Raw genomic sequence first — 72,089 nt, forward strand, 5'->3', positions numbered from 1 at the left:
GGCATGAACACTCCATAGAAACTGAATTCTTTTTTTGTACCTGACACATGATTGGGAACAGTTGCTTTTAATTACAGATTTAATTTTCTTGCTTTGTTAAAGTTTTTATGTAATTTAACCCTTCGAAGACAGAAGTAGTTGAATGAAATGCACACTTGATTATTATAGAAACTGATAACAGGGAGTTGCCCATTAACTTTTGCCTTCTTTAAGTACATTGTTTAAAACTAGGGAACAAGGGTATGTGTATATTGTAAACTATGGATGTTCAGATGCTCAGAGAGGTTAAGTCAGTGAAGTAACCTGTTCATCACCAGTACGGCTGTACCACTACACTAATAGAAGGTTTGCCAAATCCTTGTAATAACATCTTAATTTTAGACAATCATGTCACTGTTTTTTAATGTTTAATTTTTTTGTGTATGTTGCGTGTATCATGTATTTATTTGTTGGCAAACTATTGTTTGTTGATTAAAATAGCACTGTTCCATTCAGCCACTACTTTCTGACGTCCGAGGCACACCCCGTTTTGAATTGCAAGGACCAAGGTGACTTGACCTGTGTATGGGAGTGCCAAATGGTGTTTGGCTTTTCTTAACATTCCTTTTTTTGTTGTTTTGTTTTCCTTCTTAATGAGCTAAATACGAATAGATGCAACTTAGTTTTTGTAATACTGAAATTGATTCAATTGTATAAACGATTATAATTTCTTTCATGAAAGCATGATTCTTCTGATTAAAAACTGTACCCCATATTTTATGCTGGTTGTGTGCAAGCTTGTGCGATGTTATGTTCATGTTAATCCTATTTGTAAAATGAAGTGTTCCAGACCTTATGTTAAAAGAGAGACGTAAATAACAGACTGTATTCAGTTATTTTGCCCTTTATTGAGGAACCAGATTTGTTTTCTTTTTGTTTGTAATCTCATTTTGAAATAATCGGCGAGTTGAGGTACTTTCTTCCAATGCTTTGTACAATATAAACTGTTATGCCTTTCAGTGCATTACTATGGGAGGAGCAACTAAAAAATAAAGACTTACAAAAATGGTTATTTTTCCCACAGTGTTGTATTTTCCCTTCTCATGCAATTTTCGTTTCCCTTTGGGATCCAGTGATTTAAAGATATGCTGTCTGGGACTCTGATGTCCTAACAGATACATGGAATGTAGAGCATGTGTGTATAGACATTTGAGATGACATGAAAGATAGCCCTGGGCCCATGGGGAATTGGACTCTCTTCCACTCATTGCTCTGGAATTTCTCCATGTGGTGCAAAGTCAGGGCTCAGGTGCAATAGTACAGGGTCCTTAGGATTACCCCACATCTGCAGTACCCATTTTAGTTAGGACAGAGCAACCTAGTTTTTTTTCTTCTTCTTTATTTTACGTAGTACATGCCAAAAGGTGTTCTGTGCTTATTTTTGTTTTTAATAACCCAAATTCTGTTAACTGATTCACAGGAGGATGGGGACCCTTTAAATTTTCGATGATCATTTTAAGTCTTTGTTCACATCAAAATATAATTTTTTTCATGATTAGAATCAGAGGGTAGATATGATTTTGAGTTTTCTTTCTTTACCCCCACCAAAAAATTCACTGTATATTGCTACAAATTCTTCAAAATAATCACTTAGCAGTTTCTCCATTTTCCATGGGATTGACCTCTTATGATTTCTTTAACCATTTCACTTCTGTTGAAAATTTATGTTTTCTGCTTTTCAGTAGTGTAAGCAATGCTATTTTAATTTTCATGGGAGTAATTTTCCTATGTGTTCATATATGTATGCACAGGTTTGAACCGTGATGAGTGGTATTTCCATATTATAAATTCTCTAGTGGAGGAGCCATTATGAATATTTTTTGAACCTTAAATATTATGCCAGTTGTTTGAGAATGTGGCTTTTCAACCAGGCCAGCTGTAGAGGTTTCAACAAGGTCTGCAGATTAAACAAGTATGACACATAGAAGTAGATCCAGACTAATTTCCCTGTTTGTTTATTTATTCTTTCTTAGCCAAATTGCCAGATATGGAGAAACTTCCTACATCCTTTCTAAATGTCAGTAGTATAAGAATTAAATACGGGGGAGAGGGGATAAATATTGCTTTTTAAATAGAAAGTGGGCACGGGAAGTATTCAGAAAATATACTAAAACTCTAAATCTGGTCTACACAGAAAGAGAAGAAGAATCTAGTGTTTGAGACATAAGAACAACACATTCAAGAAAGTGGAGACTGGGAACGTGTTATGCATTTCCCTTTGTTTTAAAGAAAAAACTTATAAATTCTGAAGCTGTTTGAATATTCTCAACGCTACTGAATTCTTGTTAGATTCTGAGCATGACAGCTGTTTGCTAATGCTTAGCCCCTCCAAATTCCAAAGAGGTTTTCAAGCCTCACATTTCTGCTTTCTTTTACATTCATCTCACCGTGTGGTGTCCTGCACCACACGGCCCTGTGGGGACACCATGAGATGTGGTGGAGACAATGTTGGATTTGGAAGGTGAAGACCTGAGTTTAAGTTCTGGTTCTATTTCTTTGGTGGCTTTGAGGTCTTAGGCAAGTCATATACCTTTCAAAATCTCATCTGTAAAACCAGGGTAATAATACCTGTTTCTCCTGCTACTGTACTAGGTTTCTGTGGATGTTGAAAATCAAAATATATTTTTAGAAATATTTGGGAAAAGTTGAACACATGCAGGCACTTCATAATTTTTATGGTGGTAGTTAAGAGAATAGAATGTGCCTCTGTGTGTGTGTTTATACACATGTGTTTATACTATGTTAAAAAGTTTTTAGAATATAACAGAAATCTAGAGTATACAAAAGTGGATATGGACCTTTTTCGGAAAAACTATTGAAATATAGTTGATTTGCAATGTTGTGTTAGTTTCAAGTGCATAGCAAATTGATTCAGTTATACACATGTGTGTGTGTGTGTGTGTGTGTGTGTGTGTGTGTGTATTGTTGTTTACACTCTAAGTCACATCCAACTCTTGTGACTCCATGGAGTATAATCTGCCAGACTCCTCTGTCCATGGGATTTCCCAGCAAAAATACTGGAGTGGGTTGCCATTTCCTTTTCCAGGGCATCTTCCTGACTCAGGGATGGAACCTACATCTGCATTGGCAGGCATATTCTTTAACCACTGAACCACTAAGGAAGCCCATATATATTTCTCTCTCTATATATGTATATATATGTTCCTTTCCAGATTCTTTCCCCTTTCAGGTTATTACAAAATATTGAGTATACTTTTCTGTGCTATACAATAGGTCCTTGTTGGTTAGCTATTTTATATATAGTAGTGTATATCTGTTAATCCCAAACTCCTTATCATGTTTCTTGAATAAATATGTAGCTTGGAAAAATAAAGAAAACTCAGCCCTTTGAGAACATGAGCCATCCAGTCTAATTGCTGTGTGCTCTCCAGAAATTCAAGGACAGTTAAGAAAACACATTCAAAGAATAAGCACGCACATACTTTTATTTTCAGATAATGACCATCAACCAATCATTATTTTTTATACAGAATAAATAAAATGAGCTATTCATTTTTAAAACTGACTGTTATGCCAGTGTCATGCTAGGAATGTGTACATCCATTAGCTCCATTAATCATCGCAGCAAGCCTGCATGCAGGAAGTATTATTCCTGTTTCACAGATGAGGAAACTGGAGCTTAGAGAGTCTTAGAGCCTATTCTACTGCCACCCTGCTGGGAACGGGCTGGCTGAGAATCCACAGGTGCCAGGCTCCTTAGCCCATGCTTAGTCAAGCATCTCAGACCTCTGGGTTCAGGAGCAACTGAAGAAGTCCAAAAAGATCTGTTCCAAACCAAGGCTATGTGCCAAGAGAGGCACAGGTCTAACAAGGCTATGTCTCCAAACCAAGAGAGTAAGTTGTTGGAGATTCAAATATGCCCCAGAGACATTTAAACATCTGAGTCTTGACTGTGAAGAGTTTGAAAGGTAAGCGCCAAACAGTGGTTCCTGGGCTTTTTCTATTCAGATTATTTCAAGTCAGAACCATAACACTTGTCCTCTTAAAAGATCCTAAATACTTCCTTAATAGGAGGGAGGTCTGAGTCATTTTGTTTGCATATTTTTAACAGGTAGCTTGAATGTCTTCCTTATCCCTTTTCAAACAAAAATTTACTCCAAACTTACACTTGAAATTATTAACATGACATGAGTTAAGCCCTTTCTAAAATAGTTAGCAGACTCATTGTGAGAAAAAGCAAAAGTGAAGGCAAGTAGAGTTGATAGTGTGCTTATTTCATATTCTACAGGTTCAAAGAATTATTAATCGAAGGATTATGGGGAGAAGTGGGATGATTGAAAAAAAAACAACAACTAATAATCTGGGTCCAGAAGACCCAAAGAGAGTTTAGAGAGCCAACCAGCTCTTCCCTCAGGAGACTTTGGTTAGTATCTAATTGTTCATTATAGTCTGCATAATTCATTTATGAATACAAGAGATTCTCCTTGGTGCAACATTTAGAAAATGATCAAAATATTTATAAAAAAGGAATGTAGAATGGAAACCATCAAAAAATCCAGAAAATAAAAAGTGCTGGCAAGAGTGGAGAAATGGGAAACTTTGTGCACTGTTGCTGGGAATGTGAAATGGTGCAGCTACTATGGAAAATGGTATGGCAATTATTTTTAAATATTAAAAGGAGAACTACCATATGATCTAGCAATCCCATTTCTGGGTATACATCCAAAAGGAAAGCAGAATATCAAAGAGATTTTGTCCATTCATATTCATAGCAGCATTATTCACAATAGCCGAGAAGTAGAAGAAACTCAGGTGTCCATTGATGAATGAGTTAGACAAACAAAACATGTAGTATACAGACCATGGATGTGGAGGAAATGGAAACCCCCTCCAGTGTTCTTGCATGGAAAATCCCATGGACAGAGGAGCTTAGCAAACTACAGTCCATGGGGATGCAAAGAGTTGGACAGGACTGAGCAACTGACCATGCAAGCACAAACAATAGAATATTAGCCTTAAAAAGAAAGAAAATTTTGATACATGCTACAACAATGGTTCAACTTTGAGGACATTATATTAAGTGAAATAAGCTAGTCACAAGAAGACTAATACTGTGATTTCACTCATACGAGGTACCTGGAATTAGTCAAATTCATAGAGCTAACTAGAATAGTGGTTGCAGTGGCTGGGAACTTGGAGGAATGGGGATCTGTATAATGAGTATAGAATTTCAATTTTGCAAGATGCAAAGAGTTCTGGAGGGGACTTTCCTGCAGTCCAGTGGTTAAGACTGCATTTCCAATTCAGGGGATGCAGGCTTGATCCCTGATCAGGAAACTAAGATACTAGCCACATGCAACATGGCCTAAAAAGAGAGAGAGAAAAAAAGGGGGGTTCTGGACATTTGTTGCACAACAGTGTGAATGCATTCACCACTATTGAACTGTACACTTAATATGATTAAGATGATAAATTTTGTGTTATATATGTTTTTACCTAAAGAAACCTGAGCACTGAAGAATTGATGCTTTTGAACTGTGGTGTTGGAGAAGACTCTTGAGAGTCCCTTGAACTGCAAGAAGATCAACTAGTCCATCCTAAAGGAGATCAGTCCTGGGTGTTCATTGGAAGGACTGACATTGAAGCTAAAACTCCAATACTTCGGCCACCTGATGCAAAGAGTGGATTCATTTGAAAAGACCCTGATGCTGGGAAAGATTGAGGGCAGGAGGAGAAGGGGGACAACAGAGGATGAGATGGTTGGAGGGCATCACCGACTCAATGGACATGGGTTTGGGTGGACTCCGGGAGTTGGTGATGGACAGGGAGGCCTGGCGTGCTGTGGTTCATGGGGTCACAAAGAATCGGATGCAACTGAACTGAAAGTAAAAGAAAAAAGAAATAATGCAATACCTCTCTATATGGTTCCTTAAGGTGAAAGAACCTAATTCTATTCAGCTCAAACAGAAATGAATTACCAGGTGCATATTAGAGGGCTCATAACAATTGAAGGGAAAGCTGGGGACCCAGGCCTAGATCATAACCCAGAACTACTGGGTACCCAAGCTGCAAGCCACAGGCAGGCTCTTAGCCTGCTGTCATCAAGATGAATTATCAACTACCATTATGTTCAACATTTTTTTTTTTTGGTCAATTTGGGTCTAGATTAAAATTCTAGAGATAGAGCATGAAAATGGCTCTACTTAAAATCCTACTTGATTAAGAGTACCATTAAACTCATCTAAAAGTATGGGGCAGAAAAGGCTAGTCCCCATATAGCCAGATTGAGAGAATCGTCCCAAACAAGTGAGAATCAATTATGGATGTCAAAAACAACAGTCCGCACCATCTGAATGACAGGAGAACTAACAAACATGTAAAGGCTAATATTTTCAGTGTAGGACAGAGTTTGGAAATGTCAAGGGCAATCAGAGGTGTAACATGATAGCACATGCAAAACTAGAACTGTTCCAAAAAACAGAGGACTTACAGTTCTCAAAGGAATAACTGCTTCAGTGAATTCTTGAAGTAAGGATTGTGGTAATATTTTTTTAAGTGCTTCAACTGTAACTCCTACTGATGACTGTATTGCCAAAGCTGGCAATAAAACTGTAGCCCAAGTAGTCACGTGTTACCCAGAATAAAATTGAATTGATTCAACTAAAGCATTTGTCTGAATCAAAAGCATGCAGAAAGCCAGTGCCCAGAAAGGAAAGCTGCTACGCTATGCTAAGTCACTTCAGTCGTGTCCGACTCTGTGCGACCCCATAGACGGCAGCCCACCAGGCTCCCCCATCCCTGGGATTCTCCAGGCAAGAACACTGGAGTGGGCTGCCATTTCCTTCTCCAATGCATGAAAGGGAAAAGTGAAAGTGAAGTCGCTCAGTCGTGTCCGACTCTTAGCGACCCAATGGATTGTAGCCTAACAGGCTCCTCGGTCCATGGGATTTTCCAAGCAAGAGTACTGGAGTGGGGTGCCATTTATTTTAAGCAGAAAGGGACTGAATGCAAAGGGTTGCATACAAAAGCACTGGAGGGGCTGAAGAGAAAGATGTAAACCAGAGACCAGGAAGTGGCTGGTGACCCTCACTATGGAGTTGTGAAACCAGGGCTCTGCAGGTAGGATCACACTTTCTTCTGCCTTCTCATCTCCCACCAGTGCCTTCCATTCACATCACTGGAAACCAACTGGGAAGAGAGTCTGGGGAGTGAGGTTTTCAAGCACTCATTCCCTTGTGATACAGATAAATAATAGGAAAGGTGCTGAGTATCAACAGACTGTGTCAGACATAAGACCACTCAAACTACACATACTAGTTTAAGTGGGAAAATCTTCCAATATTTCCCACTATTTTTAGAATGTGTATCAAGACATCATCATGGCCTCCAGGGCCCTCCATGACCAAGTTTTTGCCTACCATTTTTCCAGTGGTCATGTATGGATGTGAGAGTTGGACTGTGAAGAAAGCTGAGCACCAAAGAATTGATGCTTTTGAACTGTGGTGTTGGAGAAGACTCTTGAGAGTCCCTTGGACTGCAAGGAGATCCAACCAGTCCATTCTGAAGGAGATCAGCCCTGAGTGTTCTTTGGAAGGAACGATGCTAAAGCTGAAACTCCAGTACTTTGGCCACCTCATGTGAAGAGTTGACTGATTGGAAAAGACTCTGATGCTGGGAGGGATTGGGGGCAGGAGGAGAAGGGGACGATAGAGGATGAGATGGCTGGATGGCATCACTGACTCAATGGACGTGAGTCTGAGTGAACTCTGGGAGTTGGTGATGGACAGGGAGGCCTGGCATGCTGCGATTCATGGGGTCGAAAAGAGTCGGACACGACTGAGCAACGGAACTGAACTGAACTAGTCTGTTCCATTTGCCTATCTGTCTCACATGTATTTTCTCCTTTCAGTCACCAAATTCATCTCCACTTCCAAGGACTTCACACATTGTGCTCTGTGAACTGCAGACTTCCTTTTGCCTTCTTCTCAATGCAGAACCCCTCTCCCTCAACTTCCCCCTGCTGCCATGTTCTTGATTGGCTAAATTAATTTACTCTTCAGTTTCTAAGGCTGTCACCAAGTATACCAGCTCCAAGTAAATATAATATGTCTAGCCGCTGTTAATGGAGAAGGCAATGGCACCCCACTCCAGTACTCTTGCCTGGAAAATCCCATGGACGGAGTAGCCTGGTGGGCTGCAGTCCATGGGGTCGATAAGAGTTGGACACGACTGAGCGACTTCACTTTCACTTGTTTCTTCAGAGAAACTTTCCTGATAACTCCTCACTCTTCTTTACAAGTAAATGTTGTAGTATGTTGAATGTAGTATGTTGTAGTTTCTCATCAAATCATTTACCTCATGTTCAGTGTGTCCATTACAATTTGTAATTGTATATACGTTGGGATACCTGGTGGTCCAGTGGTTAAGAATCTGCCTTCCAATTCAGGGAATATGCAGGTCCAACCCCTGGTCAGGAAACTAAGATCCCACATGCTATGGGGCATCTAAACCCATGATCTCTAGAGCCCACAAGACGAAACTAGAGAAGCCTGAGAGGAAATCAACTCTGAGTATACATTGGAAGGACTGATGCTGAAGCTGAAGTTCCAATACGCTGGCCACCTGATGTGAAGAACTGACTCATTAGAAAAGACCCTGATGCTGGGAAAGATTGAAGGCAAGAGGAAAGGGGACAACAGAGGATGAGATGGTTGGCATCACTGACTCAGTGGACATGAGTCTGAGCAAACTCAGGGAGACAGCGAAGGACAGGGAGGCCTGTCATGCTGCCATTCATGGGGTCCCAAAGTGCCAGACATAACTTAGTAATTGAACAACAATGAGCTAATTTGCTTCAGTTGTGTCTGACTCTTTGTGACCCTGTGAACTGTAGCCCACCAGGCTCCCCTGTCCTTGGGATTTTCCAGGCAAGAATACTGGAATGAGTTGCCATTTCCTTCTCCAGAGGTTCTTCCCAACCCAGGGATCGAACCTGTGTCTCTTAGGTCTCCCTCATTGGCAAGCAGGTTCTTTACCCCTAGTGCCACCTGGGAAGTCCAACTGTATGTATATTTGTAGATAATTTAAGATCCCTATTCCTAAATTCTTAGGCTCCGTGAGTGCCCTAACTAGGTCTGTCTTGATCAGTGTTTTGTCCCCAGTGACTAGTACAGCGTATGGCTCATTGTGGTTTTTCTGTAAATGTTATTAAACCAGTGGATAGACTCCAAACCATTCTCAGTGATTACCTCCAAGAAAGGAGTGGAGAAAGTAACTTTTTACAATGTACACTTTTATTTTATTGCTTTCAGTTAGAATGAATTACTCTTGTGTTAAAAAAAGAAAAAACACATATATTTCTTTTTATGAGTATACCTCCTGAGCAAGAGACTCTCAATTCTAAGAATTCATCATAAGACATTAATTAGCATTACACACTAATATTTGCAAACATGGACATTCACTAAACATTAATAATAGAAAATTTTATCAAAATTGAAGTCAAACAAAAGAGATCCAGTGAAGTAAATTGTGCTATGTCTGCATGACCATGGTTAAATACATGGACAGATAATGCCAACATATTATTAAGTGAAAAGTCTTGTTACAAATGACTGGAGGTTATACAGTGTAACATTTTACTGGTTAGTAGGGTTATGGGTGAATTTGCTTTCTTCTTTGTGCTTATCTACATTTTTACATTATCTAAAAATAAACATGCATTACTTTTTAAATGAGAAAAATATTATAAAAACAAACAAAAAACTTCTCTCAAATTATTAAACAGAACAAAGGTGACTCAGACCATAAAGAATCTGCTTGCAATGCAGGAGACCTGGGTTTGATCCCTGGGTCAGTAAGTTTCCTTGGAGAAGGGAATGGCAACCCACTCCAGTGTTCTCGCCTGGAGAATTCCAAGGACACAGGAGCCTGGCGGGATACAGTCCATAGGGTTGCAAAGAGTCAGACACGACTGAGTGACTAACACAACAAAGAGAAAAAAGAAGACGTTTTGTCTGAGGGAGTGATGTGCGTGCTTTCATATCATCAGCTGTGAGAGTCGGAGGAGACTGAACTGTTCACTACGTAAGTGACAAGATTAACAAAGACCTATGATGGTTTTGTCCAAGGTCCGGGGTCACAGAGCTGATGTGGTGTTGAAACCCAAGTTTCCACTTTCTGGGCCACTTTCCTGTGAACCATTCTCAGGATGAGGAGTGGGTAGAGTTTTTAGGTGTGTGTTCAGTCATGCCCAACTCTTTGCGACCCTATAGACTGTAGCCCACCTTCTCCTCTGTCCATGTGATTTTCCCCACAAGAATACCAAAGTGGGTTGCCATTTCCTCCTCCAGGGGATCTTCCCAACCCAAAGATCAAACCCATGTCTCTCAAGTCTCTTGCGTTGGCAGGCAGATTCTTTATCACTGAGCCGCGTGGAAAGTCCTGGAATGTGAGACGAGGGTGGAGTCCAATTCTAGTGTCCCCTAAGGGAGCTGGGGTCAAGGGTTTCTATACTGAATTCATGAGTTAGAGTACCTCTGAATGTCCCTAAATCAACACCAATGCCGTAAGTGTTAGACCATATTTGAGCTTGTTTTTATGTTCAACACAAAGAAAAGGAAACATGTCTTTAAGGCAACACATATATTGGACATATTATGAAAATAGTTATGGTAGCCATTTCCCTCATGTAGATTTATGTTGAGTTTATTTCAGTTTGGAGTTCTAACTACTCATCAGGAATGGGGCTCCTTTAATAACCAGCTGAATGGTATTGAGCTCATATAAGCAAGATGTGATGAAAGGCATTTTGTGTAAACCATCTCAGAAGGAAAAACTGTCTTTTAATACTTTCTCTACTTTATTTCTGCAGGATAAAATTGTGGCTTCTTCCAATCATCTCTGTAGGCAGCAGCATCTCTAAAACTGGAAAAATAAATCAGGATAACAAAGAATCAGAGATTACCCCAAAGAAGCAGTGTTAACAAGTCTAACAGGAGGCCAGTTAGTGTTGTGACTTTGTCAAAAAGTAACAACTCACCACCAGCATTGAAGTCATCCCTGTCTGTTACAGTCATATTCTCCTCACTTAAAATAATAATGCATTATTCTTAGAGGAGTAACATATTAGTGAAATATTATGTGGTTTCAGTCAGCATTATTTTGAAATTGTGAATCTGATCTTTTCCTCTGTGGTCACACGGGGAGGCCATATTTTTTGAAGAGGTCAGAGTAGGATGACATGGTCAGTAAGGGGACAGATTTGAAGCACTCTCTGAATGAGTGATATGAGAGTTGAACCATAAAGAAGGCTGAGTGCCAAAGAATCAATGCTTTCAAATTGTGGTGCTGGAGAAATCTTTTAAGAGTCCCTTGAACAGCAAGGAGATCAAAGCAGTCAATTCGAAAGGAAATGAACCTTGAATATTCATTGGAAGGACTGTTGCTGAAGCTCCAATACTTTGGCCAACTGATGTGAAGGGCCAGCTCATTGGAAAAGAGCTGGGAAAAGAACATCTTTCCCTGATGCTGGGAAAGATTGAGGGCAGGAGGAAAAGGGGGGTGACAGAAGATGAGATGGTTGGATGGCATCATTGACTTAATGGACATGAGTTTGAACAAACTCCAGGGGATTGTGAAGGACAGGGAAGTCTGACATGCTGCAGCCCATGGTGTCACAAAGAGCTGGACGTGACTGAGTGACTGAACAACTGAAATGGGTAAAACTAGGGCTTATAATGGAGAAGGAAATGGCACCCCACTCCAGTGCTCTTGCCTGGAGAATCCCATGGACAGAGGAGCCTGGTGGGCTGCAGTCCATGGGGTCGTTAAGAGTTGGAAACGACTAAGTGACTTCACTTTTACTTTTCACTTTTCATGCACTGGAGAAGGAAATGGCAACCCACTCCAGTGTTCTTGCCTGGAGAATTCCAGGGACGGGGGAGCCTGGTGGGCTGCCGTCTATGGGGTCGCACAGAGTTGGACACGACTGAAGCGACTTAGCAGCAGCAGCAGCAGGGCTTATAAAGCAGGAGATGGTAGCCACAATCTGGATCTGGCTCTGTTGACCTGGGACAAGAAAAAGTGTTGTAAGATGGAGAAATAAGTGCAAATTTTGTCTGCTGGTTTGTTTTGATTTGCTTTGCTTTGTTTTTGTCGAGGACCACTTCTTTCATCAAAATTCATTTGCCGACAAAAGTAAAGATAAAGATCTACAGGTGTAAAAAATAATAGAAGGATAAGTTGGAAATCTCAGTGAAGAATTTTTGATAAGCACATCTCTGTGACAGTGTAAATTGGAAAATTCAATTAGCTCTGTGGCTTTGTAAACCTCTTTTGAACAAAATACATGGTCTAAAAGAGAAAGATTTAAATTGTTAAGCTCTGAATTTCCTCAATATGGTCTTTACAAAGAATCATCCCCATTTTAGTTCTACTAATTTAGTGTCTAATGTTATTTAAACTAATAAATGAGTGATATTTTCTTTACTGTTCTCTCATGTACTTAAAACTCATTGATTTCCTCTCCACATTTTTCCATTAAGTCCAAAAAATTTTTAAATTGTCAAGAAAGTAGTTGCCAGGCCATTTCACTTTTTTTTTTTTAAAAAAAAAAGGCCAAAATAATTTAAGAAAGTGGAGAATCTCTCTTTAATATGTTGACATTCGAAAGAGATTTGAAAGATCTCCTGGAGAAAGGAATGGCTATCCACTCAGTATTCTTGCCTGGAGAATTACATGGATAGAGGGTCTGGCAGGCTATAGTCCGTGGGGTTGAAAAGAATTGGACTGAGAGGCTAATATACTTTTAAGATTATCACGTAAGCTTGGTTGGCTACCACAGTTCTTGGAAAAGCAACAACAATATGGGAAGGGCATGAAGATGGAGTCAGAGACCTGGAATTTAATCATTTTTGTCATGAATTAGTTGTGTGACCTCATGCAAAAATAGCTACTCTCAATTTTAACAATTTAGATGTCACCAGAATTTTCACTGTATCTATATACCACCTGAATCATTGGTTGTTTAACATTTCTTTTTCTTGATTTATTTTTTACACATTGATAATTTTATCTGAAAAGAATTCTTACATATAACTCACTTTCAATAAGTATCACTTAGTCATAAAAATAAATATAATGAAAAATTACAGAGATATTAGATTTTAGGGAGATGCTTATGGACAATGCTGCTACTCTCTGGGTATATCAAAAAGCAGATGTTCCGGTTATGGAGGTCCACATGATTAGTTTTGTCTAAGAGACTGGAAGGGGAAGTGACATAGCACTCTGATAATTTACTTGACACTACACAGTTCTCTTCATTTCCTTCCTTTGATGTGACAAGGAAGAAAGCTGCAGGTCCCAGACGATGCCCTTATAAGATGATCTAGCCACAGCCCTGGTCTCCAAGTGGTGATGGCATAGATTTGCTTCTGTCCCAAACACTAACCCACTGGGATATGAACTATGAATAAGAAATACACTTTTGTTCAGTTCAGGCACTGAGACTTTGAGTGTGTTTTCACTTGCAGCAAAACCTGGTTAATACAACACAAATTGCCCACTTAAGACTGTGGTCTCTTTGCCCATTTGTGCTTTATGGGAAAAGGGGAATATTTGGAAGTGTTAGAATGGTGTTAGAGAAATTTATCACTAATTTGAGACTTTCTTCTTGATTATGATGAAAAAGTTAAGAATCAAAAGAAAATAATGTTTTAAAATATACTGGGAAAAGTATGAAAACCCTTTGATCCTTTGTTCTCCTATCAAGAAAATGTTAGAAAATAACTAGGTCTATGATGATGAAAGAAAAACATGTGAAGATGGCAGTTGCTTGGCATACAATCAAAACATCTTAGTAGGTCTTATTTTAAAGCTGTACAATATTATGCAATTAGCACAAGGGTATTTTGAAAGGCAATATTCCTTTAAAACTATTCTTGACTTTGGAGGATATATGAAACAAAAAGGTACTTGGTTAGGGTAAGCCTATCTGAACTTAAGACACCTCTATGGAGAGCTGACTTTTGGAAAAAAGTGGAATCAAGGGAGATCAGCTAACTCAGTGAACCAGCAGCAGCAGCAGAAGAGGTGAATGAATGCCTCATTTGGGTCAGGTTGTAGAGGGAGAGCCAATAAGGACTTACTGATGGTTTGGCCTGTAGGGTATTCAAATAGTATCTAAACAATAATTATTATTTATTGAATCCTTAATATGCATCCAGCACTGAGGATAATGCTTTTATTTCTTTTGATTAACAACTCTATGCATGAATTAATACTATTCCTATTTTATCATCTGGAAAACTGAAGCTAAAGAAATCAAGAAACTTATCCAAGATTGCAAAGCAGGTTAATCCAAGAACTGGGAACAAACCCAGCTGTATCTGTCTCCAAAGGCTATGAACTCAATCACTGTTTTGTCCTGGTGGCAAAAGACACTATTTACCTTCCCATTGATTAATAAGCAATTACACTTTTCTACAACCACTGTATCCTGCTTCTTGTCTTTTGAATATTTGGAATCTGATCATGAAGACAACCTGAGATATATTCATGTGCTTAGAATTTTGCCTGTGTAAACAGAACAGTTTGCAGGGGAATGCTAGTGTTAAGGGTTGCATGAACAGTCCAGCTATGCAGAGTAGGGTGGATGCCACTTAACTTTGACCAATTATTCACATATGTCTTGAGCATGAAAACTATTCGTTGGTTTCCTACAATTATCCACGGAACAGTGCAAGGTTCTGGGTCACTTCACGGTAGGTGGTTGCTTTCCAAACAGTCATTTCTGTATGTACATGGGTTCCTGTGAGTGTGAAGGGGTAGAAAGGGAATGCAGAGGGGCAAATGAAAAGATGGATGGATTAAAAATTGAAGATGGATGGATTAAAAGTTGACCAGTGGGATGTGGCACCATCAAGTTGGCTCTAAAGAAAATCTCAATAAAATACGTTGTAGCAAGAGAAAGCACAGTGCAAAAAGTTCATGGGTTGAACCAGATACACCCAGACAAATATTGCAACTTTGCCATTAACTAATGCAGAACCGTGGAGGAACAGATAAAGCTACCATATAGTGGGAAAGAAAGTTGCAAATACTGTTGCACATGAAGCTTTTGCTGTATAATTCATGTGTTATTATAATCCTTTCTGTTCTTTAAATTTTTATTAAGTTATTTCATTCATCTTTTTGCACAAGTAATATCTGCTCTTGGTAAAATTTTAAAAATTGTAAAAGGAGGCACGGTAAAAATAAATTTTCTTCCTTCCTTGCATCCCAGCAACCTGGTTCCCCTTCACAAATGCAAATCCTGTTGTATGATGCTTATATATCTTTCCAGAAGACATACATATTATTCCTTTATTTCTCCCACAGATGGTAGAATGATAGATGGATGTTTTTACTTTATTTTTCTTAGAAATAATTGCATCTAAATTCAAGTAAAATTGTCTTCTTATTTTTCTTCTTCTCCCCTCTTGCTTCTTCTCCTTTTTAAAGTACATAATATTCCACTGTACAGTAATTTGACTGCCCGATCCCATACCAATAAACATTTAGGAATATTTCCAGTATTTCATTACTGGAAACAATACTTTAATGAATATCCTGGTAAATAATTATAGAATTGCAAGTTCAAAAAATATGGGCATTAGATTAATCCCTAAAAAGTTTGTAACCAATTAATATTCTCATCATCACTGTTTTGAGTGTATATTTCTGCATATCAAAGTAACAAATAATCCAATATCTTGATTTTTGCCAGTCTAAAATAATAAAACATAGTGTATTTCTTTCATTATGAGTGAGGTTGTGTGAATTTTTCCATATGTTTAAAGACCATTAGTTTTTTATTTCTTATGTAAGATATTTGTTTAGTTATCTGTTCTTATCCTCTGCCTGCATTTCTCTAGATTTATCAGTTTTTGTATTACAAGGAGCTGTTAAGTAAACAGCCTTTTATTTGTAATATTTAATTATAATTTTTGACTTTTGCAGAGATTGGTTTTGCAGTGCAATTCATTAATCTTTTCTTTCTTTTTTGGTCTACTGTTACGTAGAGAGAAGTTCCTCACTCTGATTATCTTCAAACTTTATTTTGTTTCAGCTAAAGTTTGTTTTGTTGTATCATATGAGGTAGAGATTATATTTAGTTTCCTAAACATCATTTAAAAAGCTGGCTTAAAACTCAACATTCAGAAAACTAAGATCATGGCTTCTGGTCCCATCACTTCATGGCAAACAGATGGGGAAACAATGGAAACAGGGACACACTTTATTTTCTTGGGCTCCAAAATCACTACAGATGGTGACTGCAGCCATGAAATTAAAAGACGCTTGATCCTTTGGAAGAAAATCTATGACCAACCTAGACAGCCAGGCTTCAACAGCACATGAACTGTGAACTTCCAGATGTTCAAGCTGGATTTAGAAAAAGCAGAGGAAACAGATCAAATTGCCAACATCAGTTGAATCATCAAAAAGCAAGAAAGTTCCAGAAAAACATCTACTTCTGCTTTATTGACTATGCCAAAGCTTTTGACTGTGTGGATCATGACAAACTGTGGAAAATTCTTAAAGAGATGGGAATACCAGACCACTTGACCTGCCTCTTGAGAAACCTGTATGCAGGTTAAGAAGCAACAGTTAGAACTGGACATGTAACAACAGACTGGTTTCAAATTGGGAAAGGAGTATGTCAAGGCTGTATATTGTCACCCTGCTTATTTAACTTCTATGCAGAGTACATCATGAGAAATGCTGGGCTGGATGAAGCACAAGCTGGAATCAAGATTGCTGGGAGAAATATCAATAACCTCAGACATGCAGATGATACCACCCTTATGGCAGAAAGTGAAGAGGAACTAAAAAGGCTTTTGATGAAAGTGAAAGAGGAGAGTGAAAAAGTAGGCTTAAAACTCACCATTCAGAAAACTAAGATCATGGCATCTGGTCCCATCACTTTATGGGAAATAGATGGGGAAACAATGGAAACAGTGTCAGACTTTATTTTGGGGGGCTCCAAAATCACTGCAGATGGTGATTACAGCTATGAAATTAAAAGATGCTTGCTCCTTGGAAGAAAAGTTATGATCAACCTAGATAGCATATTAAAAAGCAGAGACATTACTTTGCCAATAAAGGTCCATCTAGTCATAGCTATGATTTTTCCAGTAGTTATGTATGGATGTGAGAATTGGACTATAAAAAAAGCTGAGCGCCGAAGAATTGATGCTTTTGAACTGTGGTGTTGGAGAAGACTCTTGAGAGTCCCTTGGACTGCAAGGAGATCCAACTAATCCATCCTAAATGAAATCAGTCCTGAATATTCCTTGGAAGGACTGATGTTGAAGCTGAAACTCCAATACTTTGGCCACCTAATGCGAAGAACTGACTGACTGGAAAAGATTCTGATGCCAGAAATGATTGAAGGCGGGCGGAGAAGGGGACGACAGAAGATGAGATGCTTGGATGGCATCACCGACTCAATTGGCATGAGTTTGAATAAACTCTGGGAGTTGGTGATGGACAGGGAAGCCTGGTGTGCTGCAGTCCATTGGGTCACAAAGAGTCAGACACACGTGAGCGACAGAACTGAACTGAACTGAAACATCATTTAATGATAATTGATTTTTTCATAACAGATTTGAAATGTCACCTTTTCATATACTAGATTTCTATATGAATTTGGTTTTATTTGAGCAGATTTCACTTTTTCCTCTAATCACCCTACCTATCAAGAAGCTAATAACACACTGTTTAATCAATATAACTTTTTAGAAGGTTTTATGGTAGGGTCAAGCTGTTCTGTATAATCATGTAGGTTGTAACTTCTTTTCAGGACCATTTTTTGCATAAACTATGAATATAATGATGCCTACACTCCTCCCCCAACCATGTCAGAATTTTTCCGTATACAGCCTACACAGCTAATGGGTGTCATTCAATGGTTTAACTTTTTCAGAATTTGCTGTCCATTACTGGCTATTTATCTTTTAAAGGAATTTTAGAATTAATTTATATAGCCTTAAAAAGTCCTATTGACTTTTTTTTTTCAACTGGGACCCATTGAGTTCACAAATTAATTTAGGGAGAATTAACATTTACTCATGGCTCAGCCATTAAAGAATCTGCCTGCAGTGTGGGAGACCTGGGTTCAATCCCTGGGTTGGGAAGATCTGGAGGAGGGAATGGCTACCCACTCCAGTATTCTGGCCTGGAGAATTCCATGGACTGTATAGTCCATGGGGTCACAAAGAGTCAGACACGGCTGAGTGACTTTCACTTTCACTTTCACACCATACCAAACAATAAAATTAATTCCAGCTAAATTGTGTGTGCTCAGTTGTGTGCAACTCTTTGTGACACCATGGACTATAGCCCTTCAGACTCCTATGTCTATGCGTTTTCCCAGGCAAGAATACTGGAATGGGTAGTCATTCTCTTCTCCAGGGGATCTTTCTAACCCAGGGATCAAACCTGGGTCTCCTAGGTTCCAGGCAGATTCTTTACCAACTGAGCCACCAGGGATGTCTGCTGAATTGTATATCTAAAAGTAAAGCTAAACAAGAAAAAATTGACATAACATATAGTAAGAATATCTTTGTGAATCTGATGTAAAATTTCTTTCTTAAATGGGATGCAAAAATTCTAACCAAAAGGATAATTGGTTAAAACATTTTGTCTTCTGAATATGTAATGAATTCATACTAATCAACACATAATGAACTCCTCCTAATCAATAAGAAAAAGGTCATTAATCTCAGTAGAAAAATAGGCAAGAAATTTGACACTTCAAAAAAGATGTTATCTAAATATTCAAGTTCATCAAAAAGCAAGGAGTACCGATTAAAGAAAGCCTTCATGAGACACTCCTTCCAACACTGTAGACTTATTAAATTTAAAAGACTGATTATACCAAGTGTTGGTAAGACATAGAGAACAACAGTAATTCTCACACATTGCTGGTGGGAGCATAAATTGGTAAAACCACTTTGGAAAATTGTTTAAACATTACGTATGAAAACTGAATATATGCTATGCAAAGAACCAGCTACTCAACAGAAATATGTACACATCTGCACCATAATTCATGTACAAATGTGTTCACAGCAGCACCATTCATAACAGCCCCCAAACTGTAAATTATTCAACTATTCATCAGCAGTAGCATAGATAGATATACCAATGACTCTGGTATTTGTATATAGGAAAATACTTGTTCAGTCACTAAGTCATGTCCGACTCCTTGTGACCCCAGGACTGCAGTGCCCCAGGCTTCCCTCTCCTTCACTGTCTCCTAGAGTTTGCTCAAACTCATGTCCATTGAGTTGATAATAGCATTAAAAAGGAAATACTGCAGCTACATGACGGAGAAGGCAATGGCAACCCACTCCAGTACTCTTGGCTGGAAAATCCCATGGACAGAGGGGCCCTGGTGGGCTGCTGTCTATGGGGTCGCACAGAGTCGAACACGACTGAAGTGACTTAGCAGCAGCAGCAGCAGCTACATGAAGCAACATGGATGAATTTTGCTAAACACAATTTCAAGTAAAAGAAGTTAAAGGCAAAAGAATACATACTGTGTTACTTTATTTATATTAAATTTAAAAAAACCTAGGTAGTACTATTATGTGAATTAAGTAGTCAGGATGAGTTAATGATGTGGTAAGTATAAAAAGGAACTTCTGGATGCTAATATATCCTGGCTCTTAACTTGGATGATGGTTTCATGGGAGTGTTCATTTTATGATATTGATTCTGGTAACACTTACAATCTTTGCCCCTTTCTAATTGTACATTAAAATACACACACATACACACATATTTATATATATATATACATACTTATATCTACATGCAGATGTAGGCTTTTACCTTAGTCAGTTTATTATTTAATTATCATCAAATTTAAAAAATCAAATTGTTAAATACCTCATAATAAATATTTTTAAAAGTCCTCTGGCCTACTGTCTGATTCCTTTTTCATGCTTTCACAGGCATGTAATTTCAAGCATTTTAGATATTTAAATATTCATCTATAAATAACATTTTTATACTGCTGTAAGAATTGATTGGATTATGTGCTTACATATAAAATGCTTATATTTATAATTTACTATATTTGTATGCAATAAATTTTATTTATCCATTGATTTCAGTTTTAGATACTATCCTCAGATTCCTGCTATGGTTAATAAGAATTTAACTATCTTACATAATCTCTTCATACTCCTTCCTCTTATCTTCCCAGCATAGTTATATAAATAGCCCAAAATTGTGTTTACAAATTATGCTAATGAATATATTTTGTATTGATTATATAAATATCATTCATAGCTGACCCATGCATTACATTTTATTTTGTATTAACTCTTATTTTCCTGGAGGTAAGACTTGCCCTAAAAATCTCTAAATTATCTCTAAACTTTTGAAATCTGTTCTGAGCGTTCTTCCCATTAACATTTCTAATTAATATATTAATTTTAAACATTTTCTCTAACTTGTTTTCCATAATTTATTAAACTCTGACTCATTCAACTATTTTCTGTATGCTGAAGACTCCTCAAATGGTTCTATTTGTGGCAACTCATTACTATCCTCTGCAGAACTTCCCTCCAAGACGTTTCCTCTGTGTTCTGGTTCACAGCATCACCTAACAGAAACACCTGCTACCACCTGACTGGCCACATGGGTTCTTTCACCAAGGCCTGTCAGTTCATCCTCACTAAATTCTCCTATATCTGTTGCAAGCCTGCTTACTCCTTTTCCTCATTGGCTATAATTATTATATTTTGTTTTGTTTTATTTTCACTGAAGTGTAATTGCTTTACAATGTTGTGTTAGTTTCTACTGCGTAACAAAGTCAAGCAGTCATGCATATACTCCTTCCCTCTTGGACCTCCCTCTCACCTCCGCTCCATCCCATCTATCTGTTTCATCAAAGAGCACTGACCCTGAGCTTCCAGGGCATCATAGCAGGTTCCCACTAGCTATCTATTTTACACCTGGCAGTGTATATGTGTCAATGCTAATCTCCCAATTCATCCTACTTTCCCCTTTCCCCACTATGTCTATATGTCTAGTCTCTGCATCTGTGACTCTATTCCTGCCCTGGAAATAGGTTCTTCTGTACCAGTTTTATAGATTCCACATATATGCATTAACATGCAATATTTGTTTTTCTTTCTGACCTATTTCACTCTGTATGACAAACATTCACATCTCTACAAATAACCTAACTTTGTTCCTTTTTTTGGCCGAATAATATTCAATTGGGGCTTCCCAAGTGGTGCTAGTGGTAAAGAACCTGCCTGCCAATGCAGGAGATGTAAGAGACATGGGTTTGACCCCTGGGTTGGGAACATCCCTGGAGGAGGGCATGGCAATCCACTCCAGTTTTATAGCTTGGAGAATCTCATGGACAGAGGAGCCTGGGGGGCTACAGCCCATAGGGTCGCAAAACAGCCAGACTTGACTGGAGCAATTTAAAACACACAGCATTCCATTGTATTTTAGTTCACATCATCTCTTGTCTCTGGCCTGGCTGATCAAGTAGACTTCTGCCTGATTTTCTGGTTCTAGTCTGTTCATATTCCTGTCAGGCCTTCATACCATCAGCAACTTTATTTTTCAAATCATGAACCTGATAATATATTTTAAAGATGTTTATGATGCCAAGTTTAAAAAGCAATGAGATAACATGGAAAAATTCTTATGATAACATGATAAAGGAAAATGCCAAAACCAGAACAGTGTATGATGTAATAAAAATTTTGTAAAAGCATATATACTGAAAGGAAATACATCAAACTTTTAATTTCTTTGGTGGGCATGGTAGGATCTGTGGATCTCCCTGCCCTGAATTGAGGAAAAAATACAAAATTTTGTTGACTACCATGAAGCCATCCACAGACACGAACACAGAATTCTACCCAAGGAAGTCTCAGGATATTCCATAGACTCCAATAGCATGAAGCATACATGGTGAATAGTTTAGTGAGGCAGACAACAGAGGGAAACACATTCTGGATAAAAGAAACAGCAGTGTAAGAGCCTAGAGTCATGAGAACGTGTGCTGGATTTCAAGGAACTGCAGAGGACTGTTTAGATTAGGGCGCATGTGGGGAGGGAGTAGCAGATGAGACTGGAGAATCCAGATGACTCAATCCCTAAAACTATGTTATGACTTTGAATTTACACTACAGGTGACCATGAAGAACCATGGAAGAGGTCAGCCATAATATGAACAAATTTAGAACATAGAAAGCTCACCCTAGGAGAAAAGACTGCAATGGGCAAGACTAGAAACTGAGAGAATAATTGGTTCAATAGTTCTCAAATCTTTGCAACTGCTATCCTAGTAAAATCATTTGTAATTTGCAATCTAAGTGTGGTGTTGTGATTTATAATAAGAAATATATATTTGATCTTCATCTCTAATTCTGGCACAAAACTTTCAAAACTCTTGGAGTTTCCCCAAGTGATGAGAGCCAATAAGTGTATGTTGTCATGCTCATGAGGAACCTAAGTTTGGACTGCACCTGAGGATGGAGGCTTGTTGCCAATGGAGTCCACCACATAATTAAAGGTTGGAAATTTTAGTCCCAACACTGTCTTCTGAGGATGGGAGAAGGGCTGGACATTAAAGCAATCAGTACTGGCCAATGATTTAATCATTCATGCCTAAGGAATGAAGCTTCCATAAAACCCTGTAAGGACATGGTTTGGAAACTTCCAAGTTGGTGAACACGACATGTGGGGATTTGGGAAGAATGGCTAGCTGGAAGAGGGCATAGGAACTCAGTGCCCTCTCATCATACTTTGTCCTATGCATCTCTTCCATCGGACTCTTCCTGTTCTTTCCTTTCATAATAAACCAATGATCTAGTAAGCAAGATGTTTCTCTGACTCCTGAGAGCAGTTCTAGCAAATTGATGAAACCTGAGCAGGTAGTGATTGGAATCTCAAACTTATAGTCCGTTGGTGTGAAACCCAAGTAAACAACTAGAACTTGCAATTGGCATCTGAAGTGGGGGTGGGGAGCACTCTTGTGAGGTTCAGTTTTTAAACTGAAACTTGACGCTAACTCCAGGTCAGAATTAAGTTGAACTGTAGGACACCCAGCTGGTTTGGATTGGTGTTGACTGCTTGAATTGTAGGGAAACCTCCCCCCACTCCCAAACACACACCTTGGAATTGCTGTCAGAATCCATACTAGGTAATACATACAATCCATATATCAATAACATATTAATGTGTGTATGCATAAATATAAATGAATCAAAAGTTTCAGTAAATAGTACTTGTTTTTAACTCCAAGATTTTCTATTCTATTTCATTTTTTAACAAAAAATGTTGGTCATAATCCATTACAAGAATTTCATAACCACTAATGGACCTCATCCTATAACATGATAAAGACTGAATCTAGGGAGTATTATAATTAATTTATGGAAGAAATGGAGGATGTGTATTAAAAACTGAACATGTCTTAAGAACTATCTGGAAGAATGAAGAGGAGGGACTGGCACTCAATGGAGATTTAAGAAGACGTGTCAATAGCAGTTGGTGAAGGATTAGATATGAGACAGAAAGGAAATCATACTCAAGAACAAGTTCCAGGGAATTCCCTGGCAGTCCAGTGGTTAGGACTCAGTGATTTAATTGCCCAGCCTGTGTTCAATCCATGATCAGGGAACTAACATCCTGCAAGCCATGTGGCACTACCCCCCAAAAAAAGAGTTTAAGATTTCTGTCTGCAGAACTAGATAGAGGTAGGGCCATTTGTAGAAATGAATGCAATAGGAAGGACATGTGTGAAAGGGAGTGGAGAGTGAGTAACTAGTTTAATTTTGGCCATTTTGAGCCTTAGGTGCATGTGAAACATTAACACGGTATTGCTTAATGGAAAAAATTATCTGGATATAGGAAAATGGGTCTCAGCTGAGACCCGTTGAAGTAAATTACAAATTTGGAAGTAAAAAAAAAAAAAAAACCTATAAATGATAGGGGAAAATGTAGAATGAGAAGGAAATAAGCTCAAGGACAGAATTCTGGGAAATATTGCCATTTGGATGATTGATGATGGACAAATAATAAAGGACAGAGAGGAAGGAGGAGAACTGGGAGCCAGCTCTGAGGCTGGGGGAGGACCGTCTGGAGAGGGATCGGCCAATATGTCACATGAAGAGAAGGGGAAAAGCATCATTGAAAACTGTAACAATAAGTGCTGCTGAAGAAGTGAAAGTGGTAGTTGCTTAGTTGTGTCCAACTCTTTGTGAACCAGTGTACTGTAGTCCGTGTGTATTGATGATCCTGTTCGTGATGCACATTGTCCTGCTGTTCACACTGTCCACACTGTTCACTGAACCCGTGGTAGGCAAGGCGCAAGCTAAGAGGTTGGAAGAAAACTTGACAAACTGTAGGAACTGCAAACATGTTTATTCTCTCCTGGCTGGTGCAGCAGCCATAGCAGCAGACACAACATAACTGCACACTGTCCCCAGGGCTTTTCCAGGTGAAGCTTATATAAACTTAAAGAACAAAAGTAGCCTGTGGCCAAGAGAGTACCTTGTGACACGCATGTACACTGCCATAAGCTAGCTCAGTTGTTACATAACTGTGCCAAGTCATTGTTTACAGAACATGGAGGTAGAGGGGGTGAGAACGTGGGGTGAGAGAGCCTGATGTGTACCATGTTGTCAGTGTCCCCACACCACAGAATTCTCCAGGCAAGAATACTGGCGTGGGTTGCCATTGCTTTCTCCAGGGGATCTTCCTGACCCAGGGACTGAACCTGGCCCTCCAGCACTACAGCTGGATTCCTTACCATCTGAGCCACCAGGCAAGCCCTATGTGTTGCTAGAGAATGGTAAATACAGGAAGCCAGCTTATAGTAGCTCAAGACAGGACACTCTTTATATTAACAGGGTCTAGGAGAGAGTACACTCTTTATATTAACAGGGTCCAGGAGAGAGTATCAGTGGAGCCAAACATACTGTATGTCTAATATCTAAAAGCTGCAAACCAGTAGCACGAACTGCTGAAGAAGTTCTACCTGTTCTAACTTGACAAATGTACCTATATAATCATCTGGAAAGCCAGGCTCGAATGTTGAGCTCTTTGATTCTTCAGAGTTCTGCCCTGGATTGTGGTAGTTTGGAGAGGTCAATGCCAGCCTACAGGAGCCCTTTTTTGCTCCTTCCCCATAACCTCCATACAGTGAGGAACCCTTCACCCATAACATGTGTATGGCCACCCAGCCCACAAGTCCAAATTCCATCCACACCTCTTTCCCTGTCATCATTCCCCTTATATCTATCCCTTGGCCCTAGGAGTGTGCCCAGCTACAGGGTGGTCTGCCTTCTAGAGAGCTGACCAGAGAAGCACTTCCCAAAATAATGGGTGAGCAAAGGCATATTTACATGCCATGGGGAAGAAACTAACCTTGGGGGAGTAGTTGAGAGCCTGAAAAGAGTGAGTGACTGACAGCCAAGTCGCTATAGGAGATGATAGGGGTCAGCATGGCACACGGAGCAAGGACAAAGGAAGGCTCCAGCCTCCACGGGAAGAGAGGAAAGTTATGGATCCAGGGTAATTTGTAGAGGGAGAAGGAGTTAGAAAGCACTCATGCTTTATGCTTTCATTTTCTTGGCCAACTGGGAACCCATCTCCATGGAAAGAAAGTGGTTGAGGTTGAGATGGGGAGAGGAACCCTTATGAATATGGTTGCTTTTCTTAGGGAAAAAAGAAAATCTCCCTGCAGTAGCAGTGAGGGGGCACAGAGAGGAATGGAAGGCTACCAAGTGGCCGTCAAGACCAAGCTAAGTTTGGGGGGAAAAAAAAAAATCCAAGTTGCTATAATACAAATTGCACGACTGTGGGATTTTTCTTGGCTGTGAAGGAACCAGAGACATAATGTTCACTATGAGGTAAAGGCAGGATCTTGCTCAGAGGTGGTTTGGTGAACATTTATTGGGTTATTATATGATTATTTCTGAGATTTTTTTTTCTTAATATCAGGTCACAGAAAATGAAAACGGAAAGGATCTCCTTCCTCTCCCCAAAGCAAAATGGCTTGTTATAAGGGACTCCAAGAATGCATGCCTCATTTACAAAGTCCAGCTTTAAGGAAGAGGTCTCCACTTCCCTTAGGAATTATTTCATAGCCTTACAGTTATTGTAGCCAGGAAGCTGACTTTTTTTCATCCTCTTGATATTTAGTCCAAATTATATTCTTCTTGATTTCAACCTATTATTGTTAGTCATTTCCTCATGGTTAACTTAGGAATCTCTATCCCTTCCTGGTATTTGCACCTTCCAAATATTATGTCGACTTATCACCTGACCTGGTGATAACTGTTTAAAAATATACATTTTTGGTTTATATATAAGATGATGGTTTTACATCCTATAAACACACTATATCTGGATGTCTAGGGACTCAAGAAAATACACTTTTGTGTGAGTGAAAATATGTAGGCCATATATACCTGATATATGTAATTATAATCTTCATAATCATTCATTTTAGATTTGCCAACTTGCACATGTGGAAATGTTCAATTTGTAATGTGATTATAACACAAAAACAAAGCATGTTTGATACCTGTGGCTTGGTCGTTTCATGGTAAGTGCAGAAAATTCAAAAAACCGTGTTACATTTCATACTCCCAGCCAAGTCAAACTCTGAAAGTAGCTCTATAATTCTTGGGGAATCTCTTTAAGCAGACTTGTGTCAAGGCCAATTAGAATCCAAACAGCCTTTTTCTAATTGGGGTGAGGTATGCAGCTGAATAATTCTGTCATTAAGCAAACCCCTTATAAAGGTTACAACTCCAAGGCAAACCTCAGCCCCAGGGCTGAATAAACAGAGGAGGGCGGGAGTGCAGCATTCCACGACCGGCACCTTCACCCCAGAAGGCCTGAAGAGGGGCGTCTGGGATTTCTTTTTAGGCTATTGCCATCCACTTCTCCCTCCACTCCTGGCTTTTCTCATATGGGGCAAAGATAGAACAGAATTAAGTGGGCGAATGTAAAGTTTCCATTAACTTTCGCCTTGTCAAGAAGCCAAATCGTTTTTTTTGTTGTTGTTATGACCAACCTAGATAGCATATTAAAAAGCAGAGACATTACTTTGCCAACAAAGGTCCGTCTAGTCAAGGCTACAGTTTTTCCAGTGGTCGTGTATGGATGTGAGAGTTGGACTATAAACAAAGCTGAGCGCCAAAGAATTGATGCTTTTGAACTGTAGTGTTGGAGAAGACTCTTGAGAGTCCCATGGACTGCAAGGAGATCTAACCAGTCCATCCTAAAGGAAATCAGTCCTGGGTGTTCATTGGTAGGACTCATGTTGAAGCTGAAACTGCAATACTTTGGCCACCTGATTCAAAGAGCTAACTCACTGGAAAAGACCCTGATGCTGGGAAAGATTGAGGACAGGAGAAGGGGACGACAGAGGATGAGATGGTTGGATGGCATCACTGACTCAATGGACATGGGTTTGGGTGGACTCTGGGAGTTGGTGATGGACAGGGAGGCCTGGTGTGCTACGGTTCATGGGGTCACAAAGAGTCAGACACAACTGAGCGACTGAACTGAACTGTTTTGTTTTTTCCTTTGGGGAGATAAGAGCATTCATTTGAGAATTTCATAAAACTGTTTCAATTATTGGGTAAGCCCATTTCTGCTCTGGCATTCTTGGCTTATTTAAATTTGAGCTCTTCTTTTTCTGAACTTATTTCTTCCTACTGCTCCTCATGTCCCCAATCACTGGCCACCATTCACTACTACCCTTAATAAAATACTCTAAATTTCATTCTTATCTATATAATTTATCATCTATCTATTTATCTCTATCTTCGTTCACATGATTGCCCCTGACAGGAATACTCAACCATTCATAATATTTTGCACAGGCTTGAGAAGTTTGTTTATCAGGTTCAGACCTTGACTCCACCAGTTATAGATGGTGCAATATTGGGTAAGGCATTCAACTTTTCTAAGTCTCGCTTTCCTCAACTGTAATGGGTTGACTTTATAATTTTTTAATTAATTATTTAATTAATTTTATTTTTGGCTGCTCTGGGTCTTTGTCACTGCACTTGGGCTTTCTCTAGTTGCTGTGAGCAGGTTCAACTCTCTAGTTGAGGTGCATAGGCTTCTCATTGCAGTGCAGTGACTTCTCTTGAGGCAGAGCATGGGTTTAGGGCACGTGGACTTGTAGCTGAGGCTCAATGGCTTAGCTGACTTGCAGTATGTGGAGTCTTCCTGGACCAGGGATCGAACCCACATCCCCTGGGTTTAATATAAGCTTTGCAGGTTTTGGGGGGCAGGAATAAGATTAAAGTAGACTAAGCACCTAATAATAATAAGTAATACCTCATCCTGTGGTGTAGATTGGGATCTTTAAGAAAGACTTTGAGCTGGAGATTTGTTTGTAGGAAATTTATTAAGGAGTGTTCTTGGAAACAATACCTTTGGTAGTGAAGGAGGTACTACTGGAGAGGGGAGAGAGAGGTGGCACTATGATGCAGTTACAATGAAGATCTCAACCCACTTTGTGGAATCCTTTGAAGCTGAGATAGCCTTTAGAATTATCCCAAATTGTGTCAAGGTGCTGGTCCTTTGTGTTGAGCATCAACCAGTCATTCCTGGAAAGGGAACATGGTCTTGGACAAGGTGACTCCTTTCATCTGAGGGCAATTTCCAGTAGGTGACAGACTGAATGATTAACACTGAAGCAGGAAAATATGCATAGCATACCCCAGCATCCATAGAGATAGGATGGCTTAGCTCCACTCTTGGCATAGCTCAGATCCACTTTCTCGGAGAAGCTCCTTCATGATCCTGATGGGCATATTTACCTGGAGAAACTTAAAAGAAAAATGTTAGCAAGACAGCTAACAAGATAGCAGTTAACCATAGCTGCTACTGCTGTTGCTGCTATTGAGGCTGCAACAGATATTCATTGTCTCCCATCTCTATAACAGATTTTAAATTTCCCTTGGTTAGTTCATATGCTGGTCGAGGTGACTTACCTTTTGGGGATAACCCAGACTCTCATCTCTCAGAGGTCTGATCTCCAGGTCACCAGGCCTTTCTCGGTCTGTGCTGCTTCACTTCTCCATTTACCATCAGTATTGGTGAGGAAGTATCAAGAAACACCGAGGTAAATCACATGAGTACCAAACACACTCTTCCTTGCCTCCTTTGTGTAATGGCAAATCTCCCTTCCTGGATAATCAAGGCTAATCATCCCTGCTAGCATAGTCATCTCTTTCCTTGCTGTAGGTCTCTTAACAAAGTGACTAGAAAGCAGCCGTGACTTGAAGTTTAATATAAGTGCTTTTCCCCACTGAAAGCATTTCCTTCTGGGAATCAGCATCTCTAAACAGGCAAGTATGGGAAGTACAAATTCCTCAAGTCAATGGGAATTATGGTAGTGGCACCACTCATTTATACTTCTTGGGTCCTGAACTCAGTGGATTGAATGTATAATTTCTTAGCTGGCCGCTTCACTATACTCTTCCATTATTCTGTCAGGCCAGTGAAGTGGTGCAGCATGAGATACGCCCAATGGATTCAATGGTCTTGTGCCCAGCACCACACTTCCTTTGCTGTAGAGGATTCCTTAGTCTTATGCAGTGTTGTATTGTTAGTATTGCTGTGTTAGTAGTGAAAGTCTGCACACCCTCCACTAATGGTGTTAGTTGAAGCCCTCAAGCAAAAAAAGGCAAATCTATACTAAGAATACATGTGGAAAATAGGTGGAAGTGGTCCAATATTATCATCAGCTTCTCCAAAATTGTTCTACTTGAAGAAGTACCATATAGAAGACTCAGTGATGACTGTTTCTGGCATTTGGCAGTGGTGGTAGCTAGATGCTTCAGTGAAGGAAAGCTAGCTTGTGCTTTAGATCCAGTGCAGAATTTCCATTCCTCCCACGAGGTTATTCTATTCCTGCATGTATTGTGCAAGAATGGGGGCTTCCAATGACAGGAAGGGTGATGTCAACTATTGAGTCATTTTTTCTATTTTGTTATTTAAGGCCTCCTCTCCGGCAACTGCTGTCATGTGAGAGACATTATGTGATACAAAGATCTTCATATTTCATGACCACTCATATTAAGCCATCCATATGGACCAGGAAGATCCCCTAGAGAAGGAAATGGCAATTCACTCCAGTATTCTTGCCAGGATAATCCTATGGACAGAGGAGCCTGATGGGTTACAGTGCATGGGGTCACAATGGCTGAGCAATTGAGCACACACACATTCCTTTTTCCTAAACTTTTCTACCCCTCACCTGCCAATCTTTTCTCTATTAGGATTCAGAATAACCAATCCAATTAATTACAAGGCTGTATATATTCTAAACTGAACTAATCATTTTATCCAAAGTGGGTGGCCTGGGGAACAAAATAACTGAATTTAAAGCCAAAAGCTCTTCTTGTTAGGAAAATTTCCTATCACTGATTTTTTTCAGTACTACCCATGTGTAAGCAGTAGTGTAGCTGTCATTCATTGTTGGCCTGTATAAAGTTTGAGTTAATCCATTCAAGAATCCACCTGATGGGAAGCACTGACAAGTCCAAGACCACTGCATATCAAAGATCTTCAGTGACTGGCTCGTCTCTGAATCTTCTTTGGGCTTATTTCTAAATCTCCAATATACTTGCCACTTCTGGATCATTCTGTCTAATTAACATGACATCATCAAGATATTGGACCAACCTGATTTTCTGCAGAATATCTATGTGGTGTAGGTTGTTGGATGATCCTTTGACAGGGAGTGAAAGAACCCCGAGGACAAGATAAGACATATACGCCATTGTCTGTCTCAAGTGATTGTGAACTGTTCCTGATCTTCCATTCCGCTACAATTAGAAAAGAATGTACTTAACCCAATCGGTGATCATATTCAGTCACCTGAGTCTTTATTAATCTGCTCTAACAAATTTATTATACCAAGCACAGCAACTACAACAGGGGCTAGTATTTGGTTGAGATTTTCAGTTCAGTTCAGTTCAGTTGCTCAGTCATGTCCGACTCTTCATGACCCCATGAATCACAGCACACTAGGCCTTCCTGTCCATCACCAACTCCCAGAGTTCACTCAAACTCATGTCCATCGAGTCAGTGATGCCATCCAGCCATCTCATCCTCTGTTGTCCCTTTCTCCTCCTGCCCCCAATCCCTTCCAGCATCAGAGTCTTTTCCAATGAGTCAACTCTTTGCATGAGGTGGCCAAAGTACTGGAGTATCAGCTTTAGCATCATTCCTTCCAAAGAACACCCAGGACTGATCTCCTTCATAATGGACTGGTTGGATCTCCTTGCAGTCCAAGGGACTCTCAAGAGTCTTCTCCAACACCACACTTCAAAAGCATCAATTCTTCAGCACTCAACTTTCTTTATAGTCTAACTCTTACATCCATACATGACTACTGGAAAAACCATAGCCTTGACCAGATGGACCTTTGTTGGCAAAGTAATGTCTCTGCTTTTGAATATGCTATCCAGGTTGGTCATAACTTTCCTTCCAAGGAGTAAGCGTCTTTTAATTTCATGGCTGCAATCACCATCTGCAGTGATTTTGGAGTCCAAAAAAATAAAGTCTGACACTGTTTCCACTGTTTCCCCATCTATTTCCCATGAAGTGATGGGACCAGATGCCAGGATCTTAGTTTTCTGAATGTTGAGCTTTAAGTTAACTTTTTGACTCCCCACTTTCACTTTCATCAAGAGGCTTTTGAGTTCCTCTTCACTTTCTGCCATAAGGGTGGTGTCATCTGCATATCTGAGGTGATTGATATTTATCCCGGCAATCTTGATTCCAGCTTGTGCTTCTTCCAGCCCAGCGTTTCTCACAATGTACTCTGCATATAAGTTAAATAAGCAGGGTGACAATATACAGACTTGATGTACTCCTTTTTCTATTTGGAACCAGTCTGTTGTTCCATGTCCAGTTTTAACTGTTGCTTCCTGACCTGCATATACGTTTCTCAAGAGGCAGGTCAGGTGGTCTGCTATTCCCATCTCTTTCAGAATTTTCCACAGTTTATTGTGATCATCACAGTCAAAGGCTTTGGCATAGTCAATAAAGCAGAAATAGATGTTTTTCTGGAACTCTCTTGGTTTTTCCATGATCCAGTGGATGTTGGCAATTTGATCTCTGGTTCCTCTGCCTTTTCTAAAATCAGCTTGAACATCTGGAAGTTCATGGTTCATGTACTGCTAAAGCCTGGCTTGGAGAATTTTGAGCATTACTTTACTAGCGTGTGAGATGAATGCAATTGTGTGGTAGTTTGAGCATTCTTTGGCATTGCCTTTCTTTGGGATTGGAAGGAAAACTGACCTTTTCCAGTCCTGTAGCCACTGCTGGGTTTTCCAAATTTGCTGGCATATTGAGTGCAGCACTTTCACAGCATCATCTTTCAGGATTAAGATTTTAATAGATTTTCAGGTTGAGATTTTAATAGTCCATTATTATCCTCCAGGATCCATGCTTTGCCTTTTCGAGACCTGAGGTTCCACCATTCACTTGCAAAAGGTCTAAAGCAAGTATGTTGATAAATATTAGATGCTCTCTTACCTGCCTCACCAACATTGGTACTTACTATAATAACTGTTCCTACCCTGCTTCTATTATTATTTTGGCTCCTATTATCCATGTTGTTATCAGGAAACACAGTTCCATGGTCACTACCAGAGAGCATTTTAACAATTGCACTGGTACTACAAGTATCACTGATGCTGTCTTTATCATCTTTGATGGAACCTTCAATGTTTACTGGTGATCTAGCACCAAAATTCTATTTGTGAGCCTGAGTAGGTAGATAATATCTCCTCTCTTTCTCTTTCTCCTGAATTGACTATTTTTACCACCTCCTATTACTCTTCTCCAAGCCACCACTATATCCTATTATGGCCCATAGTGGCCCAGCTCCCTCTCTACAGTCCTCTTTGGATCTGCTTCTCCTGGTTCACTCCTCTGTGGCATAAATGTCACCTTAACAGACAAGTTGTATGTGTCCGTCTTATCTTAAAGACCACTTCCAAGTATTCACAATCACCTTACATTGTTACATTTCCTTTTATAGTGCTATCACTATCTGACATTATATTAGACATGTATCTATTTATTTTCTATATGTTTATCTTCTAGATTGTACTCTGTGTAAAGACAGAGTTTATTTCATTCTTTATCTTTATCAGCTAAAATTGTACCTAATATACATTAGGTGTGAATACATATTTCTCAAATGAATGAATGACTTCTTAGTGTTATCAGATATTGCATTGATGATCTCTGTTGGACATAGATGTGAGTTCTAAGTGAACCAATGACAGAAGCCACAGACCTCTATTAAGTTCAGAATTGTCTTCTCTGAGTTAAATTTGGTTTGGATTTTTAAGATGAAAGGCAGCATTCTGTTTTCTAAGTGGCCCGATTTCCTTTTGCATTGACATCCATTTTGGAGCCTCTATTGTGCTGTGAAGTTTGCTCTTACAGAGTGTATTGTTTACCTTGCACCAACATAGAATCCCTTGGAATTAAAACAAAAGGGATTAAAAGAGATACCATATCAATTTTTTCCCCAAGTTTTCTTTTCTACTCTTGGCATCTAGATTCTCACACATCCCCATGACCAATCTGACCCGGGGACTATTAGGAATCTTGTTCTCTCCATAATCTCCCTGTTATTTTCCTGGGTGTTAAAGGGAGCAAAGAGGGGCAGGGTCACTAAAATTAACTTATTCTTTGTAAATCTTTTGGATAGAATTTTTAGTATGTGATGCATAAGAATCTCAGCCTTTTGTTACTTTGAAATATTTAAGTTATCCAAGTTCAAATAATATTTACATAATTTATTTAGACATAAATCTCTGAATTGCAAATCTACCAAAGAAGTTACATCTATCTGTGTTTCAATATTTATTTACAGTCTTTTCCTTATATATCTATGCAACATCTAGAGGATTCCCTAGGAGATTAATGGATAGGAGAGAAAACACTAATGTTTTATAGGTCAACTTCAGAAATATTTAAGTTTTAAAATATCGACCAAGTCTGGGTGAACACCTCGCTATTTTAATTTTTTAAAATATTTTTTTGTATCTTATTAACAGTGCTATTAGAATATAAACTCCCTAAGGGCATGGATTACTTTCTATTTTTTTCGCCCTGCTTCTAAAATATCTGGAATAGTTCCTAGCATATGTTAGGTACTTGAAATAAGAATTTCTTGAAAGAATTAAAATCTGGTATTTTTCCTGCTTGTCTGAAATTTCTTTACTCCAAAGCTTATTTACACCAAACAATAACCCACATAAAATTTTTATTCCTTTCCTTCTGCATGGAGAAATAACACCACCTTTTAAAGTATACTTTTGATTTCATAAGTTTTCACAAAGTGTCTTGCTTTTTCTAATTATGTGTATAGGTTTTTAAGATGTATCAGATTTTCATCATCTCTGGAAATGTGAGGAAATAATAATTTCACATCTTCAGAATACCTGGTATTAGACATAGATCTCTCCAATGATTCATTTTCTCCACAATATTTATTGAGTTATATTTTATGTAAACCATGGACTTCACTGGACATTAGGAGGTGTCCCCATTGATTTTATATTCTGGTGGGAAAAACACACATTGAACTAAAGAATTCAACTGGGTTGAAATTTACAGGAATGACAACTGTGTGCCATGGAAGCAAACATTCACAGGGGTGACCTCTCTTGAAGACACGATACTTAATTTGAGATGTAAAGGCTCAGTTGAAGTTGGCTAACCTAAAGATAGAACCAAGTGTTCCTGGTACAGGATGTCGCAAGTTTAAAAGTATTGAGGTGATAGGAAACTTGGTAAATTTTCATTTTTGAAAGTGAAATGTGTGGTCCAAGCACAGAGCAAGGAGCAAAGTATATGAGGAGGCCAGAGAGGTTGGCAAGACCCAGCCTATGTGGATTCTTAAAGGATATTTGATTTTGAACTTAGAGTCTGATAAGTCTTATTTTAAACATGATGACATGGTTAGAACTGGTTGGAAAAGTTGCTATAGCTGCAATGTGGAAATGAGTTGAGAGTCATCTTGGAATGCCAATTGGACATTTGAAATATTTCAAATGAGAGACAATGGTGACTTTGACTAAAGTGATGTTGATAGTGGACATAATAGTGGACTAAGGTAAAGAACATGCCTGCAGTGCAGGAGACCCAAGTTTGATCCTTGGGTCAGGAAGATACCCTGGACAAGGCAATGGCAACCCACTCCAGTATTCTTGCCTGGGAAATCCCATTGACAGAGGAGCCTGGCAGTTTACAGTACAGTCCGTGGGGTCCCAAAGAGTCGGACAAGACTGAGCAACTAACACTTACACTTTCACTTTCAAGATAATTTTAATGCCAAGGATGATTGTTTAGTCTCTGCTCCCCTTCCAGAGGGAGAGAACTCACTATCATGTTCTAGATGACTAGAACAGTTCTAGTGACTGTCTCTCCCTCATATTCTTCTAAAAGAAATCTGCCCCTTCTCCCAGCACTGAATCATGTGTGGGAAACTGGACTCAAAGGGAACCAACAAAACCCTGTTGGAAGAATTTGAACCATAAAACCTAGAAATGGAAGAAAGATGCTGTTGGGTTCTAGAACGCTAAGGAAAATGGTGATGATAATAGAGTTGTTGCTATGGCAAATCAGAGCCACACGCAAGTTGAAACTGTGGAGGCACAGAAACCAGGAATTTCTGAGGATCAATTCATTCTGCAGAGAGAAGAATGTAGCATATTTAAGAGAAAAAGAGAAAGATGAGTCTGTGTGATTCCCAAGAGAAAGAGACAGGGAGAGGAGATTTCTAGGAAACTTGACTGCACTGCCTGCAGTTGCATTCTGCAAATGTCTCCTAATTCTTTTTTTTTTCCCTCTCAATAATCTATTTAAAAATTATTCTAGAGTAATATTTTGTTAAGAGTTTCCCAAGTGGCTCAGTAGTAAAGAATCTGCCCGCCAATGCAGGAGACATAGGAAATGCAGGTTTGATCTCTGGGTCAGGAAGATGCCCTGGAGGAGGAAATGGCAAACACACTCTGGCATTCTTGCCTAAAAAATCCCACTGATGTATAGAACAGTCTTATGGACTCTGTGGGAGAGGGAGAGGGTGGGAAGATTTGGGAGAATGGCATTGAAACATGTAAAATATCATGTATGAAACGAGTTGCCAGTCCAGGTTCGATGCACGATGCTGGATGCTTGGGGCTAGTGCACTGGGATAACCCAGAGGGATGGTATGGGGAGGGAGGAGGGAGGAGGGTTCAGGATGGGGAACACATGTATACTTGTGGCGGATTCATTTTGATATTTGGCAAAACTAATACAATTATGTAAAGTTTAAAAATAAAATTAAATTAAAAAAAAAATCCCATGGACAGAGGAGCCTTGTGGGTTACAGTCCACAAGGTTGAAAAGAGTCAAACACGACTGAGTGACTGGGAACAAGATTTTGTTAATTGCAGTCATTTGATACTTGTCTCAGATATTTTCATAAAGAAGATTCTCATTTTTAACAGATCTATGGGATACTTTTCTTCTATACATAGAGCTGCATCTTTCTTCTTGTAACATGGAGTTCTTGGGAACCATGCTGAATAAGTCTAATTCCTCCTGCTATAACCCTGTCCATTGAAGATCATGAGGGTGTCTCATCTGAAAGATTTCTCAACGTAAAACATCCATAGTTACTTTCATTGTTCTTAACGTGATTTGATTTTCAGACCTCTCTCCTATTCTGCTTATTTAACTAATATGCAGAGTACATCATGAGAAACGCTGGGCTGGATAAAGCACAACCTGGAATCAAGATTGCTGGGAGAAATATCAATAACCTCAGATAGGCAGATGACACCACCCTTATGGCAGAAAGTGAAGAAGAACTGAAGAGCCTCCTGATGAAAGTGAAAAAGTGAAAAAGTGAAAAAGTTGGCTTAAACCTCAACATTCAGCAAACTAAGATCGTGGCATCTGATCCCATCACTTCATGGCAAATAGATGGAGAAACAGTGGAAACAGTGGCAGGCTTTACTTTTGGGGCTCAAAATCACTGCAGATGGTGACTGCAGCCATGAAATTAACAGACGCATGCTCCTTGGAAGAAAAGCTATGACCAACCTAGACAGCATGTTAAATAGCAGAGACATTACTTTGTCAACAAAGGTCCGTCTAGTCAAGGCTATGGTTTTTCCAGTAGTCATGTATGGATGTGAGAGTTGGACTATAAAGAAAGCTAAATGCCGAAGAATTGATGCTTTTGAACTGTGGTGTTGGAGAAGACTCTTGAGAGTCCCTTGGACTGCAAGGAGATCCAACCAGTCCATCCTAAAGGAGATCAGTCCTGAATGTTCATTGGAAGGACTGATGCTGAAGCTGAAACTGCAATACTTTGGCCATCTGATGTGAAGAGCTGACTCATTTGAAAAGACCCTAATGCTGGGAAGGATTGAAGGTGGGTGGTGAAAGGGACAACAGAGCATGAGATGGTTGCATGGCATCACTGACTCAATGGACATGAGTTTGAGTAAGCTCCGGGAGTTGGTGATGGACAGGGAGGCCTGGCATGCTGCAGTCCATGGGGTCACAAAGAGTCAGACACGACTGAGCGACTGAACTGAACTCCTATTCTGTCATGCTTATCTGAATACCTTATGATTTGTCAATCATTTTAGAATAAGGAGCCCAGAATTAAATGAAAGGCTTTGTGTATCATTTATTTGACGAGCTCAGAATAGCATTAGACAATCACAATGCACTGTAACTTTGTAGTTAACTAAAAGCTCCTGTCAGAAAATGCCTGTATCTGAGATTTTTTAAAACATAAATAAACATTTAGAAAAAATACTGAAAAAAACAGTTCCTTTGGATTAAGGCACTGTCAACTGATCATCTGAAAAAGCTTTCTACAACATTAAATTGTCACCAGCTACTCAAGCCTTAGCTTATATTCTTTCCAATGTGTCAGTTGATAGTTCCCTATTGAAATGAATTGAAAAACATACAGATTGAGAGAGAAAAGGGGAGTTCTGAGCCAGAATCCAGGCAACATTTCATGGAAGTTGGGTGGGGACTAAGCTTCTAAGTCAATGAGAACACTAGGTGGATTGGGTAGATATGAAAGAGGGATCAACCTAAGTAAGGACAACAAATGAGAGGTGGGAAGATTTACAAGCCTTTCAGGTCTAGGTAGCAGTTCTCTGCTAACGAGGCACTCTCCAAGGCTTTCTTGAGATAGCTGCTTTTTTAAAAGTCTGGAGACGGGTGAGTAAAGGGTATGCAATTTCTGTACTTTGGTCATGGGGATTGCCCATAACCAATGAGAATGATAAATGTAACAAAACCGTTTACAGTGCCAGTGACTGGATGTAGCTATATTGGTCTCTACAGCCAGGCCTCGCAAGCTGGTATACGACCCTCAATGTATCAGATTAGATGACAGGTTAATACCTGACTCCACAGATCCTTATGGAGGAGAGTCAATGACCAATTGTTAAATTTCATTTTCTTCGTATGTGTGTGTGTGGGGGGGTGGTGGTGGTGGGAAAACAGGCAAGTTTCATGAGAAGGCTTTTTCCATAGTTACAGATGACTCCAGGGGCAACGCCAGGAATAGATACCGTTTTTCATACATACTTCAATTTCCAGCCATGCTGAGCCCTCCCAATTGCAAACTGATCTGCTGTGTGCTGGCAGTCTGTCCGTGTGCACTAAGGGACCTGCAGGCATGCCACGGTTTCTGCAACGAGGTATTATAGTGTCTGCATCTGACAAAGGTTGTCTCAGCAGTAGCAGGGCTGCTAGTCTGTGGCTGAAGCTAAAGAAGGCAGGGTTTCTCACTATCTTTCTGGGTTAGATATGCTTATGTGGAGAAGTGCTTTGTCAGAATAAGTGATGAAAGTAAAATTTCTTATACCTTTTCAGATCTGTCTTGGAGACACTCTCTGTAGCTGAAGGTTTCATTTAGCTTTCATAAGGTTACAATGCTTAATCTCAGTAGGGTTATCAGTTCTGTCATGTATTATAAACCCTCCAATCAAGGCAGTGGGAAACAGTGTCTCTATTTAATACCCGGAGAAATGGTGGAAGTCAGCGATTGATACCAACACAATGATGGGAAAAAGTGTCCAGAGGTGCTACTCACATAATCTCATTTTACAACATCTTGAAAATTCAATAGAAAGGACTCCACTAACAATACCATTACACACCACTGATTATTGTTCTCAAATGTTCCTAAAGCTCTGAAAGCATAACCTAACAATAAAAATGTGCTATAAATACATCCCAACAATGTACTTAACTCTATTTTCCCTTTTAAAAACAAAAGCACACAGTGTTAGTCACAAGTCATATAATTTCACTTAAGTAATTTCTTGACTAAAAGTGCATTATCATTTCTTAAACATTGTATAAATATAAATAAATAAGCTATTCCTTGACACTGGAAAGTGTTTCCTAATAATTTAGGAAAGAGTGGGGAATGTTGCACCTTGGGTTAGCTGCTTAACACGTGATCTTTTTTGCAAGACACATCTTGTTTATCATGAGCTCTATGTTATTTGCAAAGGCATTTGGGGAAAAAAAAAATTTCCTTGCAGAGAAAATACAAAACTTAAGTTTTCAAATTTCCTGCTATAAATGTGTCAGTGATTCTTGTTTTTATCTTTTGCCATTAAGACTTTTTGAACAAGTGTGTTTTTCAAAAGGGTTAAAATTGTAGGAAGTTACTGGTATATCCTGTCTAAAAAATAAACAAACAGCTGAGAAACATACATCCAAAGTATGCTCCAGTTCTTGAAAAAACATTTTAAACTAGTTCAGAAAAATGTATTTCTTGTTTCCCGTTTGTGCTTACACCATGGAATGAGGGAACACAAATCTACCTTATTGAGAAAAAAAGGTCATTGTTTCCCTAAGAATATTATATTATTTTATTTTGTAATAGAAGGAACTAATAAATAAACATTTCTTTTACAAATAAATATTTTTGAATTGATAACTTACTAAAATATGTAACAATGTTAATTCTTTTCTTTAACAAGTTTCAATTTAAATTATTTTAATACTATTGACAACACAGAACAGTAAAGTTAAAACTAGACTTAAGATGATTTTCAAAACCATTGGAGTAGTCTGTATGCTTTAAAAAATTCATATTTATATCCACACTCATTTGTAAAGCATGGAATTCCTTAAAATTTGTTGACTTTAAAGTGCAATGCAAATTAAACTTTATCAGTAATTTTAAAATGAAATCTACATATATTATTTTAATAATTCCTGAGATATGTAATAGTATTATGTTGTATTAATTTTTCAGGAATTATTAAATATGGTGTATTATTAAAGTATTATTGAAATATTAAAAATTTAAAGATATTACTAGAATATCTTTTTCATAGTTTGACTATCAAGACAAACTTCCAAAACCTGTTTTTTACTAAAAATCTGCAATATTGTTACCTTAAAATTCTTTTGAAAATGATTATTTTAGGCTATATTCTTAAATGGCCATTTTATGTATTCAATCAGATTTGTTTACCATTTTTATAAACAACATTTATTGGGGAATACAAGAAGCACCAGAAGAGAAAGTTTTCACTCCCTCAAACATAGTAAAATGATCAAACGTTTGAAATAGAGGCAAATTATAAAAATGTGTCTTAACTGGGACGCTTTGCCCTAAGGAACCAAGCATTTGCGTTTGATGATTCTTCCATAAACCTGAGTTTATTTTAAAAAATGGATCCTTTTAATGTAAGAAAGTTGATGGAGAAAGAATTCCACTTACGAGTTTTTCCACTAGCACTATAAAACGCCATCATAGCACCTTGCATTTTTGGCATCTGCAGTTGAACTGTGGAGTTCAACTGCAGATGTCAGTCGTATTTTGAAAAATGGTGTTGTGTCTACAGGATGCAAGTAATCTGGATGAAAATTCAAATCAAATAGAAAAGCCTACTTGGTCCTAGATGCTCTATTTGAGTTGAGCAGTGATACGCCAAAACTTCAATAGAACATAAGGAAAAGAGAGGGAAGAAGGGAAAAGGCAAGAGTAAAAGGAGAAAACAAAGCTAGGTTTGAAGACAGATTCCTTTACAGACTTCTTAGTGCTCTTGCACCCATATGACATTGCCATTCCTCCAAATACAAGGATGGTTGGTCTTTGTATAGAAAAGTACCCTGTACGTGATCACCCTCATGGCAATAATCTGACAGTTAGTTGATTAATTAAAAATTTTTTCCTTTACATAGCAAGTGTTTAATCCTTTTTCTTTGCTGACGAAATTGACTGCCATATATCAAAAAGAATACTTCTCTGAACTAGCTGTTTGGATATTTTTTAAAAAGATACTAGAATAAAATGTTTTTAACTTGAAAAATATGGGTAGGAAAGCTTTTGAGAGCTCAATCATCCTTGATGACTCATAATTTGATAAATGCTAGAGACTTTTCTGTTTCCAGATACAGTTGTCATAATGCAAAATTATTCTTTATTGTTTTGCATTATGTTTGTAGTTTCTGTACCTACATAAACTCTCATTTTACATTGGTTTATAGTAAAACTCTAGTGAACGATGTGTTCATTTTGTTGAACAAGAAAGTCAATCTGGAAATTAAAAGCACCTATGGAGAACCTTTTTACATAAATAGGGGGCTCGTGTGGAACTCAGTCTTACAGATTCTTCATCTTTCTAAGGACAATGGTTCAAAACCAGAGTTAAAATCAGCATAAAAAGAGAGTTGCAAAGTCAGAAATTCTAAATAATTCATGGATATGCATGGAAATAATGTTTCAAAACTGGAGTCAGGAGCAGCCGCTGGGGGAAATTTTTTTTTTTAAGAATCACAGTCAACAACAGTCATATTATTTCAGGTTAGCTCACACCATTGTGTGCATTTACAATGCAACGTTTGTATGCTTCCATTGGTTTGGGAAAGAAAATTTAGAAGTCTTAAAACACACAAACAGCAAATATAAAGAATCCTTTCTAGTTCTTGCAGACAGTATGCCTCAGTAGTAAGAAACACCGTTCTACTTGTAGAATATACATGAAAACATGATTCAATACTTTTAAAAGTAAATCCAAACTGTGAGTCTCAAGCCGGAGAGTCCCTCATTCATAAAATAGTGCAAGATTAAGACAAGTTATTGTTTTCTGTTATTTCCCTTTGTTTATTTCACAAATGCCCCTCAATACTTACATAGATTTAGAATAAAGTTCACTGGAGATGCTTGACAGATGAATAATCACTCATTATCCAGGTAGGTCATTTATCATTCTAAAACTGAACAATGGCATAGAAGCAAATTATTTATTTTTCCGAATCTCTAGGTTAGAAATGTGAATGCAGTAACAGAAAAAGGAAAGTAATCCAAATTGTTTGAGAATAAATATTCAAGTAAAATAGGATATTCTTCAAAATCTCATTTGGGAAAGTGGTAACTGATAATTATTTAAATGGGACCATTCCTCCTCAATTCATTTAAATTGATTTTTACTCCAGCTCCCTTTTCATGGTAAGAACTATTGTTGTAGCTCTCTGGGCTGACATAAAGGTAATACTTACTAATATATTTATGGGATTTGGATATTAGACGAATCTAAATTACCCTGATATCTCAAATAGAATAATGAGGATTATTCATTATTTAGGAAATAACTCAGTAATATCATAACCATGTATTCTGAAAATTAACTTTTATATTAATATTTTTAAGTTACTTATCCTAAATGTTTTCCTTGGGTAATGGTGATGTTGACCCTGTAATTATTTGGGAAAAAGCATATTGTTCACCTTTAGTATGCAGGAAATAACTAGCTTCTTATTTCATATAACTCAGTGAAAATTTCCAAATTTGTAAGTCAATTTTTCTTCCTACCAGAGTGTGTGTTTAACCTTGTTAAGCCTGAGGCTTTAAACAGTGTATTTTGAGTGTTTTTAAAGATACTGAAGAGACTAAAATAATTTATATTATAGAATGCTAAATGAAATCTTTATAAATACTAGTTATCTCTAAGAAAGGTTTAGATTTCTTAACTCACATCATTAGTTAATCAAATATTGGCTTAATTTTGTTCTGGATCTATGATCATGCAGAATTTGAGTCAGAAGTAACTCTTTAAATGCACACCTAAAGCTGCAGTTTTCTTTCTTTTCCTTTTAATTACTAAAGGTATTGTTTCCTGCTTTTTCTTGTTATTAGTTCTGATACCCAAAAGGAACCTCTGTGCAGTACATTCAAGTCAAAAGCTGAATATCTGGTCTGCTCTGTGACTCCCCTTAATCAGCTGTCCCATAACAGTACAATTGAAAACAAGGCCAACCCTGCTGCCCCATGCAAGTTGTAGTTCACTTTAAAGCCATCATACACCACGTGGCTTGGCAGTCGGAACATGGTGAGCTGGGGGATATGGAATTTGATTCTGATTTCATTGAGCGCTTTGCTTTTCCATCTTGACCATTTTGTTATTGACTGTATCTGTTAGCCTATTTGGACAAAATGAATGTGATACAAAAGCACTACCTTTACATCTCTCTCTTTAAAAAAACAAAACAAAACACCAAGTCCAGATTGTCTGAAGTCCTAGCGATTTTCCCTCAGCTCTCTCTTTGGCAGTTTATTAAGAACGTGTGACATGAATGGGCTCTAGAGATGCAGATTCTCATATGTTTACTCTATGAGAAAACTCACTTCCACTTGCACAGAGCTCAGGAAGAGCAAGGAGGTTTCGTCCTCTCAACTAGCTTTCATGTCTCTGTAGCTGCTACTCAGTGCCCTCTGTGGTGAGGCCTCAGGCAGGCTCAGAGAGAAAGTATGCTGTGATCAAAATGGAGATGGCAACTCTTGGTTTTGCAAAAGTAAAAAGTCCACCATCCAGATGAAGCTGCAAAGATCACAAATGACCAGCCATGCTTTGCCAAAAATCAGAAAGTGATCTTGAGTTATTTATATGCTAACTACAACTTAATCTCTGCCTTGGTCTGAGAAAAATAAATACGTAAAAATAGGCAATGTAAAAATACATATATAAATTTTAAAAATGAATGTTAATTTTTCTATTAGCACTTCAAAAAAAAAGGTTGTCAACTGGTGATGACCTTAGCTTGGACTCAGTTCTGCAGTGAGCATGTTTTGAGGCTACAGGTGTCTACAGACAGAAGAGTGAGGGTAGGGTGGCATACTATAAAAGTGGTTACTCCATCAAAACTTAGGTTTCAAAAAGAATTTCTATTTGTCTAAAACAAATGTGAAAGCATTTCAAGGAAGCATCTACATATTCTAAAGCTAATTAGGATTGGCCACTTTATTCTGTGATACTGAAGACTTTCTTGACTTAATTTTTTTTCTAGTTAGGCTTCAAATGGGGCAACAATCGATTGTCTTGGTCTCAGAACTTTGGTCTCTTACTTTTCTTCCCTAAGGTAAGGAAGAAGTAATTCAAATATTCTGATTATATTTAATGGTTAGATAGCTTTCCATTCCAGGTCTGATTAGCCTTAAACTGTTGTATTTCTTTTTCCTTAAGGTGTAGCTAATGAATAGTCATTATAAGTTTTAAAAATTATTATATCTGTTTTCCACTTGTGTTCTGAAGCAAAAAAAAAAAAGAAAGGCCATTCTTTCCCACTAGGGAAGATGTAAATTTTGAAGTGTATTTTTATAAAGTCTCTCACAAGTCTTTGGCCACTATTTCTCATCAATAGTGTATGCACAGATACAACAACCCACAAATGTGTCTGATTACTGGGACATCAATTTCACTCTTACCAACTAAAGTAGTTTGACTTTATTATTTACATGATTCTTAAAATATGCAGGCCACTGACCACACAAATAAACATGTGCTTTTGGATCGGTAGAAAGCCTGGTGTTTATGAACAGGGTTCTTTGTATTTTTAACAATATCTGGCACATTTAAGCAAAACTCTGTACTGAAACACGGAGCCTGGACAATTGTGTGCCTCATGATCTGTGCTGGGCAGGGGCCCCAACCTCTGCTCTTTAAGCAGACAGGAGTACAAAAATCTGTTATTGCAGTTTGACATTTTCTTTGCATGATTAGGTCAGTTGGTAAATCTCCACTTTGCAGTTCTTAGAAGCCCAGATTTCCTGTTACAAAGCAATGTGGTTCTGATTACAGCCTTATTGAAGTCCAGACATATACCTATGCTCGGCTAGCAGCTCTACTTCTCATTTTCCATGTTAGCACCAGCAGCTTATTGACCCTACCTTCCTCTTCTTAGCTTGCAATGGTTGGGGAGATTGGAAATCCAAGGGGTCGTCTTTAGGGAGGTGAACACAGAGTGAGTATTATCTATATTATCAATTCTGGTAAAAACGCTCTTTTAAGTTTGAGGAGAAAATCAAAATGAGTCAAACACAAAGAGAAACTAATTTTCTAGTGCAGAGCTGTGGTTTCATCTGCTTTAATTCTGTCACCACCAAGTTCATTTGGTGAGACCATTATTATTATATTTCAAAGGAACATTGTCAAAGACTTTTAGGTGTACCATAAAAAGTCCTAGTCCTACCTAATATTACATGGTGAATCTGGTCCATGGCACCATCTTTTTATTATAAGGATGAATTATACAGCTTCTTACATAAATCAATGTAAGCTTCTATATATGCCTGTATAAACCTGAAAGCTCACTGATAAAGCTTCCTAACTTGTCTCCTTCTTTTCATTCGTGCTCTCCTATAATTCATTCCTCACAGAGGAGTCTGAATTTTCTTTAAAAAATGAATACAGGTAAGATCTTTCCTTTCTCCTGTTAAAATCCTCCAATGACTTTTTGTTACATGATGATCAACATCCAGACTCCTTTTTGTGACATCAAAAAGTTGCCATAATCTAGGCTGTATCATTTTCCTGACTTCAGTTACTACTACTTTCTCTTTGTGCACTGTATTTTATTCACAATGACTTTGTTTCTGGTTCTAACTTGAAGACTTTCAACTGGTTGTTCCCTCTTTTTGAAATACTCTTTTTCTGTCTCACCACAGTACTGATTTCTCAGCCATCTTTTGGATCTCAACTTACTCATCATGTCACCAACTCCAACAACTCTTCTCAGAGCCACCTTATCTAAAGAACAGCTACTATGGAGAACAGCTTGGAGATTCCTTTAAAAACTAAAAATTAAACTAGCAATCCCATTATTGGGCATATACCCTGAGAAAACCATAATTCAAAGAGACACATATACCACAATGTTCATTGCAGCACTATTTACAATAGCTAGAATATGGAAGCAACCTAGATGTCTATTGACAGATGAATGGATAAAGGAGATGCGGTACATTTATACAATGGAATATTACTCAACCATTAAAAAGAACGAGTGTGAGTCAGTTTTAATGAGATGGATGAACCTAGAGCCTGTTCTACAGAATAAAGTAGGTCAGAAAAAGAATAGAAAATACCATAAATTAATGCATATGTATGAAATCTAGAAAAGTGGTCCTAATGAACCTATTGTCAGGGCAAGAATACAGAGGCAGATGTAGAGAATGGGCTTGTGGACACATCAAGGGAAGGAGAGGGTGGGATGAATTGAGAGAGTAGCATTGACATATACACAAACTACCATGAGTTCAATGGATAGCAAGTGGGAAGCTGCTGTATAACACAGGGAGCGAAGATTGGCATCCTGTGATGACCTAGAGGGGTGGGATGTGGGGGTGGGGTGTGTGGGGGGGAGGGAGGGTGGGGATATATACATACATAGGCACTTACGGCTGTTGCACGGTAGAAACCAACACAACACGGTAACACAGTCATCCTCCAATAAAAAAAAAAAAAACTAAAAAATAAAGGAACCCTCCTAGGGTTTCTCCTTTAACTACCTTTTTTCTTTCAGGATACTCATTATTCTCTAGTGTTTTCTAATCATTTCATTGGCTTATGTGTTTATTTTTGGTCTCCCTATACAGTAATATGTGCTTCCTGAAAAGGGGGACTTTATCTTACTTTTGGTGGGTCTTTGCCTGGTCTGGAATAGTCACTGGATGTTCTTTTGTGTTGGGTGGATGGTTGAATGACCAAATCATTGAATTTATTAATAGTTAAGCCCACTAGCCAGAAAAAGCCCAGGACTGGTCTTAATCTACTACAGCTATGTGAGGGCCCATTAATTTTCATCCCCTAGATTCTACAGTTACCTTAATTCTTGCCAGAGCCCTACATTCATTTAGTTTCTATTCGTACCTAGAGAGAGAATCCAACACAGGCTAGGTACTTCATGAATGTTAGTGCAATTGGAATCTGATATTTTATTTTAATTAAGTTGAGCAATCTCATACTTGCTGTATAACATATTGCTGCTGCTAAGTCACCTCAGTTGTGTCTGACTCTGCGTGACCCCATAGACGGCAGCCCACGAGGCTCCCCCGTCCCTGGGATTCTCCAGGCAAGAATACTGGAGTGGGTTGCAATTTCCTTCTCCAATGCATGAAAGTGAAAAGTGAAAGTGAAGACGCTCAGTCGTATCCGACTCTTAGTGACCCCATGGACTGCAGCCCACCAGGCTCCTCCATCCATGGGATTTTCCAGGCAAGAGTACTGGAGTGGGTTGCCATTGCCTTCTCCGGTATAACATATTAACTCTACTAAAAAAGCCAAGTTTCAAAAAAATTGAGTGATAACATTCCCCCTGTTTTAATGTCAGTGAAGTATCTTGTCATGATCTCCAACATGTAAAGGCTAAGCAAGCTGAGAGATAAAAAGACTAGTTGGAGTTTTTATGGGAACATTTTTCAAAGAGGTTTTGTATTGCTATATTACTGTATCTGCTCACATAGAATTTCTTTAAGGAAGTAGCCTTACATCCCCTTTTCCAGAAAAGATTAATGTTAGGTGACTCATCCTAACTTGGTGAGCTGATAGGAAAGGAAGTACCCATGTTTCTAATCCCCGACCCCACCCACAGCCCTTCCCTTCATCTCCTATGTCTCTGTCTTGCTGCACATTCACTGTTTGAATGTCTTTGCTCTGTTTGGTTCCCTTCAGATTTATTTTAAAGTTCAAACTTATTTTCTTGTTTTTAACATATTGTTTAAAAGCATGCATAAACAAAAAGCCTGGGCGTGGAAACAGAACAGTGTTCAGGGAATAGGAAAGAAAAGGGGTAGGGAGACACTGGTAAGAATCAGCACATCCTCTGAAGTTCAAAAATCCTCTTTACCCAAGACGGTAATGGTCAGGGCATGGTGAAGTAATTCCTTTTCAAAGGTAGCTAGAACGGAGACTGGAAATGACTAGTGCATTTACTCATCATTGATGGCAAAGCTGTCTGCATTGTGTAGCCCAAACTTCAATGCCCTGCTGCTAAGTCATCCCATGAACCACAGAGTGGAGAGTATTTAAAAGCACTGGCTATGAAAAAAAAAAAATAAAATAAAATAAAAGCACTGGCTATTGACACACTTTGATTGGCAGCTAGAGACATTTTCATATGTGATGGATAAAACAGAGGCACTTACTTTCTTTTCTGATTTTACATCGCCATGATACATTCTTTAGATTTTTCTAAGAAGGATAAAATACATTTTTAAGAGGGGTGGAGTTGTAACTGACCAAGGAGGATGACAACAAAACCTGTTCTTATTTTGTAAACAGAAACCATAAAGTACAACAAGTGGGCAGTTATCTCAGGGTGATTCAGACCATTGGTGCTAAGTTGAGGAGGGGGACTCTGAACGGGCCCACCGGGCTTTGCCTTGTACCCACCCTCACAGCCCAATCCTCAATTTCTGCAAATAAAGGCAGGGAGAAAGTTATAAAACTTTGAAAGGCATCTCAGACTTTCTTGTGTTTCTTTCTTTTTTTTAATCTGGAAGAGTTCAGGGCAGGGGTAGAAGGAAAATGAGCTTCAAATGGTTGAGGAAACATGCCGAAGAAAAAAAGTGAGCAATTAGGAAAAAAGGCCTACTTCATGTTAAAAAAAAAATGCAAAGTTGTGGTTCCTAAAGAGTGTAGGGGTGAGCCTCCTTCTTCCACTATACTACTCAGCCTCACAGGCGATATACTGAGCCTCTTCGAGCCTGTGTGCCATCTTAAATTGAGGCTAATACTTATCTTGCAGCTTGTCATGAGGTCTAATCTAGTACTAGGTTCATAGCAGATAGTCAATAGTTGATAATTTTAGAAATCAAAAGATAATTTGAACTGGTAGTTAAATGAAGAATTGCCAGTGGTTTATAGTAGGAAAGCTAGTCTTCCTTTCCAAATCTGCAGTAAGTGGAAAGTTTTCCTTTTATCAGAGATCTTCAGCTACATAGAAGCCAAATTCAGTAAAATCCCTTTCAAAAGATATTCCATTATCTTAATTGTAGGTTGAATATGGATTTCAAAATCAATGACAACGTGATCATTTAGAACATCCAGAAAAAAAGGAAATAGGTTGCATGTCATGTCACTGACATGGGCTAAGGAAGACTGTGTGTTTACAAATTTTATAAGTAACATATAATTGATTAAAAACAAGCACAAATGCAGACTCTATAAGAATGTCTATAGAAAAAAGACAGAAATCTGAGCCCATTACCCGCAGATAATTGTTATTTGGTGTATATCATGCAGACATTCTTCTATGTAGTCATTCACAATTACTACTTATGTGAAATCATACCCTGCTGTTTTCAATCTTATTTTAATTTAAAATATAACAATGGTTTTCAATATCAATAAATATATGCAGTATTTTTAATGATTTGCACAATAGTCTCTTTGTGTGGCTATACCTTATTTAAACAATTCTCCTTCTGAGACAATTTAAGTTTTTATTTTCCCAATTCTTTTTCCTATTACACCCTATCCTTGTATTTGCTTGAATGTTTCTATAGACTCAATTCCTTTCAGCCAAATTGCTAGGTTAGAGAAAATTCAAATTTTTTTTTTTTTTTTTTTCAGTTTTTGATATATATTTCCAAATTGCCCTCAGGAAAGTTGTTCCAACAAATGCCCCAGTGTTTATTAGTATTCTCTCTCTTGCTATCACTGGACATTACAATTCTTTTAAACCTATGCTTACCTAACAATAAAAAGGTACCCCATTTTAATTTACATTCCTTTGTTTACTGTTAAACATGGATCATTGTTTACTGACTAGCTGAGAGTCTGCTTTTTGTGAATTGCCCATTCCTGTCCTTTGTCTATTCTTCTACTGGCTCTTAATCTATTTCCGAGACTGATTCTTAACAGCGTCTTGTATATTGGGGCTATTGTTGGTCATTTTGCAAACTCTTAATTTTTAAATTTATTTTGTGAATTCACAGTATTCAAAATTCCAAGTAAAAAGTGGCAAAGTTTGTATGTGCAGAAAAGGACAGGACACATACAGAAAAAGGGACAGGCCTTGTGCAAACATCCACCGTCTCCCTAGATATTATTAAAGAAGTAGCTAAATTACAACATGAGGAAACAGGATTACACGTAAAAATACAGTTCCTCATAGCTAACATTTTAAAGGGATGGCCATGTTCTAGAACAGGATTCTGGTATCTCCTTCTGAGGGACTTTGTAAATGAGTTACATACCTTTCTGTCAGGCTTGAATAATCCGAAGGGATGGGTTGGATGACTGCTCAAGAGGTCCCTTTGCCCAGAGTGATTACTGTCTTCTATTTCCACTCTTGAACTTGAGGTTCAGAAAAACCCTAGCTCAAGGTTCTTTTCAGTAAATTTCAGCAAATGCTATTTATATTGTCCTTCTTAAAGGGTTTTAAAAAATTAAGAAATTCTAAACTGTATTTCTAAGCTTAAGAACAAATAGAAATAGGTCTGTCTTTTGATTCTTCCTAATAGCAGAGCGCATACACAGAAAGTGTGACCATGAGTCATCTTCGTAAGCTTTAATTTCTTACTGCTCTCTTGTGGCCATTCAAATGAACTGTCCAGATGTCTTTTTTGAAAAACAGATCTTATAATATTAACAGGAAAACTTTTTTCAACCAGAGTCATCACATTTAGTTTGTGTAGTAAATTTAGTGTCTCTGACATTTGAACATCAAGGCTAACAAAATAATTTTTTTATTTTTTTATGAGGTACTTACAGCAATGGGGTTGAATAGGAAAAAGGTTGTTTCTTCTGATGTTTTTAGTAAAACCAACCACATTGTTATTCATCTATGAAGTCATCAAAATGCTGAAGTTTGAAATAGTTCTGGCCATTCTGATGGTAAAATAATGCTGTTCCCAGCTTCTTCCCTTATTGGGATTTTGGGAATATCAGTAGGGTCTAAGATTAGTCATCATAATATAAAACAGTTTCTTTTTAGAGAAAACCAATTCAAATACTGTCTATGTATTATAGCACAAATAAGATAAAACTCAGAAATAAAATCATTCTCGTACATTTGTGTCATGTTATACTGCCCATGAGTAGATGGGACCTAGGAACTGAAATCTCAGCAGTCTTAGAAGTCAGAATAGATTGAAATGCTTTATTCTCCCAAGTCTGAGTGTCAATCATGCAAACTATAATGTTCTCTAACAAACCTCTTATTCATTTGACTTCAATTCCTATAAACACAGCTATTCAAAGTGTGAAATGAAAATGTTAGGTGCTCAGTCGTGTCCAGTTCTTTGTGACCCCATGGACTATAACCTGCCAGGCTCCTAGGTCCATGGGATTCTTCAGGCAAGAATACTGGAGAGGATTGCCATTCCCTTCTCCAGAGGATCTTCCCTACCCAGGGATCGAACTGGGGTCTCCTTGATGACAGGCTGATTCTTTTCTGTCTGAGCTACAGGGAAATACTTTAAATAGCATATATATGGGTGTTTTTTGTTTTTTCTTTTCCCCCCGTTCATGGAGCTAATTCTTCCATAAAATGAGGTCAAATGCATTCCAGGCATTAAACTGTAGAGACAGAATTGAGCTCAGAGTGTCCAGGGTTAAGTTACGCTATAAGATCTATATTGGAGCACCATTTCTATGCAGTCCTGGGGGTACAATCAGTTCAGTTCAGTTCAGTTCAGTTGCTCTGTCGTGTCCAACTCTTCGTGACCCCATGAATCACAGCACATCAGGCATCCCTGTCCATCACCAACTCCTAGAGTTCACTCAAACTCAAGTGCATTGAGTCGGTGATGCCATCCAGCCATCTCAGCTCTGTCATCCCCTTCTCCTCCTGCCCCCAACCACTCCCAGCATCCGGGTCTTTTCCAATGAGTCAACTCTTCGTATGAGGTGGCCAAAGTATTGGAGTTTCAGCCTCAGCATCATTCCATCCAAGGAACACCCAGGACTGGTCTCCTTTACAATGGACTGGTTGGATCTCCTTGCAGTCCAAGGGACTCTCAAGAGTCTTCTCCAATTCCACAGTTCAAAAGCATGAATTCTTTGGCACTCAGCTTTCTTCACAGTCCAACTCTCACATCCATTAATGATCACTGGAAAACCCATAGCCTTGACTAGATGGACCTTTGTTGGCAAAGTAATATCTCTGCTTTTTAATATGCTATCTAGGTTGGTCATAACTTTTCTTCCAGGAAGTAAGCATCTTAATTTCATGGCTACAATCACCAACGGCAGTGCTTTTGGAGCTCAAAAAAATAAAGTCTGTCACTGTTTCCACTGTTTCCCCATCTATTTCCCATGAAGTGATGGGATCAGAAGCCATGATCTTAATTTTCTGAATGTTGAGCTTTAAGCCAACTTTTTCACTCTCCTCTTTTACCTTCATCAAGAGGCTTTTGAGTTTCTATTCACTTTCTGCCATAAGGGTGGTGTCATCTGCATATCTGAGGTTATTGATATTTCTCCCAGCAATCTTGATTCCAGCTTGTGCTTCTTCCAGCCCAGCATTTCTCATGATGTACTCTGCATATAAGTTAAATAAGCAGGGTGACAATATACAGACTTGATGTAGTCCTTTTCCTATTTGGAACCAGTCTGTTGTTCCATGTCCAGTTCTAACTGTTACTTCCTGACCTGCATACAGGTTTCTCAAGAGGCAGGTCAGGTGGTCTGCTATTCCCATCTCTTTCAGAATTTTCCACAGTTTATTGTGATCATCACAGTCAAAGGCTTTGGCATAGTCAATAAAGCAGAAATACATGTTTTTCTGGAACTCTCTTGCTTTTCGATGATCCAGAAGATGTTGGCAATTTGATCTCTGGTTCCTCTGCCTTTTCTAAATCCAGTTTGAACATCTGGAAGTTCACGGTTCACATATTCCTGAAGCCTGGCTTGGAGAATTTTGAGCATTACTTTACTAGCATGTGAGATGAGTGCAATTGTGTGGTAGTTTGAGCATTTTTTGGCATTGCCTTTCTTTGGGATTGGAATGAAAACTGACCTTTTCCAGTCCTGTGGCCACTGCTGAGTTTTCCAAATTTGCTGGCATATTGAGGGCAGCACTTTCACAGCATCATCTTTCAGCATTTGAAATAGCTCAACTGGAATTCCATCATCTCTACTAGCTTTGTTCGTAGTGATGCTTTCTAAGGCCCACTTGACTTCACATTCCAGGATGTCTGGCTCTAGGTCAGTGATCACACCATGGTGATTATCTGGGTTGTGAAGATCTTTTTTGTCCAGTTCTTCTGTGTATTCTTGCCACCTCTTCTTAATATCTTCTGCTTCTGTTAGGTCCATACCATTTCTGTCGTTTATCGAGCCCATCTTTGCATGAAATGTTCCCTTGGTATCTCTAATTTTCTTGAAGAGATGTCTAGTCTTTCCCATTCTGTTATTTTCCTCTATTTCTTTGCACAATTGGTACAATAGTAACCACCATTACCGAAGGCATGGCTTCAGGGAGTTTACAGTCTAATCTTTGAGATAGACAGAAGCCCTGAAGGAATGTGGAACTGCAACCATCATAAATACTAGGAGGAAAAGGAATATGAGGAGCTTATCTGGCCAGGAAGGCTGGATGAGGCTTTTCTGATGCTGTAATGATACTGCCAAGATGTCAAGATGCACAGGAGCTAATGAGGCAAAAGAGGAGAGAAAGACTAGAAGGATCAGGGTGCAAAGGTCCTACTGTGAAAGGGAACAAGGAACTTTTAATGAAATAAAACTGTGTCAGTGAGTTGGTAATAATAGAGCAAGAAGGAGTGTGAGAAGATTTAAAGCTGTGGAGATGCGATTTTGCAGGCTCAGTCAAGGAGTCAGTTTATCTTTATTATAAAAGTATAAGAAGGACATAAGGGTTCTTGAAGCAGATAAGGATAAGATCTCCTTGTGTCTGAAAAGGTCATTCTTCTTGATGTTTGGGGTCAGAGTGATGAGAAGAGGGCACTTTGAGAGCTATTGCACTGCTCCAGGTAAAAGATAACAGTAGTAAAAAGATATGGGAGATATACTCTTCAGGGCTTAGTAAGTACATTGGATACTGGAATTGAAGATGACAGAAGTATTCTGGATTATTCCTTGATTTCTAGCTTCCATAACACATTGACTGCTGGTTGTATTTACTAAGAGGAATACCAGAAGGTGACAAGTTTGGGGGAGAAAGATTGGGTTTAAGTTGTATGTGAGATATATACATGAAGATATTAAAAGGGAAGATTGATATGTCAGATAAGAATTCAAGGGAAGAGTCTGTCATGAAACACCATATTTGCATGAACTTGGTATTCTAATGTGTGACTTTTATGAGTTTCTGAGGGCTCGAAAAATGATACAAATAATCTACCTTGTAAAAAATAATAGGAAAATTTAAACAAAAGAGGGAGAGAGAGAGAGGGAGAGTGAGAGGGAAAGAGTCTGCAAAGGAAAGTGAGAAAAAGTATTGGAGAGGATGTGAGAATATGGTGCCACAGAGGTCAGTGGAAGGTTGGGATTAAAGAAGATAAAAATGATTACCACGCTGAGCAGCTTAGGCAGCAATAACAGCCGACAGCTGAAGCATTTACTGTGTGTCAGACATTTCTCAGGGCTTTGCATATATTAACTCCTTGAATCCTCTTACCTGTGCTAGGATGCAGATACTATCATCATCCTCATTTTGTGAGTGAACCACGGAGAGGTTAAGGTTAAGTAACTTGCCTGAGATGACACGACAAGTAAATAAAGGTGTTAGGGTTCAGAACAAGGCAGTCTGACTGTAGAGTTCTGTTTTGTTCACCACTGCCGTTGTTCTGCCTCTTAAAGAGAGAGAAAAATGTGTTTGACTGGAGTGACATGAAGGTCCATCATGATCTTATCACAGACTTTGAATGGAAGGACAGGGCCAGGCCAACAGCCTCACTCAAGTGAATTGTAGAATGAGAGGTCCTGGGGAGAGGAAGTGAATGCTGCATTTAGACACAGCTAGAAGAGCAGCCATCCAGAATTATGGTGCTGAGAAATCTAGTATGAATCGTCTTAAGACAGTGTCATACAGTTGGACTTTTTTGAGGTCAGGCAACTATGGAAGAGTCCAGAGATTCGGATCATCTCTAGTTGGATATCAGGAAGGGATTCTGAAATGCACCAAGCTCTTAAGTTCTGTTTTCAAGTGAGGCAAAATCGTTGGGTTGACTCTGATATTAAATCTCCAAGTTTAAAAACTATCTTATTCATCTGATTACCAGTCCTATTCCCAAACTCACACTATTTCCAGTTTTTTACAGGGAGTGGGGAGCGATAGGATTCTGTGGAAATTCACTCTGAAGTTAGCGGCTATGAGTGTGTACCATGCTCTCTACTGGCTGTGACTTTAGAAAAATCCAAGTTTCCTGGTTATTCTGCTGCAAAAGAGGGAAAAAACAGTCTCCTCTCAGTATTTCTGGTAGGGTTAAGAATCAAAATACTTTGTTAACTACACAATTCTATACAAACTTTAGGAGCTAATAAGCTGTTGTTGGAAAAAAGGGAAGGAAGGAGAGGAGTGAATGACCCTGGTCTGAGAGTTTCATTAGGCAAGAAGAAATAAAAATCTATTAAAAATGTGGCCACATAGTAGATGTTCAATGACTTTTTTTGGTGGATTAATTGATTTTTTTTTTTTTCTTTTTCCATTTGGGAAGGGCTAGAAACTGCAGCATACATCTAGTGAGGTCAGATAAGGATCACCCTGACCTTTGCCCCTGACCACGATTTACATGAGCATGTTGGCAACAGAGGGGGAGTTTCAAACAAGCGGTAGTGATAGAACAGGCATTTCACATAAATATTTGTTGATTGATTGATTGAACTGGGCATATCATCAACACTGCAGTGCAAAACATTTGGACAAGTGATCTTGAGAGATTTGAGAGGAATGGGCTTGCCAGCACTTGGGCAGGCAGACATTTCCTGAATAGTCACACTGCAACGCCCCTGATGAATTGCCCACCAGTGCCAATTAAGTGTAGTTGTAGTTAAACCTTCAGGGTGGTAGAAAATGATCTTTAGGACAGCTTCAGATTCACTGGGGAGCAGCCAGTTCTACAATGCTAGAGTTTCACTCATAATTTGAGCAAGAGGTGGTGGAAGATGAAAGACAGCTGATTGATATCTGCACGAACTATAGATTCTTCCTCAGGGGCAAGTCTGAGAATGTTTAAATTTTTAGAAAGAATGAGACTCTTGGCTCTTTCAGACGTTACACAATGTCCTCTGAGACTTTTTCTTCAGGTTTTCAAAAATATCACTTTTTTAAAGTATTGACTTTTCCAATGAACAAAACAAATGCACAAGCGCAGTAAAAACAGTGAACACAGTAGATGAACCAAATGAACCAAAGAGAAGAATAATGCAGTTAAGAAAGAATGCCTTTCTGTGTTAGGATTTGTAGGACCTGAAATTCATAAAACTATCTTGGATTTTCTTCATCACATCTCCAGAGTAGTCATCATTTCATGGGCTCTTCATTCTAGACCATACCCAGCTTTCTCTGACCTTGCTCCAATATCTCCAAGTGCAAAACCACAGGGATGCTTAGTAGAATCCGGCAGTAGGACAGTCAAGGTAAAACGTGGGTTTTCTATGCAGTTGTTGACAAAAATAGCTCAGAAGATGGCTCTCACTTTTTTCTTTCTCTTAGATATGCGTATGCTGTGATAGCAAGGGCCCTTGAGAGAGTCACTTTTTGGAGCTTGGTGTCTTACTCCATGCAAATTCCAATTGGCAACTTGGACATAGATTGTCCACTAAGTTAATTTAAGTCTGGAAGTCTGAAATTAATAGCAGGATGCTGCAATATAGCACTAGGTGAACATAGGGCTAGATGTTATATTTGAAATAGAACAATGTGATCAGTTTTAGAAATAACATTTTAAAAGATTAGTATCTTACTAGTCTATGGGCAGTCAGGCCCCTAAATGTCCTTCCAAAAAATTCATAATTGCACCTTGTTAGCTCCAAGATGACAGCATCTGTACTTCTTGTAAGTAAGTAACAGATGCTTACTGGTCCAGATTCTGGTGGCTCTGACAGTAAAGAATCCGCCTGCAATGCAGGAAACCCAGGTTCGATCGGGAAGATCCCCTAGAGAAGAAAATGAGTACCCACTTCAGTATTCTTGCCTGGAGAATTCTGCGAAGAGAGGAGCCTGGTGGGCTATAGACCATGGGGTCACAAAGAGTCGGAGACAACTGAACGACGAACAGTTTACTTTACCTGGAACTTTTATCTGTTTAAACCCACTGGCAAAATTGCTACTTCTCCCTAGCTGCAGGAGTTAAATGCAGATCCTTCAAACCCACAGGCTTTCAGAAGACAGCTCCATCCTCCTCTTTTAGCAACAACACCCTGCCTTTCCTTAGCCTACAGAATTTTCCTTCTGCCCACTCCTAGTGTGGCAGTTTTTAATGTATTTATTTATTTATTTATTTTTTTAAAATCAGGCGCCCACTCGGGCGGACACGACCCGCCCTCCTCCGCCGCGGCACCGGCTGCAGTCAAGACGGTGCCTCCCGCGTCGCAGCCTGATGGACGAACTCAGACGCGCTCTGGAAATGCCTGGCAGTTTTTAATTTAACTTGCTACTGTTTGACTCATACCTGATGATTCTGTATACTCAGTATAAAATCTGTATGAATTTATGTGAAAGAGAAAGCCACACTTCAATTTTTAAAGCCAGACCAATAAGTGATGTATCATATGCTTATCCAACTGTCATGGTCAGTTTTACATAGTCGGTGTCATTTCTTTCCCACTTCTGAAAATATCAGAATGAAAAATGGTAAGAAAGTGGTAAGAATGATGTTATAGTAGAGATGACAGTAATCTGCTTCAATTTAAAAAGAAGACAACTTGTAAGCATTGGTATTTTGATATTAGTAATCACTAGTGACATACTTTACAACTGATTGTCACCATGGTAATCTTGTTTCCTAAGACGAGTGCCCTGAAGAGAGTCCAGACTTCCCTAGTGGTCCAGTGGTTAAGAAATTGCCTGTCCATGCATGGGACGTGGGTTTGATCCCTGGTCTTGGAAAAGTCTACATGCCACAGAGCAACTAAGCCCATGAGTCACAACTACGGAGCCTGAGCTCTAAAGACTATAAGCCTCAACCGCTGAAACTGAAGTACCCTAGAGTCCATGACTGGTAACAAGAGAAGCCACCAAAATGAAAAGCCCACGCACCACAACTAGTGAGTAGCCGCCTCTGGCCACAACTAGAGAAAGCCCGTGCAGCATTGAATTAAAGCCCAGCACAGCCAAAAAGTAAATAAACAAATAATTTTTAAAATAGAATAAAGAGCTAGACCAGCTAATGCGTTCATGTCTCTGTGCTTACATCCTCTTCATACCGCTCATCTAGAAAGCCTCAAAGAACTGGATTGAGGGGCTAAGGCTAGAGCTCTGAGCACGTGGACTGTACAAGAAGTCAGACAAGGGACGGAGACCAAAGTTAGGCAGACCTTCACATTTCTGTATCTGTCCTGACATCATTCATTCTACTCTCAACATGTTACTAGATTATTTTTCTAAATAAAAATGTGTTTCAGTAGATAAGATTCATCTGTTCATTCTAAGTGTAATTGTGTCAAGAACGTTTACTTTCCACTAATAATTTTTGTGTTACTTTTATTCTCATTCCAAACTATTCATATATCCAAATATTAAGTGAATATTTAATAAATACTTATTGAGCATTTATTACATTCTAAACTCTAATCTGCAGATACAACAATGAGCAGAATAACTTTTGTTATCACAGAGTTTACATTCTTATTGGGGAGATAGGTAATCAATCAAACCCAATCATAACAAAAGTTTATAAGTGCTATAGAGGACAAGCACCAGGGGCAAATACCAAAAGGTTCTTAATCCCATCTGCAAGAGAGAGTCCCTTGACTTCCTGGAAGGCATGAAAACTCAGTTGCTATCTCAGGGATGACTAGGAGTTAGACAGGCAAAAGGATCAAGTTTAGGGAAGTGAGTTCCAGTCAAATGGAATGTCATGTGCAAAGGCTTCAAGACAAGGGAGAGATGGTGCATGTGAGGAAGCAATTACCTACGTCTGGGGTTAAGAGTTCAGGATGAGAAGGGGCAAGAACAGGTAGAAATTAGAAAATGTAAGATCTCTAAGCCATATTAAGAATTTGGGCTTCAAAAGTGAATGGAAGCATTAAAAAGTTGCATATATGGTAAGATTAGATTTGCAGTTTAGAAAGAGCACTTGGATATTAATATAAAGGATACAGGAATCCCTTGCTACCCACGTGATCTTTAGTGCAGCTTTCTGTGTCTCAGTTCAGGAGTGAGAAGATTCACATTAATTTTTACATAAATCCCTCAGTCTCCAAATTTTGTTAATCACTATATCAAGCAGAGTTAGAATTTAATGTTCTTCTGTTTCCAAATTCTTGCTATCCACACTGAGGAATCAAATAGATGAAGGAAATGAAGAATATTTGTAAATTTAAGTGGGTTAAAATAGAGGATGGAGACTTAATCAAAGTCATAAATTGACAGTGACCTGAGGATTTAAGAGATATTTAGAATAGGCCGTCAATAGGCCATTGTAATAGATTTGCTATAGAAAGGAGTTCAAGCAGGATGGAGGCAGAGAGTGGAGAATTATATGAAACTGGGGAAATTGTGTGATATTTCTACTGCTGTGATAGGAAACAAAGGAAGAGAAGTCATTTTTTGGTAAAATGAAGTATGGGGGAATCGTGGAATGTGAGAGATTATAATATTATATAGATTTTATTTGGGACACACTGAATTTAAGTTGTCAGTGGGAGATCAAAGTGGAACTGCCCAGTAAGCAGATGTTTGAATCGGAAACGAAGGAAAGGTATTGGGGCTGAAGATACAGACTCTCTAGCTACTGGCTTTTCCATGTGGCAGAGACTGCTGGGTGTTCACTAAAATCCACCTTCCCCTTCTCTCTGAGGATGTGCCCAACCAAAGTCCACATATCCCAGCTCTCACTGTGAACTCATGTGGTCATTTGACCACAACTCGCCAGTGCAATGTGAGTAGATGTGATGTGTGTAACCTCCATGTTGTTGGTTTAAAGGGTAGTCCCTGCCCCTGAACTTCATCTCTTTCTGCCTCCCTCAGGCCCCTGAACTTAACAGAAAACCAGCTTCAAACAGCAGACAGTGATGATGCAGATGATTCAGGGGTGCAGAATATCAAGACAGAAGAAGCTGAGCTGCTGACTGACAGCATGGAGCAAGGCTGCTTCCATCTTGGACCATGTGCACTTTGGTTCTTAGGTGAGAAAGACATAAACCTCATTCTTTAGGTCACTCTTCTTTTCATAGTACCTTAGTCTCCACCCTAAAGAATAGAGATGGCATATATTAGATATACCTAGAGTATATTAGATATACTGGGGAAAAGTACATGGAATAAGAACAAAATGATTGGACCTTAAATCAACCCTGAATATTCATTGGAAGGATTGATGCTGAAGCTGAAGCTCCAGTATTTTGGCCACCTGATGTGAAGAGCCAACTCATTGGAGAAGACCCTGATGCTGGAAAGATTGAAAGCAAAAGGAGAAGGTGGTGGCAGAGAATGAAATGGTTAGATAGCATCACTGACTCAGTGGATATGAATTTGAGCAAACTCCGGGACTTAGTGAATGACAGGGAAGCCTGGTGTGCTGCAGTATATGAAGTCGCAAAGAGTCGGACACGAATGAGCAACCGAACAGTAACATTACAGATTGACAACATTGAAAAAGTAGGCAAACAAGAATCTTGAAAAAGGAGATGAGAAGGTGTAATCTGAAATACAGGAGGAAATCAAGGGATGTGTTTCTTCATATAAGTTTGGGGAAGATTGTTTCAAGAAAAGAATGGTCACTAGTGCCAAATGATGCTAATAGATCAACAAAATAAGAACCAGGGGGGGAAAGGATAGGGAATTAAGTGTCAAGGAGGCCATTGGTGGCTCCATAAGAACAGGTGTGGAAGAGTGGTGGTGTGAAGAGATCTAGAGAGGTAAAAAAATGGAGTTTACACAGATTGCATTTTAAAGAAACTTGGTGTAGCAGAAAGAAGAGAGATGAAACCAGAATTATGGATGGAAATAGGATCAGCAACTAATAGTTAATATTTTCTGAATACTTATGAGGGGCCAGGTCATGTTTCAAACACTTTATATGTTTTCTCATTCAGTCCTTACAACAACACTTAATAGGGTTCTACTGTGTTCATTTTATGGAAAACCAGACTGTGTGGATCCCAATAAACTGTGGAAAATTCTGAAAGAGATGGGAATACCAGACCACCTGACCTGCCTCTTGAGAAACCTGTATGCAGGTCAGGAAAGAAGAGAACTGGACATGGAACAACAGACTGCTTCCAAATAGGAAAAGGAGTACGTCAAGGCTATATATTGTCACCCTGTTTATTTAACTTATATGCAGAGTACATCATGAGAAACGCTGGACTGGAAAAAACACAAGCTGGAATCAAGATTGCTGGGAGAAATATCAGTAACCTCAGATATGCAGATGACACCACCTTTATGGCAGAAAGTGAAGAGGAACTAAAAAGCCTCTTGATGAGAGTGAAAGGGGACAGTGAAAAAGTTGGCTTAAAGCTCAACATTCAGAAAACGAAGATCCTGGCATCTGGTCCCATCACTTCATGGGAAATAGATGGGGAAACAGTGGAAACGGTGTCAGACTTTATTGTTTTGGGCTCCAAAATGACTGCAGATGGTGACTACAACCATGAAATTAAAAGACACTTACTCCTTGGAAGGAAAGTTATGACCAATCTAGATAGCATATTCAAAAGCAGAGACATTACTTTGCCCACAAAGTTTCGTCTAGTCAAGGCTATGGTTTTTCCTGTGATCATGTATGGATGTGAGAGTTGGATTGTGAAGAAGGCTGAGCACCGAAGAATTGATGCTTTTGAACTGTGGAGAAGACTCTTGAGAGTCCCTTGGACTGCAAGGAGATCCAACCAGTCCATTCTGAAGGAGATCAGCCCTGGGATTTCTTTGGAAGGAATGATGCTAAAGCTAAAACTCCAGTACTTTGGCCACCTCATGCAAAGAATTGACTCATTGGAAAAGACCCTGATGCTGGGAGGGACTGGGGGCAGGAGGAGAAGGGGGCGACAGAGGATGAGATGGCTGGATGGCATCACTGACTCGATGGACGTGAGTCTGAGTGAACTCCGGGAGATGGTGATGGACAGGGAAGCCTTGCGTGCTGCGATTCATGGGGTTGCAAAGAGTTGGACACGACTGAACGACTGATCTGATCTGATCTGAAATCACCTTGTGCTATAGTACCTGGTCAGATAGCTTAGGGAGGTTACATATACTTGTTTTCTGTATATGCATAATGTGGAAATTTCCTACTGTATTTTTGCTGGACATAAGCTGAAAGTTATGGTGAGATCCAACAAAATATTTAACATCAAGGCAAAGCAAATCAGTTGCTCCACCCCAAGCAAGGCCCAGAACCTTTCCTATTTGCCTCAGTCTCTGAGTCTAATTAGTTACAGAAGGATGCTTCCAGATGTTCTACTCTGATAACAATTACCATCATCTATTATCACAACGTGAATGATAGAACTGATTTGTCGGTCCACTTGGAACTGTTTGCCCTGGATCGTAGCATTATTAAGCTTGTTGTTTATTTGAAATAAGTACCTGGGGATCTAGAAATACAGTTAAGAAAACACAGAAGAAAGGATTTCCCAGGAGGGGTGAGGGCCCCATTGCTGTTGTGGAGAGTATAAATTTATTGTGGTATTAGTCTGCACAGTTACACTATTTCCTCCAAACGATATTCAGCCACTGAGATAAATATGATGAGAAGGGAGGTGGCTGGAGTTCTCTAGGTTTGGACTTCTGCCAGTAGAGAATGGAAAAATAATGAACAAAGTGGAAATGATGTTGAAATGATGGACCATGAGACGTAAGCTGTGTAGAGAAGGAAGTTGCAGTAGAGTTGATCGAGAGACGAAAGCAAGATCAATGGTTTTGAAAGGAGGTCCATGACAGTAGGTATCTCTGACTTCCTGGTTCACTCTAGGACATCCAGTGTCTAGAATAACATAAGGTATCAAGAGGGCTCTCAATACTATTTGTTAAATGGCATAAAATTGAGACGAAAGACAGAAGTATTGGAGATAATTAAGCAGCAAAGAATAAGTTTTTGGCTCAAATCCCTGTAGAGTCTGAATTTGCAATTTTAAGAGCTAGACCAGTTTCAGGTAAAAATTAAGGTCCCAAGTTTACAACTTGGTGATGGCTGCCTGATGGCCACTGTGTAGGAAAGTAAGTCACTGGAAATGAGGTCAACATCCTGAGAGCTATGGGTTTATTTGAGTTGAATATGTGTCTTTCCAGGCACTCAGGATGAAAACAGAGCCTGTGGAAGGGAGGAGAACTGTAAACCCAGGTGCCAAGGTAATCAGTAAGTGAAAGGGAGTGATTGGATCTGAAGACAGCACACTCTGAAGGACAGAGGATGGTATACAAGTCAAAGACAAAAACTCCAGCTAGCGTCACTCAGTAATAATGGTTAATGTGTTCCATTCACCTGGCTAAAGTGGCTGACAATGGGTACTTTATAGCCCGATTTACTTGTTTTCATGGTCTAAAATGAAATATTGATTGCTTGTCTGGAAAATTATTTCATTCTGTGCCATATGACTTGAATCTTCCTTCTATTTTTTTTTTTTTGCATGCCAAAATTGGATGAATCTTTAATGGTAAGTTTATTTGACAGTAATGATCAATCAATCAAAAAAAAATTCAAGCCAGTTTCTGAAAATGTGTATTGTCTAGTCTTTGAGCTTCTGGTATTTGTCAAATAATGTGCTCACAAATTCTTATTATTCACTATTCTTTCTAGATAATTTTCTACTTTTTTTTTTTTCTTTGTAATGGCATGCATAATTTGGAGCTGTAATGTCAGATATCCTGAGTCAGCCAGTCTTTCTTTCATTTTTTACTATTGTGTATTGTTTACTGTGGAGAAGGCGATGGCACCCCACTCCAGTACTCTTGCCTGGAAAATCCCATGGATGGAGGAGCCTGGTAGGCTGCAGTCCATGGGGTCGCTAAGAGTCAGACACAACTGAGTGACTTCACTTTCACTTTCACTTTCATGCATTGGCAAAGGAAATGGCAACCCACTCCAGTGTTCTTGCCTGGAGAATCCCAGGGACGGGGGAGCCTGGTGGGCTGCAGTCTGTGGGGTCGCACAGAGTCGGACACGACTGAAGCAACTTAGCGGTAGCAGCATTGTTTACTGCTTGATAGAGTTTGAAGTAAACTTGATCCAAATTTGACAATTCAAATATTTCAATGATCAGTTTTTATTGTGATAGTATTGTTTATAGTGCTAAATGTTTGGTTGCATGTCTTGCAACTGAAATTCATCTCAGCTCTTTTATGATGTCTAGAGACAAAGATCATAGGTTCTTTCATTTGCACACTTGAAAGAGAACATGGAAAACGGAGGTAATCATACCAATAACTTAAGTACATAAACGACCTGGCTATTTCTTTCAAAAGTGTTTCTTCATCTGTGTTATCTGGATATTTGTTTGTTGTTGTTCAGTCGCTTAATGTGTCCGACTCTTTGCAACCCCATGGACTGCAGCAAGCCAAGCTTCCCTGTCTTTTGCTATCTCCCAGAGTTTGCTCACACTCATGTCTACTGAGTTGATGATGCCATTTCCTCATTCCTCTCTTACCATAGAGAGTGTCTGAATCAGAAACCAAAGAAGTTTCTAATACTTTGGTTAAAGAATGAGTGAGGGACTTCCCTGGTGGTCCAGTGGTTAAGAATCTGCCTTCCAATTCAGGAGACGCAAGTCTGATCCCTGGCTGGGGAACTAAGATCCCACATTCCACGGGGCATCAAAGTCCATGTGCCTCAATGAAGAGCTAACACAGCCAATAAATAGATAAATAAATATTTTGTAAATGGGTAGAAATGTTCTGATATCTGTGCTGTAATGTGTAGAACCTTTCACAGTCAGGAAATATTAATAAAGGATCCTTTACCTTGATTCTCATTAGCTAAAATTTGAGGAACAGAATGAATAGACCATTTCAGAAAGAGTGTTTGCATGCTGAATTCTTGATTCCCTTGTCTTTGCGAAGCTAAAAGTCACCAGACACTGATAGCCTGTTCCACTATTCTCTAGTATTCTTTTCTTTTCACTATTTAACTATGCTAGTCAAATGAGTTTCCATGGCCCAGTCCTCAAAAAGTTGTGCAGGGCATGATGGCTTGTTTTGCTTGGCAAAATTCTCTAGAATGTGATTCATTGTCTGCAGGTGATTCATGGTTAGGAAATTAATTCTGAACCTGCCAGTGATTGCGGTTGATTAAAGTCCAGAAGTCCCTGCCGTCTATTCACTAGCACTCTTTGTCAACTGAAATATTTCTATAATAAAAAAGAGCCGAAAGTAGATGTGCTTGATGCATGTAATTTACATGCATGTTTGCATCTTTTGAAAGAGCTACTCAAGACTACAGAATTTTAACACTTGGCATGAAAATCACTCTTAAAGTGTCTGACTGAATGAATCACATTTTACAAATAAATATCTGTCAAAGGTGCAATTACTTCAGATCCAGTCATTAAGCAGTAAAATAAAGCAGTAAATAGGATACATCTGCTGCAAAGTGCTATAGAAATGTGAGTTTCCTTCTCAAGTTACTTGTCTTTTAATATTTTGGCCTAATTGGTGGAATGATTCACTAGAAACATCAACCATTCAATCTAATCATTGTATCCAAAATAGAGGGAAAAAAGTTTCTTATACTAGTCAATAGGACAAGGGGAAAAAAAAAGAAAACTCACTTACCCAAGAAAACAATGTGAAAAACAGGAATGGGACATAAAGCATTGCTTTTATGTGCATGAAGGATCATACATCCTTTGAAAAGCAGTAACAGCATCTCAAGGTGTTATCTAGTTTCTGACATTACAAAACACCTAGTTGTGCCCATGCACATAAAAGTAAGTTTAAATTTCAGTTTGTGAAGCAACTGAAATTCTTTGTGTGTTTTTTTTTCTTAAATAAAGTCAATAAACAAAGGTGATATTAGTGTCACAATTTCTCTATCACTTTAAGTTGATCAGTTGTAGAGTATACATTAATAGGAAGGCCAGGCAACACATTAGGTAATTATCATCCACAGATATATAGATCAGTTCAGCTGCTCAATCATGTCTGACTCTTTCTGATCCCATGGAGTGCAGCACACCAGGCTTCCCAGTCCATCACCAACTCCCGGAGCTTACTCAAACTCATGTCGATGATGCCATCCAACCATCTCATCCTCTGTCATTCCCTTCTCCTCCCACCTTCAATCTTTCCCAGAATCAGGGTCTTTCCAAATAAGTCGGTTCTTTATATCAGGTAGCCAAAGTATTGGAATTTCAGCTTTAGCATCAGTCCTTCCAATGAATATTCAGGACTGATTTCCTTTAGGATGGACTGGGTGGATCTCCTTGCAGTCCAAGGGACTCGCAAGAGTCTTCTTCAGCACCACAGTTCAAAAGCAGTAATTCTTCAGCACTCAGCTTTCTTTATAGTCCGACTCTCACATCCATACATGACTACTGGAAAAACCATAGCTTTGACTAGACGGACCTTTGTTGGCCAAATAATGTCTCTGCTTTTTAATATGCTGTCTAGGTTGGTCATAACTTTTCTTTCAAGGAGTAAGTGTCTTTCAATTTCATGGCTGCTGTCACCATCTGCAGTGATTTTGGAACCGCCCAAAATAAAGTCTCTCATTGTTTCCACTGTTTCCCGATCTGTTTGTGATGAAGTGATGGGACCAGATGCCATGATCTTAGTTTTTTGAAGTTTTTTGAAAAAGTTGAGTTTTAAGCCAACTTTTTCACTCTGCTCTTTCACTTTCATCAAGAGGCTCTTTAGTTCTTCTTCACTTAATGGTAACCCACTCCAGTATTCTTGCCTGGAGAATCCCATGGATGGAGGAGCCTGCTGGGCTACAGTCCACCGGGTCGCAAAGAGTCGGACACGACTGAGCAACTTCACTTCACTTCACTTCACTTTCTGCCATAAGGGTGTTGTTATCTGCATATCTGAAGTTATTGATATTTCTCCCAGTAATCTTGATTCCAGCTTGTGCTTATTCCAGTCCAGCATTTCTCATGATGTACTCTGTATATAAGTTAAATAATCTGGGTGACAATACACAGCCTTGAAGTACTCTTTTCCCGATTTGGAACCAGTCTGTTTTTCCATGTCTGGTTCTAACTGTTGCTTCTTGACCTGCATACAGATTTCTCAGGAGGCAGGTCAGGTGGTCTGGTATTTTCATCTCTTTCAGAATTTCCCACAGTTTGTTGTGATCCACACAGTTAAAGGCTTTGGCATAGTCAAAAAGCAGAAGTAGACGTTTTTCTGGAACTCTTTTGCTTTTTTGATGATCCAGTGGATGTTGGCAGTTTGATCTCTGGTTCCTCTGCCTTTTCTAAATCCAGCTTGAACATCTGGAAGTTCATGGTTCACATACTGTTAAAGACTGTTCATAGCATGACATATGGATAGACATAACAAAATACTAAGTCTTCTTTTTCCAGTTGGCTTCCCTTCTATATGAGTAACTATAAAAAGGACAACAAGAAGTAGGAAATATGTGAAAATTCAGTTTGGTAAAATATTTAAAATAAGTTTTTGTTAGGATTTGATTATAAAAAGTACATTTTGTTGTTGAAACTTTAGAAAAAACAGAAGAAATTAAAAATCACATAATCCTTTCTTTCCTGTAACTAATGTTGGTGCCAAGATATTTTGTGATTTTTGTACATTCTTGTACAATGTACAAGAATATGTACATTGCATATTCTTAAGCCTGGACTTAAAGAGGCTTCCTTTGTTTCTGTTTTCTCCCTTTACCTCTGTCACACCATAAAGAGAACATGCTCAGACTAGTACATTGTTCCAAGGAGGATTAAAAACGTGGAACGGAGCTGTTCCAGTCAATCCACACACAAATTGTGATGTTCAAATGCGTGAGTGATAATACATGATGGTTGTTTGGGTGATTTGTTATTCAGCAATGGCTAAGAGATGCAATGTGCATATATATGTGTATATGAGTATATACAGGTATGGATATGTGTACATAGCAGTGTTGTGGCTCAGTTGTGTCTCTTTGTGACCCCCATGGACTGTACCTTGCCAGGCTTCTCTGTCTATGGCATTCTCCAGGCAAGAATACTGGAGTGGGTAGCCATTCCCTTCTCTGGGGGACCTTCCTGACCCAGGAATCAAACCGACATCTCCCACATTGCAGGTAAATTCTTTACCATCTGAGCCACCAGGGAAGTAATATATACACATATGTACATATATTTAATAAAGTTTAAGGCATACTGTCTTCTATATTTTTATTAAAATACATTCATTGAATGAATATAGAATAACCACAGTTATCTCAAATATAAATTAATAATTATTTTCATTACTGTTAAGCATATGAGGTCTTTGAAAGCAGATACCCCTGGATGTCAGATACCAGGATCTGGCATCCAGTGATCTGTCAGCAGTAAGAACTAAACAAGTATGTACAGACTAAGTTAAAAATTTCAAGGACTCTGTTTTAATGATTGCAGTTTTTCCACTGTATGTTGTTGTTGATCTGTCACAGTCATGACTGACTATTTGCGACTCCATGGACTGCAGCACGCCAGGCTTCCCTGTCCTTCACCATCTCCCAGAGCTTGTTCAAACTCATGGCCATTGAGTTAGTGATGCTATCCGACCAGTTCATCCTGAATCATCCCCTTCTCCTCCCGCCTTCAATCTTTCCCAGTTTAGGGTCTTTTCCAATGAGTTGGCTCTTCACATCAGACGGCCAAAGTACTGGAGATTCAGCTTCAGCATCAGTCCCTCCAGTGAATATTCAGGACTGATTTCCTTTAGAATTGACTGGTTTGATCTCCTTGTAGTCCAAGGGCCTCTCAACAGTCTTCCCCAACACCACAATTCAAAAGCATCAATTCTTTGGTGCTCAGCCTTCTTTAGGAAATGGCAACCCACTCCAGTGTTCTTGCCTGGAGAATCCCAGGGACCGGGGGAGCCTGGTGGGCTGCGGTCTATGAGGTTGCACAGAGTTGGACACGACTGAAGCGACTTAGCCGCAGCAGCAGCCTTCTTTATTAGGTTTTCCATTGTATATATGCATATATTGTGATATTTCTAACCAGTCCCCTATTTCTGTTTTCATTGAAATTCTTTTCTGGGCACACTTATGATTATTTCAGTAGGAAAAAATCTTAGAGGTAAAGTTTGGAGGCCAAAGTATATAGAAAGGACAGCTATTTAGATAAAATTCTTTTTTTATCACTATCTTAACAATTACAATTTGGCAAAAGGCTTTGTTTTGTTTCTTTTTCTTCTAAGTTATTTGATTCATAATGGGCCTTTTCAGATTAAGGTGAAGAAAAACAGTGGTCTCAGATTGTGCCTGGTACAAGGGAAGGTTAGAAGTGGGTATTTTTCCCCCTTAAAAAAGGTAACTTATAACCACTCCCTTTTCTCTTTTCGGCTACCATATTCTTTTCTTCTTTTTAGGCTTTCTTTCATGTCTGGTCAATAAAGGATTATTGAGGTTCTACTATGTGTGGGGTTCACCTTTCATCAATCTCTTCCCTAAAGGCACTGCTCCTCCTCTTTCATTTCACACCCAAGAGAATGAATGTGTGGAATAAGAGTTCAGAGATGTTTAAAACCAGGTTGAAAATTTCAAAGATAGGACTAATCAAAGCAAGGAGAGTGGCAATCTTAGCTGCTTTGGGCAGACTTGTATTGTCTAGCTTGAGGGGATTTTTGTTGCCTTTCAGTTTGGACACGTTTTAGAGCAGAGACCTGGAAGCTGACCGGAGAGGCAGAGACCTTACTGGCAGTAAGTGAGGGTGGGCACAGCACTGCAGAGGGCTTTACAACCACACCATTATACTGCGTGTAGCCTTTCAAATGAGCTCTAATTGTGTCTGAGCCTTTTCCTTCCTCATCTCTAGGGATCCTTGTACAATGCAGACTTAGTGGTGAATAGACAGTTTCTCATGGTACCTGTTTAAAGTATAATAGACTTGTCAATCCATGGTAACGTTATTCCCACATTCTGCTCAGCACTATAGTTATTACAAAACCTAAAAGATTGTAGGCTGACCCTTTTTTTCCCCCAGTACAGATACTAGATTTTAAGCATGCCCAGTCTATTTTAATTGTATGTTTCTATAGCTAAAAAAAAAAACTTTTTGTTTTCTAAACTATACCAATTTCTATTTTAATGCTGATATTATGTTCACTTCAGGGCTGTAGCTAAGGAAATATAATCAGAGAATTTAGTTCTACCTTGAAATGGGTATATGGTTAGTAAATGTCAGAAAAAAGAAGAGGGAGTGGGTTTCTTTCAGTTTCAAATAACTGTAATTTTGGCCCACTTCTGATATCAGTATTGTCTTGGACTAATTTGGATATAACTCCCTTTAATAGAGTTGAAACATTTTCTCCAGGATCAGAATTTGATTCAGTACTTTGAATAAAAGCCGAAAGCATTTTGAACTCTGCCCCACCCCCAATACACACCCACAAAGGCCATGGCTTGTCATTCTTGTGTGAAGTTGTGCTTGTAAGCAGCCTATTTCAAACCAAAATTACAGTTGGAAGTACCATATTTCAGTAAAGATTTTCCCATTTATCCACAAACTTCAATTTAACAACAACAAAAAAAAGCCACTGGATTTTGAAACAAATTAGAAAGGGAAAATGAAAACTAATACTTTTTATTTATATTGGAAAGATCAGAGACATGATTCAGAGCCTACTCTTCTCCCCTCCACCACCCAAAAGACCAGATTTATACATATATTCAAAATGATATGAATAATTGGGCAATTATTCAGATATTTGGCCTGAAATATTCAGACATACTACATAAAATTATTTGGGTACTTTTGAGCGTGAATTATTGAGGTAATTGGACCAATTCACTATTTCACTTTGCCTCTGTAAGTATAGTGGTACCTTAATTATAGTCTAATTTACAGAGTTTCTGTTCCTCCACAGACACTTTAAGAATACTGAATTTCAAATAAGGAGACCTGAACTTGATTCCCTTTCATTCTTCTTAACCCTGTAACCTTGGACAAGCCACTCTTCTTTGGGGGGTCTGTTTCTTAAACTAGAACAAGACTATGATGTGTACCCTACACATTTCATGAAATTGAGTGAAGTTAAACAGCATAACAGGAAGAGTTACCTTTTATTGGTCATACATGAGTTCATTTAATTTTCACAATAATCGCAACCATGTAGAAGAATTGATGTTTAAAAATATTAAGACCATTGCCAAAATCAAATAGCTAGAATTGCCCTGAGAGCCCAGACTCAAACCCCCCAGACTTGGATTCTAATGTACATGTTATATGGTCCCTTTAGTGAGACAAACTCCTGCACATACATAAAAGATTATTTTTCATGATTCCAGTAAGTGCAGTGAACCAGGTAAACTGCAATGAGTTGAACAAACTTCCATATTGGTGGGTGTTTAATAAAATGTATGAATTTTTCACTTTTTTTCAGTCAGAATTCTAGGACACTTGAACAAATGGCTCTTAACAGTGTCACTACTGGGGCTGTAGCCATATATTCATGAAGGACAT

The 72,089-nt window shown here is 38.8% G+C and overlaps 1 protein-coding gene and 1 long non-coding RNA gene across 14 annotated transcripts in view; one reads left to right on the top strand and one right to left on the bottom strand.

Annotated features, from left to right (window-relative positions):
- MECOM (MDS1 and EVI1 complex locus) overlaps window positions 1–1,047 on the top strand; it is a 656,396-nt gene extending 655,349 nt beyond the window's left edge. For all 13 annotated transcript variants that reach the window (XM_024995577.2, XM_024995595.2, XM_024995585.2 and 10 more), the window contains one exon: window positions 1–1,047. This exon is cut by the window's left edge and continues 494 nt beyond it. The gene's annotated coding sequence lies outside the window, so the exon portion shown is untranslated.
- Window positions 1,048–28,437: 27,390 nt separating this feature from the next.
- On the bottom strand, window positions 28,438–50,873 carry LOC104970974 (uncharacterized). Its single transcript, XR_804416.4, has 3 exons — window positions 50,606–50,873; window positions 42,265–42,348; window positions 28,438–28,880 (listed from the first exon to the last, which is right to left on the bottom strand). It is a non-coding gene; the product is annotated as an uncharacterized lncRNA (long non-coding RNA).
- Between the last annotated feature and the right edge of the window lie 21,216 nt (window positions 50,874–72,089).

Source organism: Bos taurus, chromosome 1, assembly GCF_002263795.3.
Source record: "Bos taurus isolate L1 Dominette 01449 registration number 42190680 breed Hereford chromosome 1, ARS-UCD2.0, whole genome shotgun sequence".
In the NCBI taxonomy this organism is placed as follows: Eukaryota; Metazoa; Chordata; class Mammalia; order Artiodactyla; family Bovidae; genus Bos; species Bos taurus.